Source organism: Hemitrygon akajei, chromosome 15, assembly GCF_048418815.1.
Source record: "Hemitrygon akajei chromosome 15, sHemAka1.3, whole genome shotgun sequence".
NCBI classification, from domain to species: Eukaryota; Metazoa; Chordata; class Chondrichthyes; order Myliobatiformes; family Dasyatidae; genus Hemitrygon; species Hemitrygon akajei.
The window spans coordinates 8,809,558-8,881,646 of record NC_133138.1 but is presented as its reverse complement, the minus strand read 5'-3'; the positions used below and the strand labels follow the sequence as shown (position 1 = coordinate 8,881,646).

Sequence of the window (72,089 nt, the reverse complement as noted above, 5' to 3'; positions counted from 1 at the left end):
TCCTTATCTCCTGCTGGACCAAGTGCCGTCTGCCCTTGGGGTTGGCCTACCTCCACCTGGTTGTTGACTCACATCCCAGGCCCTGTCTGCCATTACACACTCTTCCGACAACGTCCCTGTGGCGAAGCCGGGACTCTGCTTCTTCTACTGCCCCTGCCGTCTTCCATTTGCTCCCTGTCTGTATCTGGACTCCTCCTGCTTCACTGACCTTGTCGTCTTTGGAGTCTTTGAGGGTCATGATGAGGCGTGCTTTCCCTGCCTTAAATTTCTCTTCAACTGAGGAGGGGGGGCAACCGGAGCCTGGCTGACTTGTTGAAGAGCCCTGTTGAAGAGAAGCACTGTGGTACTCCTAACCACCTTCTCAGATAGTGGTTAACCTTCCTCTCCATGCCCTCGATCATTGACAGGGTGATGTCATACAGCATCATTGGCCACATTAGTCAGGGTAAGAGCCCATGTTGGAAGATCCATGGTATACTTTCCTGGTAAACCTGATTTGTCGATCTTTACCAGCCTTTCTGTTGTTTGTTGCTCCAGGCGTCTGCTGTTGTTGACATCCTTCAGGCTGTCATCATACCATTTCCCTAGGCACCTGATGGGGTTTCCTATGATAGATGTGATTTCTTCACCCTGGATCTTCAAGGTGAACTTCTGGGTAAGTTGGCCTTCCTTTATCACCAAACACCTTGATTTGGCAGGTTTAAATTTCATTCGCACCCATGTGGCTGTCTCGTCCATTGCCTGGAGTACCCACCTGGCCTGGATACGTGTTGTGGTTGTAATTGTAAGCTGTTCCAGAAATCCTCTGCTTGGCAGCTGCCTGATATTGGTGCTTGTCTTTGGCCCTCTGGTCTCTCTTTTCCCAGCCTCTGTGAGTAGATTCAGGGTCTTGACGAAGAGGTCTACGGATATAGTGCAGCCAGTCACAACGCCCTTCTCTACCTGCTGCCATGACGCTACGTAGTCCTGCACGCGGAACCTCAAAATAGCTTGCCAGGATCTTGGTGACCTTGTCTGAGATAGGGTAGTGCTTCAGTGCTGTCTCAATGAGCTTGTGCGGCACTGTACCATAGGCATCAGCTAAATCCAACCACACAAACGTCAAGTTCCCTTTGGTTACCTTGGCCTCCTTTAACAGCTGGGATATAACACTTTTGTGTTCCACACATCCTGGGAATCCAGGAATTCCTCCCTTTTGCACTGCCATATCTATGTATTGGTTTCCTACCATGTATGATGTCATCCTTCTTGCTAGAACAGCGAAGAAGATTTTTCCTTCGACGTTGAGGAGGGAAATGGTTCTGAACTGCCTGATCTCAGTTGTGTTTTCCTCTTTTGGCAAAAAACATCCTTCAGCCACTTGCCAGCAAGGTGGTATCTGGCCCTTCCTCCAGATGACCCTCATCAGCCTCCACATCCTCTTGAGAAGCTTTGGGCACTTCTTGTAGGCTTTTTATGTGATCCCATTGGGCCCGGGTGCTGAACCTGCCCTCGCCTTCTAATGGACCTTCAACCAAAATAAAGATAAATTTGGATTGAGCAACATCTGCAGTTTGGGAAAAGAAATCAATGGTTCATATCATCAAGACCCTACATCAGACCACTTCTGTCTCCAATGGTAAATTTGGTGTGGCAATTATCTATCTTTATTGATGATGGTATAAACTGTATACGTATATGGATAGATAGATAGATAGATAGATAGATAGATAGATAGATAGATAGATAGATAGATAGATAGATAGATAGATAGATAGATAGATAGATAGACAAGGTAACTAATTTGTGAATTTGAAGTGAATTTTCAACCATTTAATTCAGTGTGGTAAGGTAATAATATTTGGACAAACCGAAAGGTATCCACTGAGAAGAAGAAGGAACAGGTTTAGTTGATAGATCAATAGCAGAATTACCAGATGGAAGTAGAATTAAAAGAATTGTTCCTAGAAAGGTAAAAAGAGTGTGAGTGTGCGTGTGCGTGTATATATACAGGTGTGCGCCCAACCATGCAATGGTAAATTGAGAAAGGGGTGACTACTGTCCAACCTAGATGTATCATTTAATTTGAACAAATTGGCAACTCTAGACCAGATGACCTGACATTTGTTGCTGCCTAAATTGCTGAAATCCATTATTAAAGATTTCATGATACATCATGGAAAGAAGACAGAATCTAGTTATCACGAGGAAATCTGCAGATGATGGAAATTCAAACAACACACACAAAATGCTGGTGGAACACAGCAGGCCGGGCAGCATCTATAAGGAGAAGCACTGTCGACGTTTCAGGCCAAGACCCTTCATCCTGATGACCTTTTAGTCCTGATGAAGGGTCTCGGCCCGAAACGTCGACAGTGAATCTCGTTATAGATGCTGCCTGGCCTGCTGTGTTCCACCAGCGTTTTGAGAATCTAGTTATTTTTGTGAAAGGGGTTCATGTTTGAGAAATATATCTTCTGAGAACATAACTAAAACAATTAGATGTAGAACTGCTGCATATAAAATATCAGACAGAATTTGATAAGACAGCACATTAAATAGTGCTATGTGAACCAAGGAGTTTCAGGGCTTGGTCGTTAAATTAGTAGAAATAGATAACTGGATGGAGTGCAGATAACAATTGAAATAAACAAGATTTTTTTAACTTGCAGATTATTAATAGTGGAATGACAGTTTATATCATGACTAATAAGAACAAAAACGAAATGTAACAAATCTAAGTTTGTTGGTGATACAAAAGTAGGTGGGCAAGTGAGGTGTGAAAAAAATGAATCTTCAAGCGGATACTGACCTGTAAAGCAAGTGGGCAAGATGATGGCAGTAATATATAAATATGCAAAAAAAATGCTTGGGGAGGAGTAATAAAAATATCAGAGTATTTGAATACAGCAAGAAATTTAAAAACATTGGTGCACAGTGATGCTGCTAACACAAGGTGCAGAATGTAAACTCTGAAGTTTAACAACCTATAAGGAAGGCCACACTTATATTAACCTTTACTGGGGGGGGGGGGGGGAGGGTGAGGGCTAGAGTCTTGTTAGGATTTGTAGGTATTTGGGTATAGTCATTTGGAGAAGAGTATGCAGTGTCTGCACCTATAGTTCGATTATTTTACTTCAGAATCAGTACAGTGTTAATTAAATAGAGTCCTGGTGTATTCTAAGAAAAACTAAGGAAGGCTGGCCTATGATCTCAGGAACTTGGAAGAGGTGATGGATAGTGCATCTGCCAAGAAGGACTGGAAAAGATTATAATGATCCTTATCCAGATTCATCCCAAACAGCCACTTAAGTGGATTCTCTGATTTATAGGCTGTTCCCAGTGACACATAATGAGACAAACGTCAGCTGTTGCTGGAAGATCATCAAGTTGATGAAAGGCACACTTTGGTTTGTTTGAAACATGTTGGTCTTCCATAAGTAAATGCTTCCAGCTGGCACATTCCTGGCTGAAGAAGTATATGCATGAGCACACACTGAAACTTAGTGCAGCTACCAGAAAAGATAAGTGAGGAAAGGTAGCAAACTAAGGTCCTGTTGCCACTGGATAGTGAGGGGCAGAATAGTAACAACCTCCAGATTACTTCTTGGGTACATTATTTAAGGTGAAACATAAATAGCATTGATTAATTGTACCAGAATGTATTAATTTGATAAGATGTGTATCCTCTGTATATATTTCATTAATTAATTAATTAATTAATTTTATTAACTTAATTAATTAATTAAGATCACTTTTGTGCCAAAAAAAATCAGAGGCGATGTCACTGAGACATATAAAATTCTGCAGATCTCTGGGAGTAGTTACTAGGGTGTTATTTTCCCGATCTACAAAGTCTGTTATAAGACAATAGACAATAGACAACAGGTGCAGAAGTAGACCATTCGGCCCTTCGAGCCTGCACCGCCATTCTGAGATCATGGCTGATCATCTACTATCAATACCCAGTTCCTGCCTTGTCCCCATATCCCTTGATTCCCCTATCCATAAGATACCTATCTAGCTCCTTCTTGAAAGCATCCAGAGAATTGGCCTCCACTGCCTTCTGAGGCAGTGTATTCCACACTCCCACAACTCTCTGGGAGAAGAAGTTTTTCCTTAACTCTGTCCTAAATTACCTACCCCTTATTCTTAAACCATGCCCTCTGGTACTGGACTCTCCCAGCATCTGGAACATATTTCCTGCCTCTATCTTGTCCAATCCCTTAATAATCTTATATGTTGCAATCAGATCCCCTCTCAATCTCCTTAATTCCAGCGTGTACAAGCCCAGTCTCTCTAACCTCTCTGCATAAGACAGTCCGGACATCCCAGGAATTAACCTTGTGAATCTACACTGCACTTCCTCTACAGCCAAGATGTCCTTCCTTAGCCCTAGAGACCAAAACTGTACACAATACTCCAGGTGTGGTCTCACCAGGGCATTGTACAAATGCAAAAGGATTTCCTTGCTCTTGTACTCAATTCCCTTTGTAATAAAGGCCAACATTCCATTAGCCTTCTTCACTGCCTGCTGCACTTGCTCATTCACCTTTAGTGACTGATGAACAAGGACTCCTAGATCTCTTTGTATTTCTTCCTTACCTAACTCTACACCGTTCAGATACTAATCTGCCTTCCTGTTCTTACTCCCAAAGTGGATAACCTCACACTTATTCACATTAAACGTCTTCTGCCAAGTATCTGCCCACTCACCCAGCCTATCCAAGTCACCCTGAATTCTCCTAACATCCGCATCACATGTCACACTGCCACCCAGCTTAGTATCATCAGCAAACTTGCTGATGTTATTTTCAATGCCTTCATCTAAATCGTTGATGTAAATCGTAAACAGCTATGGTTCCAATACCGAGCCCTGTAGCACCCCACTAGTCACCACCTGCCATTCTGAGAAACACCCATTCACCGCTACCTTTTGTTTTCTATCTGCCAACCAGTTTTCTATCCATGTCAATATCTTCCCCCCAATGCCATGAGCTCTGATTTTACCCACCAATCTCCTATGTGGGACCTTATCAAATGCCTTCTGAAAATCGAGGTACACTACATCCACTGGATCTCCCTTGTCTAACTTCCTGGTTACATCCTCGAAAAACTCCAATAGATTAGTCAAGTATGATTTGCCCTTGGTAAATCCATGCTGGCTCGGCCCAATCCTATCACTGCTATCTAGATATGCCACTATTTCATCTTTAATAATGGACTCTAGCATCTTCCCCACTACTGATGTTAGGCTGACAGGATGATAGTTCTCTGTTTTCTCCCTCCTTCCTTTCTTAAAAAGTGGGATAACATTAGCCATTCTCCAATCCTCAGGAACTGATACTGAATCTAAGGAACTTTGGAAAATGATTACCAATGCATCTGCAATTTCCAGAGCCACCTCCTTTAGTACCCTGGGATGCAGACCATCTGGACCTGGGGATTTGTTAGCCTTCAGTCCCATCAGCCTACTCATCACTGTTTCCTTCCTAATGTCAGTCTGTTTCATTTCCTCTGTTACTCTATGTCCTTGGCCCATCCATACATCTGGGAGATTGCTTGTGTCTTCCCTAGTGAAGACAGATCTAAAATACTTATTAAATTCTTCTGCCATTTCTCTGTTTCCCATAACAATTTCACCCAATTCATTCTTCAAGGGCCCAACATTGTTCTTAACTATCTTCTTTCTCTTCACATACTTAAAAAAGCTTTTGCTATCCTCCTTTATATTCCTGGCTAGCTTGCGTTTGTACCTCATTTTTTCTCCCCGTATTGTCTTTTTAGTTAAGTGCTGTTATTCCTTAAAAATTTCCCAATCATCTGTCTTCCCACTCACCTTAGCTCTGTCATACTTCTTTTTAATGCTATGCAATCTCTGATTTCCTTTGTCAACCACTGTGGCCCCTTCCCCCCTTTGAATCCTTCCTTCTCCGGGGGATGAACTGATTTTGCACCTTATGCATTATTCCCAAGAATACCTGCCATTGCTGTTCCACTGTCTTTTCTGCTAGGATATCCGTCCATTTAACTTTGGCCAGCTCCTCCCTCATGGCTCCATAGTCTCCTTTGTTCAACTGCAACACTGACACCTCCGATCTGCCCTTCTCCTTCTCAAATTGCAGATAAAAACATCATATTATGGTCACTACCTCCTAATGGCTCCTTTACTTCTAGATCGCTTATCAAATCCTGTTCATTACACAACACTAAATCCAGAATAGCCTTGTCCCTGGTCGGCTCTCATACAAGCTGTTCCAAGAATGCATCCTGTAGGCACTCTACAAACTCCCTATCCTGGGGTCCAGCACCAACTTGATTCTCCCAGTTCACCTGCATGTTGAAATCCCCCATAACTACTGCGACATTACCTTTGCCACATGCCAATGTTAACTCCCTATTCAACTTGCACCCAATATCCATGCTACTGTTTGGGGGCCTGTAGACAACACCCATTAGGGTCTTTTTGCCCTTACTGTTCCTCAGTTCTATCCACATAGACTCTACTTCTCCTGATCCTATGTCCCCCCCTTGCAAAGGACTGAATCTCATTCCTCACCAACAGGGCCACCCCACCCCCTCTGCCCACATTTCTGTCCCTACGATAGCACGTATACCCTTGTACATTCATTTCCCAGGTCTGATCTCCCTGCAGCCATGTCTCCGTTATCCCAACAACATCATAGTTACCCATTCGCACCTGAGCTTCAAGCTCATCTGCCTTATTTCTGACACTTCGTGCATTCAGATATAGAATTTTTAGCCCATTTCTCCTCTCTCTGTTTAAATAGCTGCCTATTGTGCTTAACCCAACTCCCCGAACTCCCATCGGGCTATACGCCCCTTGAATTTTGTTGTCCTTCCTAAATTTACTTATTCTTTCTGCACATTTAACTGCATGTTCCGTCAGACCATCCCTCTGTACATGTGTCCTCCTTATCACTTGTTCCACCTCACCTTTCTCTACAACACACTTAATATTCCGGAACTGTGTAGTCCCCACCTGTCCTTTATTCTTCATCTTGCTATCCTCTCTCAAATTCTGGATCCCTGCCCCCTGCAAATTTAGTTTAAACCCCCCCCGCCCCGCCCCCAAGCAGCACTAGCAAACTTTCCTGCAAGAATGTTAGTACTGCTCCAGTTCAGGTGTAAACCGTCCCGTCGGAACAGATCCCACCTTCCCTGGAACAGCCCAATTATCTAAAAACCTGAAGCCCTCCCTCCTGCACCATCCTCTCAGCCACGTATTAATCTGTATAATCCTTCTGTTCCTTGCCTCACTCGCACGTGGCACAGGTAACAATCCTGAGACTGTTACCCTGGAGGTCCTGCCCTTCAGCTTCGCACCTAACTCCCTGAACTCACTACGCAGGACCCCCTCACTCATCCTACCCACTATCCTATATAAGCATGTATAGTGTCCGATAAAGGGATGGCAGTTTAGGACTCAGATGAAAAAATAGGTTTAAAATTGAAAATGCTGGGAATGATCTTCTGCAGACACATTGTTTTTGACACCAAAGGTATTTAAGGATATGGACATCCACAGAAAACTGAACTCGAGTCATAGATAAATAAGATCATAGAGGCTGGATGGCCTATTCCAGGTTTAATTTGATTTGCTGTTATTAATAGGTTGTGTTACTGATCTATCATTAAGTAAATCCTGCATTGGAAAGCTTCCATTATTACACTATTACACATGTCAAAGCAAGAGTCAACTCAAATCGAAATATCGCATACACTAGTGTGAAAACAGGTGCTCTCCATTAAGGGAATAACCCCGTAGGAGAACATCATACCCAACTCAAGTGATCGCACTATTGCTACGACTCTGTGTGGAAAAGAATATCTCTGTACAAAACTCCTGATATTTTAAGTTTCTGCAGTCAATAAAGATGTGATCACTTTTGGGAAAACAACTGATTTTAACCCACTGGTGGAGAACAAAAAGCAGTAAATCATAAACACAAGAAAGTTTGCAGCTGCTGGAAATCCAAATCAATGGACACAAAATGCAGGAGGAACTTGGCAAGTCAGGCAGCATCTATGGAAATGAATAAAAGGTTGACGCTTTGGATCGAGACCCTTCTTCAGGACTCAAAAGGAAAGGGGTAGACACCAGAATAAAAAGGAGGGGGAGGAGGGGAAAGAGGATAGTTAGAAGGTGATAGGTGAATCCAGGTAGGAAGAATAGGTAAAGGGTTGGATAGGAAGGAATCTGATGCAATAGGAGAGTGGACAATAGGAGAAAGGAAAGGAGGAGGGGATCCAGGGGGTGAGATGATAGGCAAGTGAGAAAAGGTACGAGACCAAAATGAGGAATAGAAGAGGGGGGTGGGAAGGGGAAAATTTTACCAAAAGGAGAAATTGATATTCATCCCATCAGGTTGGAGGCTACCCAGACAGAACATAAGGTGTTGCTCTTCCACCCTGAGGGTGAGCCATAGACTGACATGTCGGAATGGGAATGGGCATCGGAATTAAAATGTTTGGCCACTGGGAAGTTGTGCTTTTGATAGTTGGAACAGAGGTGCTTAACAAAGCATTCCCTCAATTTAGCCATATTGAAACCATTGGACACAATAGATGACCCCAGCAGATTCATTGAAGTGTCACCTCACCTAGCAGGTCTGTTTGGGGTGCAGTATGGAATTGAGGGAGGAGGTGTGGGGGCAGCTGCAGCACTTTGGTCACTTACAGGGTTCAGGGCAAGAGGGAGATGAGTGGGGAGGTACGAATGGATAAGGAAATCATGAAAAGAGTAATCCATGTGGAAAGTGGAGAGAGTTGGGGAAGGTAAAGATATGTTTAGTGATGGTAAAAGTTGTGGGGGATGATGTGTTGGATGTGGAGTTTCATGGGGTGATAGGTAAGGACAGGAAAAAAATTGATCATATTGACCTTTTTCATACAATTGACCAAAAGGTCTCAAAGTAATTCAAATCCCAGCATAACAGATGAGAAATCACTTGATCCCAACACCCCTCCCCACTGATCTCCCTCCTTGCTCTTATCCTTGCGAGCAGAACAAGTGCTACGCCTGCCCCTACTCCTCCTCCTTCACTACCATACAGGGCCCCAAACAGTCCTTCCAGGTGAGGTGGCACTTCATCTACGAGTCTGTTGGGGTCACCTACTGTATCCGGCGCTCCTGGTGTGGCCTCCTGTTTATGGGTGACACCCGTAGTTGTTTGGGAGACTGCTTTAGTGAACAGCTACGCTCCGTCCTACAGAAAAAGTGGAATCTCCCAGTGGCCACCCATTTCAATTCTACTTCCCATTTCCATTCCAACATGTCAGTTCATGGCCTCCTCTATTGCTGCAGTGAAGCCACCCTCAGGCTGGAAGAGCAACACCTTATATTCTGTCTGGGTAGCTCCACCCTGATAGCATGAACACTGATTTCTCAAACTTCCAGTAATGCACCCCCCCCCCACCCCACCTTCACCATTTTCCATTCTCATTTCCCTCTCTCATATTATCTCCTTAGCTGCCCAACACCTCCCTCTGGTGCTCCTCCCCTTCCCTTTTTTCTATGGCCTTCTGTCTTCTCCTATCAGTATCCCCTTCTTCAGCCCTTTATCACTTCAACAATCGACTTCCCAGGTCTTTACTTCACCCCTCCCCTTCTCCCGGTTTCACCCATCACTTACTACCGTGACCTCTTCCTTCCCCCCCCCCAACTTCTAACTCTGACCTCTCATCTTTTTTCTCCAGACCTGATGAAGAGTCTCAGCCTGAAATATTGAGTGTTAACCCTTTTCCATAGATGAGTTCCTCCAGCATTTATGTGTGTTGTTTGGATTTCCAGCATCTGCAGATTTTCTCTTGTTTGAGATATGAACTTGTATTCAGGTAATTGAATAAAATAGCTGGAATTTTTTTTCAACTTAATAAAGGCAAATAAGACTATCATATTGTCATAAAAACTGATCAGTTCTCTAATGTTCTTCAACCAGCATGAGCTGAAGGTGTAAAACCAGACCTGGAAGAATGGCATCGACTGTTCAAAATGTTGAAATTATCTAATAAGCCATTCAGGTATCAGAGTTACAATGAAAAGGTACAAAAATAACATTTAATCACCCACCTGCCATCAAACAGGGTGTAAGATTCAGACCTGGCACAGATGCAACAAGCACAAATCCCCCTGCATAATTCTTCTAACACCCAAGGATAGAGTTCAATGCTTTCCTTGAACTGTCAGCGTGATAACAGACTACCTTTAAAGGAGATCACAGATCACAACTGAGTGACAGTTAAGCAGTTAAGCACTACGATAATTCAGTGTAGTGGCTGCAAATAATTTGCTACTGACAAAAGAAGGAAGTGGTTGAAGATCCAAGCAGGAACTAAGGGTTTGGGAGTGAACCAATAAATACATTATGCGAAGAAGTGACAAGACCATAAGACACAGGAGCAGAATTAGCCCATTTAGCCCTTTGAGTCTGCTCTTCCATTCCATCATGGCTGATCCCGGATCCCACTCAACCCCATACACCAACCTTCCCTGTATAACCCACTCAGGTGACTATCAATTTTTGCTTTAAATATACCTTCAGTCTCAGACTCCACAGCTGTCTGCAGCAGAGTATTCCACAAATTCACTACTCTCTGGCTAAAAAAAATCCTCTTTACCTCTGTTCTAAAGGGTTGACCCTCAATTTTGAGTTTGTTCCCTCTATATATTAGTTCTGGACACCTGCACCATAGGAAACAACCACTCCACATCCACTTTATCTAGTCCTTTCAACATTCGGTAGGTTTCAATGAGATCCCCTGCATTCTTCTAAGTTCTAGTGAGTACAGACCCAAAGCTGCCAAACGCTCCTCATATGTTAACCCCTTCATTCCTGGAACCATCCTTGTAAACCTCCTTGAGACTCTCTCCAATGACAATACATCATTTCTGAGAATGGGGCCCAAAACTGTTGATAATACTCCAAGTGCAGCCTGACTATTGTCTTATAATGCCTCAGAATTATCTCCTTGTTTTTATATTCTGTTCCCTTGAAATAAATGCCAACATTAGCATTTGCCTTCTTTACCACAGAAGCAAACTGTAAATTAACCTTCTGGGAAATTTGTACGAGGACTACTAAATCACTTTGCACCTCTGATGTTTGAATTTTCTCCCCATTTAGATAATAGTCTGCACTTTTGTTCCTTTTACCAAAATGCATTATCATATGTTTCCCAACACTGTATTCCATCTGCCAGTTTTTTGCCCATTCTCAGAATCAGAATCAGACTTGTTATCACCAGCATGTGTCAAGAAATTTGTTAACTTAGCAGCAGCAGTTCAATGCAATACATAATATAGAAGGGAAAAAAACCAAAATAAAATAGATAGATAGATAGATAGATAGATAGATAAATAAATAACAGTATACATATATTGAATAGATTAAAAATTGTGCAAAAACTGAAATTATATTAAAAAAAAGTGAGGTACAGTAGTGTCCAAGGGTTCAATGTCCATTTAGGAATCAGGTGGCAGAGGGGAAGAAGCTGTTCCTGAATCCATGAGTGTGTGCCTTCAGGCTTCTGTACCCCCTACTTGATGGTAACAGTGAGAAAATGGCATGCCCTGGGTGCTGGAGGTCCTTAATAATGGACGCTGCATTTCTGAGACACCGCTCCTTGAAGATGTGTTGGGTACTTTGTAGGCTTGTACCCAAGATGGAGCTGACTAAATTGACAACCCTCTGCAGCTTCTTTCGGTCCTACGCAGTAGCTTCCCACCTCTTCCCATACCAGACAGTGATGCAACCTGTCAGAATGCTCTCCACAGTACATCGATAGAAGTTTTTGAGTGTGTTTGTTGACATACCAAATCTCTTTAAACTCTTAATGAAGTATAGTCCCTGCCTTGCCTTCTTTATAACTGCATTGATATGTTGGGACTAGGTTAGATCCTCAGAGATCTTGACACCCATGAACTTGAAACTGCTCACTCTCTCCATTTCTGATCCCTTTGTGAGGATTGATATGTGTTCCTTTGTCTTACCCTTCCTGAAGTCCACAATCAGCTCTTTCGTCTTACCGACATTGAGTGCCAGGTTGTTGCTGCGACACCATTCCACTAGTTGGCATATCTCACTCATGTACATCTTTCGTCACCACCTGAGATTCTACCAACAATGGTTGTATCGTCCGCAAATTTATAGATGGTATTTGAGCTATGCCTGGCCACATAGTCATGTGTATATAGAGAGAAGAGCAGTGGGCTAAGCACACACCCTTGAGGTGCACTAGTGTTGGTCGTCAGCGAAATGGAGATGTTATCATCAATCTGCACAGATTGTAGTCTTCTGGTTAGGAAGCTGAGGATGAAATTTCAGAGGGAGGTACAGAGGCCCAGGTTCTGCAATGTCACAATCAGGATTTTGGAAATGATGGTATTAAATGCTGAGCTATAGTCTATGTACAGCGTCCTGACATAGGTGCTTGTGTTGTCCAGGTGGTCTAAAGTCGTGTGGAGAGCCATTGAGATTGCATCTGCCATTGACCTGCTGTGGCGATAAGCAAATTGCAATGGGTCCTGGTCCTTGCTGAGGCAGGAGTTCAGTCTGGTCATGAACAACCTTTCAAAGCATTTCATTTCATCACTGTAGATGTGAGTGCTACCGGGAAATAGTCATTAAGGTAGCTCACATTATTCTTCTTAGGCACTGGTATAATTGTTGCCTTTTTGAAGTAAGTGGGAACATCTGCCCGTAGCAGTGAGAGGTTGAAAACATCCTTGAATACTCCTGCTAGTTGGTTGGCACAGGTTTTCAGAGCCTTACCAGGTACTCCATCGGGACCTTCCGCCTTGCTCACTCTCTTTAAAGACAGCCTAACATCAGCCTTGAGACAGAGATCACAGAGTCATCAGGTGCAGTGGGGATCTTCACAGCTGTATGTATGTTCTCCATTTCAAAGTGGGCATAGAACGCGTTGAGTTCATCTGGTAGTGAAGCATCGCTGCCATTCATGCTATTGGGTTTCGCTTTGTAGGAAGTAATGTCTTGCAGACCCTGCCAGAGTTGTTGAACATCTGATAACGCCTCCAAACTCATCTGTAGTTGTCCCTTCGCCCTTGAAATAGTCCTCCGTAAACCATACCTGGTTTTCTGGTACATGCCTGGGTTGCCAGACTTGAATGCCACAGATCTAGCCTTCAGCAGACGACGTACCTCCTGGTTCATCCACAGCTTTTGGTTTGGGAATGTACAGCAAGTCTTTGTAGGCACACACTCATCCACACAGGTTTTAATGAAGTCGCTAACAACTGCAGCATACTCATCCAGGTTCGAAGATGAATCGCTGAATACATTCCAGTCCACTGATTCAAAGCAGTCCTGTAGGCGCTCTTGTACTTCCTTTGTCTATATCTTCTTGGTCCTCACTGCTGGTGCTGCAGTCTTCAGTCTGTGCCTATACTCTGGGAGTAGAAGTACAAGCCAGCTGATCAGACTTCCTGCTTTAAATTATTGGCTAGTTTGCCCTCATATTTCACCTTTTCCTTTCTTATGGCTTTCTTAGCTGCCTTTTGTTGGATTTTTAAAACTTCCCAATCATCCAAATTCCCACTCATTTTTGCTACATTATATGCCCTTCTTTTGGCTTTTATGCAGTCCTTAACTTCCCTTGTCAGCCACAGTTGCCTACCCCTACCATTTGAGAAATTCTTCTTCTGTGGGATATATCTACCTTGTGCCTTGTGAACTATTCCCAGAAACTTCAGCCACCTCTGCTCTGCTGTCATCCCCACAAGTATCCTGCTCCAATCTACCTGGTCAATCCTCTCATGCCTCTGTAATTCCCTTTATTCCATTGTGATACTGATACATGTGACATGCTTTTCCCTCTCAAATTGCAGTATGAATTCAGTCATTTTATGATCAGTACCTCCTAAGGGTTCTTTTAAGCTCCCTAATAAAATCTGGATTATTACATAACACCCAATCTAAGATGTATTTTCCCCAAGTAGACTCAAGCACAAGCTGCTCTAAAAAGCCATCTCGTAGGCATTCAACAAATTCACTCTCCTGTGATACAACACCAACCTGATTTTCCCAATCCCCTTGCATATTGAAGTCCTCCATTACAACTGTGACATTATCCTTATTACATGCCCTTTCCAGCTCCCTTTGCAATCTCAACCCCATATCTTGACTACTATATGGAGCCATAAATATGATTCCTTAGATTTTTTTTTACCCTTGTAGTTTCTTAACTCCACCCACAAAGATACAACAGTCTCTGACTCTATGTCACCTCTTTCTAAAGATGTAATTCCATCTCCTACCACTCTTACCAACACAGCCACACCACTGCCTATGCCTTCCTGCCTGTCCTTTCAATAGAGTATATCCTTTGATATTAAGCTCCCAACTATGAATTTCTTTCAGCCGTGACTTAGTGATACCCGTATCATCATTCTCACCAATCTCTAATTGCACCACGAGTTCATCCACCTTATTCCGAATACTACATGCATTTAAATGTAGCACCTTCAGTCCTGCATTCTTCGCCCTTTTGAATTTTTCCTCTGTGGTACAATTTAACTCTTTGTATTGTCTGTATTTCTACCCAATCATTGGTTTGTCCTTCCTTACATTCATATTACACCCATCATCTACAGTACTTGTAAAGCTGGCTCATCCTCAAGCTGTATCATACTGGTAGCCATCCCTTGCCGTATTAGTTTAAGTCACTCCCAACAGCTTGCATGATTATTGGTACCCCTCAGATGAAATAGAAAAATAAAAATCACAATAAATGGAACTCAGTATTTTCTAATGTAGCAATTGGTCAAAATCTAACACAAGGAATATTTTAAAATATCATAAATGGGATGAAAAAAAGAGGAAAAATGCTATTCTAAGAGCAGACAAAAACAGCAATTTTTAAAGTATTTTGAGGGCATTAGATGCTTGATTGTTTTTAAATAGGTGCCAAAAAAAGAAAACCCACATGATGAAGGATCTCGGCCCGAAAAGTCGATTGTTTACTCTTTTCCATGAATGCTTTGTAGTCAAAAACGACACAAAACATGGTTTTCAAAAATATGTTGTAAACAAAAATAGTTGAACCAATTTTCACTTAGAAGAAATTACTGGAAAAATTGGCTTCCAATTCTACATCCATTCTCTTTTACCTTTCCTTTTTCCAAACATTATTTTCATTCATATACCTAAAAGATTGTATTGCGTACACCTTACATCAGACTCTTCTTCATACTATGGGTTTGCAAGGTGAACCATCACCTGCATAGAATGTCTCCCTTAAGCTTTAAGGGAAATAAAGTTTAAAATCTCAACTATTTATGAAGCCATGGAGCTGTGCAAGAAAAATGAAGTAGTGCAGAAGTAGCCTAGAAAGAGAGACAGAAGCTTTCTGAACAATAGAACTCAGCCTGTCATTTCAGGATTTTTAGTAAAATATTTCAAAGGTTCATGGCTTGAAGGTGCAGGAAAGTAAGAAGCTGCAGAGAGCAATGGACTCAATCCAATACATCATGGACACGAACTTCCCCAAAAAAAAAGATCTGCTCCATCCAGGCCAAACACCTTATCACAGCTACCATCAGGTAGGAGGTACAGAAGCCGGAAGTTCCACTGCACCAAGTTCAAGAACAGCTCCTTCACTTGGACTATTCAGTTCTTGAAATTACTGGCACAATCATAATCATTAGTTTTGTGATATTATGACTAGTTTAATCTTTACCTCTACTGCCATTTCACTGCAGGCACTTAGGGCAGCAATGAAAGTTCTCCATCTCTGGCAGTGTTCAGTGCTTCCTTCATCCTGTCAGTAGCTTAGACCACTTTAATCAAAAGACTAAGCTTGTTTTATTCTAATTGTGTTCCTTCCCGTAAAAATTGTGCATATATTTATGTTTGATTTTTCTCATGAATACTGCTTATATGCTATGTCTGTAATGCTGCTTAAAGTAGGCTTCTCATTGCATCTCTATGGATGGCAATAAACTCAACATTGATTAATTATGTCTGCTGGTTAATAAACTCAACAGTGACATGCAGTTTTTCCATTCAATAGAAAGCGCTGGAAATGCACAGTATGTCCAGTAGCATCCAGAAAAAGAGAGAAAAACTGTGAACATTTCAGATCAATGACAATTGGAAAGTGAGAAGAGTTTTGCATTGCCCAACAAAGCGGGGGTGGCATGAACAACAGGAAAGCCTGTAATAAGGTGGAGACAAATGTCCCAGTGGTATGATTCTTTCAGGGCTACCTACTGAATAGATGAATGAGGGTAGTTAGAGAAAGCATACAGGCTGGAATCAGAAGCAGAACATAGCAGATGCTGGAAATTTGAAACAAAAAGTCGATGAAGGCCAGGCAGTGGATTTTGTCTACAGACTTTAGCAAGGCATTTGACAAGGACCTTTATGGGAAGTTGGTCAAGAAGGTTTAGTTGCTAGACATTAAAGATGAGATAGTAAACTGGATTAGACATTGGCCTTGTGGGAGAAGCTAGAGAGTAGTAGTAGATTATTGTCTTTCTGTCTGGAGGCCTGTAACTCATGGAGTGCCGCTGGGATCGGAGCTGAGTCCAATGTGTTTGTCATCTCCATCAATGGTCTGGGTGATAATGTGATTAACTTGAACAGCAAATTTGCTGATGACACCAAGATTAGGATGTAGTAGATAGCGAAGAAGACCATCATAGTTTGCAGTGGGATCTGGACCAGCAGGAAAAATAGGCTGAAAAATGGCAGATGGAATTTAATGCAGGCAAGTGCAAGGTATTGCACTTCAGTAGGGCAAACCAGGATATGTCTTGCACAGTAAATAGTAGGGCACTGAGGAGCACTGTAGAACAAAGGGATCTGGGGATACAGGCCCATAGCTCATTGAAAGTGGCATCACAGGTAAATAGGGCATAAAGAAAACTTTTGGCACATTGGCCTTCATAAATCAAAGTACTGGGTACAGGAGATGGGATGTTATGTTGAAGTTGCATAAGACATTAGTGAGGCCTAACTTGGAGTATTGTGTATAGTTTTGGTCATCTGTCTACAGAAAAGATGTAAATAAGGTTGAAAGTACAGAGAAAATTTACAAGGATGTCACTGGGACTGGAGGACCTGAGTTATAAGGAAAGATGAAATAGGTTAGGACTTTATTCCTTGGAACGTAGAAGATTGAGGAGAGATTTGTTAGAGGTATACAAAAATTATGAGGGGTATTGATAGGGTAACTGCAAGCAGGTTGAGGTTGAGTGGGACTACAACTATTGGTCATGGGTTCAAGGTGAAGGCTGAAAAGCTTAAGTGGAACATGAGGGGAAACTTCTGCACTCAAAAGGTCATAAGAGTGTGCAACAAGCTACCAATGCAAGTGATGCATGCCAGCTTGATTTCAACACTTAAGAGAAGTTTGGATAGGTATATGGATGGTAACGGTAAGGAGGGCTATTGTCTGCAAACCTGGCCACAAAACCAAGAATTCCTTCATCCAAATCATTAACATATAACATAAAAAGAAGCAGTGTCAACACAGATCCCTACAGAATACCACTAGTCACCGGCACCCAACCAGAAAAGGCTCCCTTTATGCACACTCTGCATCCTAACAATCAGCCAGTGATCTATCTATGCTAATATCTTTCCTGTGATATGATAAGCTCCTAATTTGTTAAGCAACCTCATGTGTGGAACCTCGTCAAAAGCCTTCTTAAAATCCAAATACACAACATCCATTGATTCTCCTTTCTCTATGCTGCTCACTGTTCCATGCTTCTCAAAGAATTCCAAAAGGAAACCATGCTGACTATGGTCTATTTTATCATGTGGCTCGAAGTACCCAAAAACCACATCCTTAAATATCAACTCCAACATTTTCCCAACCACTGAGGTCAGACTAATTGGCCTGTAATTTCCTTTCTTCTGCCTCCCTCCCTTCTCAAAGAGTGGAGTGACATTTACAAATTATCAGTCCTCCAGAACCATGCCTGAACCAATTTATTCCCCAAAGATCATTACTAATGCCTCCACAATCTCTTCAGCCACCTCTTTCAGAAATCTGGTCCAGGTGACGTACTGCCCTCAGATCTTTCCGTTTCCCAAGAACCTTCTCCCTAGCAGTGGCAACTTCACACACTTCAGCCACCTGACACTCTCAACTTCTGGCATACTGCTCATCTTCCACAGCGAAGACTGATGCAAACGCTTACTCAATTCATTTGCCATTTACAAACATTTGTACTTGTCCATTACTACCTCTCTAGAATCATTTTCCAGTGGTCTTACATTTACTTTCGCCTCTCTTTAACACTATGTATCTAAAGGTATCCTCTTTAATATTATTGGTTAGTTTACTTTTGTATTCCATCTTTTCCATCTTAGTTGCTTTTTTAGTTGCCTTCTGTAGGTTTAGCTTCCCAATCCTCTAACTTCCACTAATTGGTGCTCTGCTCTTTGGTTTCGACTTCTCGTCAGCCACGGTTATATCATCCTACCTTTAGAGTATTTTTTCTTTGCTATGTATATATCCTGTGCCTTACAAATTGCTCCCTGAAATTGCAACCAAGGCTGCTCTGCCTTCATCCCTGCTAATGTTCCTTTCCAATCAATTTTGACCACCTCCTCTCTCATGCCTCTATAATTCCCTTTACTTCACTGTAATACTGATACATCTGACTTTAGCTTCTCCTTCTCAAATTGCAGGGTAAATTCTATCATATTAAGATCACTGGCTCCCAAGGATTGCCTTAGCTTAAGCTGTCCAATCAATTCTGGTTCATTGCACAACACATTGCACAAATGATTTCATTTTTTACCAACAGAGCCACGCTACCCCTTCTGCCTACCTGCCTGTCCTTTCTACCTAGCTCTTCAAATTCTCTCTTCAGGGCCTCCTCACCTTTCCTACCCGTGTCATTGGTGCCAATATGTATGAAGACTTCTGGCAGCTCACCCTTCTTCTTTAGAATGCCGTGGACCACTTTGGATGCCATTTTGGGGGGGGAGGGGAATCCAAGACATCCTTGACCCTGGCACCTGGAGGCAACGTACAATCTAGGTGTCTTTATCACACCCACAGAATCTCATCTCTGTTCCACTGACTATAGAATCTCTTCATCACCTTTGTTCTCTTCTGAGCCACAGCGTCAAGAGACCCAGTCAGAGCAGCTCCTCCAGTTGGTCATCTCCTCCCCCTCCCTCCCCCAAATGGCATCCAAAGTGGTATACCTATTATTGAGGGTAATGAACACAGGAATTCTCTGCACTGGCTGCCTGTTTCCCTTTCTTCTCCAGTCACCCAGTAGCCTGCCTCCTGCATCCAAGGGGTGGTTACCTTCCTCGGCCTCTCATATGAGCCGAAGGTCATCAAGCTGCAGGTGTGGTTAACCAAGAGGCTGGAGGTCTCCCAGGATTCTCACAACTCACACACAGAACATAACACTGCCATTGGATCTATTCTCGCTGTACTAACTGTGCCCTTTACAGTTGAGGAATGAAGAAAAAAGACGAAGGAGAAATTGGTATATTTAAAGCTGAGATTGATAGGTTCTTGATTGGTAAGGGAGTCAAAGGTTACAGGCTCTTATGGTCTAACCAAAGTTTTGTACAAGTTCATTCAAACCCATGTACTGTACTACAACTCATGGAGACAACCATGCCATGTGCCTTTTTCACAGCCCTTGAAAGCATCACTTTCAAGGATCTATGCATTTGTACCCTTTAGACTCTTTTCTTAGATAAGGGGCCCAGAACTGCTCGCAATATTTCAGTGCAGTCTAACTTCATTCACTATTTGCCTCCTGATCCAAGATCTGCTTTCTCAGAGGATATTAAATCATTTCTTTGAAGTAACTTAAACCAATGAATTAATTCAAAAAACTTTATTAAAACATATAGGTAGAAACAAAAAAAGTTACCATATTTTGATTTATGTTCCCTTTGCAATGCTTTTGACAAACGATCAAACGTGTATGTAAACAGCATTGACAGAAGACTAATATCTTAAGGAAGTTTCATCTCCCATGCAAACCCACCAACCAAATCATTCTAAGTCAACCAATTTCAGCCTAAATCACTTAAGAGTTTGCCTGTTTCTTAAATACAAGTTAGATAACTAAACAATTTTTTTTCAAAATCTTGCATTGTTACTCAGGCAATAATAATCTACTCCAGAAACTACCTTCAGTGAAATATTTTTGAATCAAACAGATTCAAAGATTTTGACAAGTTATTTATATCAGTTCTTACACTGAAGCTTATATCTATACAAATAAGTGATAACTGGTAAAGTACACAATTTAAGATAGTATATTGAAATTGCAAAATAGTGTGCTAATACACTAAAGAAAGCAAAATGGTACCATGGATATGTGCATTGGAATGATTAAGGTAAGTAAGGAAGGAAGGAAAAAAATATTGAAGCTGATGCATTTTGCTAAGGCTACAGGCAGTTTATATATTTTAATCTGGTTATGGCTAAATTATTAGCAATATTTTAATAGCATAAGGTATTAAGACAACTAGCATATGACATCCAAAAATAACTCATCACAACTTTTCATGATGATGTACCAATTTTGTTAAGTTTTAAAAAAGATAGGTCATTGATAGAAACAAGTAGCCCACTGGTAAAAATAAGTATGCATTTTCTGTCCATTGAATTTTTTTTTCTAGGAAACTCAATTCAATGTTAAAATGAGGCATTTATAAAATTTTATCAACTGATCTTTTAACTATCATTCAGTTCAAACAATGTCATTTGAGAAAAATTAGTAAATAGTCAACTGCTAATTTTGAGAAGTTATTGTTTAGAATAGATTAACTTGACAGCAAGGATAAGTAAACTGTTCTTCCGAACAACAGCCATTGCAATTGATAATCCAATAAGACAGATGCAGTGAATCAGATTACCATCACAAGGTATATGCTTGAATATTAGTAATATTATTTTGGGGTATTATTAAACAAAATTTACAATTAACACAGGTAGCAGTTTAAGAATTTTCATTGCTTCAACAACAAAAGTCAAACAAAAAATTGAAACAAATGCAACAAATGAAATAATACATTTAGAAAATATAATCCTTTGTGATTTTAAGTGATGGCATCGCATCATGTATGTTTTGGTCCAACCGCTGATATTCAACTGTCCTTGAGCACAGGCTATCCTTCCAACGTCTGCTTTGAACTAAGAGAATATAAATCTAAAAGGAAAAGGAATAAAGATAATAATTAAAGGTTCCAAACCAGATTCACTTTCATAAGTATTGATTTATAACTGATTTTCAACTGGTTAGTCTATTCAAAACATATTATCTATATTTTTAAACTAACAGGGAAAAAAATAATTAACTGCACCCGGCCAATCCACCAGAACAAAAAATAAACCAATTCTTAGTTTTATATGATATCCATATCTGTGCATAGCCAGCTGGTAGTGCAGTGGCATCCACACCAGACTTCGAGGCAAGACATCATGGGTTTGAATCCTGTCGGCTCTTTGCGCATTTTCCTTCTGTGCTGGATTGAGTGTCGAGCTAGCAGCTCAGCCTCAAACTCCAGACAAAATGCCAAAAAAATAGCCAGGTTGCCACCCAATACGCTACAAAACGTAGAAAGGAACAATATCTGTGCATATACAGCTTGCTAAATTACAAGATCATATTTTGCTATATAATAATGTCTAGCTATTTTATCACATAGACATAGGGTAAAGTGGCCCTTCTCATTGGCCACTTGAGCCAAGACAATAGTATAAAAGGCTAACCTATATCTGTAAGACCACTCTTGGACAAAATTGTCTGGTTTAAGAGTAAAGACCTGAGCAGACTGGGCAAGGGATAGAAAGAAATAGACTTTAGAAATCACATCTAAAAAATTCACAGAAATCAAGTAATCTTCTGAATATGATGGTTCTAAATCTTTGCAAACATGACATTCACCAACAGTTGTCTAAAGTTTAATTTAACAATAAATGAAGCCATAAGAACTCCAATACATAACCTCCCTAATGGTAAACTAACTTTTTACAAGTCATAAAATATTATCAAATTTGCATGAGCAGTTAAAGAATCAAATATAATTACAGTTAAACAATAATACATACTGCTATATTACTACTAACAGTAGAGCAAGATAGAGCAGATAATTATGACTGCCCAATACAAAAGATTCAACAGGATCTTTTTGAATTATAGAACAGTACAAACTGCAGAAGCTTTGTACCCGACCATCATAAAGTGCTCCATATGCAATTAATTTCTTCGCTTGAGCACACATCACCTCCCAGAAAAATACGAATAAATCAATTATACTTCTAGTAGTTTCAGCTAGACATTAGCCTGAAACTCACATTCACGACAATGTCATGACCTTGTTTACATTTATGGCGTAGTAACACATTGGAAAAACACACAGATCTCAATGAAATATGAATTATATCATGGTAAAATGGAGCAGCATAGGAACAAGGGATCAGGTACAACATTTTCTCTTTTATATTCGGAATCTGAGTTTTTCCTGCAATCCAGCATTTATTGCCCATGCCCAATAGCCTTCAAAGTGGTGACTGTGAGATGCTTTCTCATACTATTAGCATTCTTCTACAAAAGGTACTCCCAAAGAGCTATTTAATAGGAATATCTATGATTCAGACCTAGTGACAATAAAAGTCCAGTGATGCATTCCCAAGATGGAGAGCAACTTAAAGGGCAGCCTGCAGCTAGCAGTGTTTCAGTGTGCTTAATGCCCTGGTCTTCCTCAGTGGCAGAGATTGCAACTTGGTTGAGACTGGGTTGGGGGGGGGGGGGGGGGATGTTGAGTGTGCACCAGTTGCATTGGCAAAAAAATGCCAGTGCACTTTTCAGCTCTTGTCCAACCAGAGTCAAGATCCCAATGCAGCAAATTCATCCTGATTCAGCACTAGTTGTCTAGCATATTCAGAAGGCTCGTTTGCCTGGTATGATGAACCAGAAAAAAAGAAATTTGCAAACTAATTTGAGTATTGCTGCAACACCTCCTTCAAATGGGCAATAATTATACCAGTGCCCAAGAAGAGTAGTATGATCTGCCTTAACAACCATCATCTAGTAGCACTCATATCTACAGTGATGAAATGCTTTGAGAGGATGGTCATGGCTAGCTCAGCAAGGACCTGGACTCACTGCAATTTGCCTATCGCCACAATAGGTCTGGAGCAGGCACAAACTCAATGGCTCTTCAAGTGGCTTTAGATCATCTGGGCAATACAAACACCCATGTCAAGATGCTGTTCATTGACAATAGCTCAGTGTTTAACACCATCATTCCTACAGCCCTGATCGAAAAGCTACAGAATCTCAGCCTCTGTATCTCTCTCTGTAATTGGATCCTTGACTTCCTAACTGGAAGACCACAATCTGTGCAGGTTGGTAATAACATCTCCTCACTAACTACCAATACTGACACACCTCAGGGATATGTGCTTAGCCCACTGCTCTAATCCTCTATACCCGTGACTGTGTGGCTTGCATAGATCATTGGCAGAATCTCAGATGGAGATAAGAGGGCATATTGGAGCAAGATATATTAGCTAGTTGAGTGGTGTCACAACAACTTTGCACTCAACATCAGCTAAACCAAAGAGATGACTGTAAGCTTCAGAAAGGGCAAGATGAGGGAACACAAACCAATCTTCATAGAGGGATCAGAAGTGGAGAGTGTGAGCAATTTCAAGTTCCTGGATATTAATATCCTTGAGGATCTAACCTGGTCCCGATATACTGATACAGCTATAAAGGCGGCAAGACAGCAGCTATATTTCATTAGGAGTTTCAGGAAATTTGGTTTGTCAACTAAAATACTCAAAAACTTCTACAGATGTACTGTGGAGAATATTCTGACATGCTGCATCACTGTCTGGTATGTGGGGGGGGGGCGGGGGGGAAAAGAGGCTACTGCACAGGATTGAAAGAAGCTCCAGAAAGTTGTATAATTTGTCAGCTCCATCATGGGTACTAGCTAAATAGTATCCAAGACAGATTCGAGGAGTGGGGCCTCAGAAAAGCGGCATCCAATATTAAGGGCCCTCATCACCCAGGATATGCCCTCTTCTCGTTGTTACCATCAGGGAAGAGGCACAGAAGCCTGAAAGCACATACTCAGCAATTCAGGAACAGCTTTTTCCCCTCTGCCATCTGATTTCTAAATGGAAACTGAACCCATGAACATTATCTCACTTTATTATTTCTGTTTTTGCATTTTTTATTTAACTATTTAATATGCATATATTTATACTTCAACTGATTTTTTTTCTATATTAATCATGTATTGCATTGTACTTCTGCTGCTAAGTTAACAGATTTCACGACATAGGCCTGTGACATTAAACCTGATTCTGAACATTTGGACTGAAGTACAATGATGGTGCAACGCACTTACTGCAAAACTGTTAGAAAATAAAACCAATAAATCAACAGCCTTGGTGGGAAAGCTTACTTTTAAATGAACCTTTACAATTAAATTAAGACCATAAGATATAGAAGCAGAAGTAGGCCATCCTGCCCATCAAGTCATCTCCGCCATTCAATCATGGGATGATCCAATTCTTCCAGTCATTCCCACTCCCCTGCCTTCACCCCATACCCTTTGATGCTCTTGCTAATCAAGAATCTATCTCTGCCTTAAATACACCCAATGACTTGGTCTCCACATCTGCTGTTGGCAACAAATTCCACAGATTTACCACCCTCTGACAAAAGTAATTTGTCCACATCTTTGTTCTAAATGGGCATACTTCAATCCTGAAGTCGTGCCCTTTTGTCCTAGACTCCCCTACCGTGGGAAATAACCTTGCCATATCTAATCTGTTCAGGCCTTTTAACATTTGGAATGTTTCTATGAGATCCCCCCTCATTCTCCGTAACTCCAAGGAATACAGCCCAAGAGATGCTAGACATTCCTCAAACAGTAACCCTTTCATTCCTGGAATCATTCTAGTGAATCTTCTCTGAACCGTTTCCAATGTCCAATGACTTGCCCCCACAGTCACTCATGGTAACAAATTCCACAGATTTACCACCTTCTGACTGAATTAATTTCTCCGCATCTCAGTTCTAAATGGACGTCCTTCAATCCTGAAGTCGTGCCCTCTTGTCCTAGAATCCCCTACCATGGGAAATAACTTTGCCATGTCTAATCTGTTCAGGCCTTTTAACATTTGGAATGTTTCTATGAGATCCTTCCTCATTCTCCTGAACTCCAGGGAATACAGCCCAAGAGCTGCCAGACGTTCCTCATAGGGTAATCCTTTCATTCCTGGAATCATTCTTGTGAATCTTCTCTGAATCCTCTCCAATGTCAGTATATTCTTTCTAAAATAAGGAGCCCAAAACTGCACACAACACTCCAAGTACGGTCTCACGAGTGTCTTATAGAGCCTCAACATCACATCCCTGCTCTTATATTCTATACCTCTAGAAATGAATGCCAACATTGCATTCTCAACCTGGAGGTTGACCTTTTAGGGTATCTTGCACAAAGACTGGAAAGTCCCTTTGCATTTATGCATTTTGAATTCTCTCCTCATCTAAATAACAGTCTGCCCATTTATTTCTTCTACCAAAGTGCATGATCATACACTTTCCAACATTGTATTTCATTTGCCACTTCTTTGCCCATTCCCATAAACCATCCAAAGTCTTTCTGCAGGCTCTCTGTTTCCTCAACACTAAATGCTCCTCCAGCTATGTGTCATTGGCAAATTTAGTCACAAATCCATTAATACCGTAGTCCAATTCATTGACATACATCATAAAAAGCAGCAGTCCCAACACCGAACCCTGTGAAACTCCACTGGTAACCGGCAGCCAGCCAGAATAGGATCCCTTTATTTCCATTCTGTTTTCTGCCAACCAGCCAATGTTCCACCCACGCTAGTAACTTCCCTGTAATTCCATGGGCTCTTATCTTGCTAAGCAGCCTCATGTGTGGCACCTTGTCAATTAAGTTGCCAGTTTCATCAACTCACCTTTCTTTTGTTGTGATATGTAATGTAAATAACAGCAATCAGAAAAGCAGCAGCAACTAAGTAAAAAAAGAAGTGACCATCATCTTCTTCAGGTGTGGTGATATATATTGGTTTATCAGGAAGTTCAGGACGTTCCTCCAAGTCATCACTTTCCAGGTCATTCTCATCCATTTGGTTTTCATCAAGATAGTCTTCTGCCCCTCTATCTTCACCTTGATCATAATAGGGTGGTGAATCATTCTGCTCCACAAACAACAGTTCATTATCTGTCATCTCATCCATCTTTTCTGGAACTATATTTGAAGTAATTGTTTCATCTTCATCAATATCTGTGCCAATGACCATTATCTCTGTTTCTGGTTCAGTGATATTAACTTTCACTGTTGATGTGATCAATTTTGGGGTCATCTGCTCAGAATTTTGGCCGGTTTCTCTCTGTATTGTTCCCATAGGATGCATGGTTACACTTCTAACTGTTGTTGTAGTTGGATTTGATGTTGTTGAAGATGTGGTGGTAGTAGTGGTGCTGTTGCTGCTGCTGGAGGTGGTGTTCTTCGCTGTTGTAAGATTGTTTGGTATTATTTCATCTATTAATTTCTTACTTTCTGAGTAAGTTGCCTGGGATGTTACATTGACTGGAGTATTTGCTGAATGATTTCCAGTAGTTGCCTTTAGCTTTTCTGTAATGCCAACAGCATCTGCAAACAGAAATGGGTAAGTTGATTAGATTAAATTTCCATAGTAATGAACCCGTTTATGAACCCTCCAACATTTCAGTTACCAACCTCTAAACTAACCAAAAATGTGAAAAGAGACAGGCAATAGTAGCAATACCAAATAGTGCACATAACATTTAAGTATATAGTGAAATAATTTAGTTAAATTTCAGTTTGCAATTAATGGAAGAATATAGTGACCATTTCTCTAAGTTTCAAGTTTGTATCTGTGGAGAGAGGACAGTATGTTTGAAGTTTGTAGTCTTCCGTTTGATTTGGGAATATATACTGTGATGAACAGAAAGATGGAAAGGTTGTAAAGCAGTATGGGATGTGGAAGTCAGGGAGATTAAATGTAAAAAAAAGTCAAACGTCCCCTCTGAGCTCCAACCTCAGTTCCCAATGTACATCATTAATACAACCTTTTGAACATGTATATCACATCCTTCCAGACATAGATCATTTCCAGCATTACCTTCATATTTCTTTGATAACTCCAAATAACCATTCTCTTGGCTCAACTTGGCACCATAACCTGTTACTGCCATTTTGCCTGCCCCACCACAGACTTCCCTTCTTCCTCCCCATCTTGAAAGCCTGTACAGAACATCCTGAGGTTATGCCAAGATTCCATTCCCAAGAACTGTTTGAAGGTTGAAAATGCTGCTGTGAACCAAGATGCCACACTGCAGAAGATGCCTGCAGGGGTGAGTTATCTCACTGGGACAGAGTCTTGAGAAGTATTTTGAACCTCTTTGTGGCATCCTTATCATAAAGACGACATTAACAAATTTTAAAAGGTTTTACTGTTAATGACATTTTAAATGTTATTGATGACTTTAAAAATGAGCTGCTGGCCCTGGCCATGCATCTTTGGATTGGATTCACAAAATAGACATCAACACGTTAACTAGAACGTATTCTTCTTGGGTTTGATGCAGCAAATTCCTAGCTAGCATTAAGGCCAGTCGCTCTTAACCCCATAGTAGCACATAAATCCACCCCAATCATCTCTCTGATCATCTTTTCTATATTTGGGCTATATGCAAATTGGGGAGGACCTGCACCTCTAATTAAACACAATTATGATGAAAGGCCATTGACATTAAAATGACGACTGATTATTTGTCACAAGTGCTGCCTAATTTGCTGAAAATTTAAATCTCTTGCCATCATCCTTCGTATTTTGCTTTGCAATTATGAAGTATTTATTCTACTAAAAATCATTAAAATAATATAATTCTTTAGCATGCTATCTGCAGAATCAATATTTCCCATTTTTGAATTCTTACTCCAACATAGAAATGTCAACAGGAGCACGTAATGAAATATGTAGCTATAACTACAGGCTAACAGCTTTGATTAAACATTCCCAAAGCTTCATCAAACATCTTTTTTCCCCTGTTTTTAGAATTAATAACATATTCAAAAAATATCTAAAGAAACTGCTTTAATGGTTCAATGATAATTTTTATGGTTACCTACAACAAATATCCAAGGGTTTAATTTCTGAAGGTTTCAGGACAATTCCGGAAGATTGGGACTATATATTAGCCAAATTAGTGGGATAATTTTTATATGGTTATAATCTACTCATTATTTGCTTAAGTTTAAAAACAGTCACCTTTAAGGTATAAAATGCAAGTTTTCAAAAGGATCAAAGGAATTAGTTACTCTAAAACTAACTCAGACTATTCTTTCACCCCTGCAGTTCAAGCTTAGAAAATATATTCACAGTTTTCAAACAGACCAAATTATCAACTGAAATGTATATATTCTTGGCACCATTATCAATTACTTCTTTTTAAATAGCTTTCAACTTAGAAATACTGTAGATTAACAGGATTCTACCTGGATCATATCAAATGCAGATTCACTTTTCACTCCAGAAAAAAAAGCCACATTAACAATCATCACCAGCTGAATCCATTTTGTTGATGTAGACATTCGCCTTATTTTGAAAGTAATGCAACTTTATTTTAATAAAGTAATGTGCACTACTAGAATAACACAGCATCAATAATGCTCTATTGAGAGTTGTGTATGAAGGTAAAGAATTTTTTCCTTACATTACCAACGTAAATTACCACAGCAGATCCAGTGTTCAGACATAAGAAAGGAAGGCTTCCTGGTGCCTTCAGTATCATACAGGATTATTCTCTGATGCAGTAAAAAAAAGTCTGGAACTAAACAGCTATTCAGCTATTCATACATATTATACCAAGAACTGAATACATTCATTCATGCATTGCCCCCAGGTCTGAGAGACCTTGGAAACAGCCCACAACAACTTCCTTCATGGCTTTTACAAACACGTCTCCGGTTATGTGAAATTGTGGCTTGTGCCAGACACAGTATGATATTCAAACCTGAGGCCTTCAAGGGGAACATTAACGCTGGCTGGAGCATAACCACACCTCCAGATCAGGGAGGGTTCCAAATTGGCTAAAGGCTAAATTTCATTTGTAAAACCCTATCTTGATAAACATATTCCTTGCCAATGCTGAAATGTGTAATATTAATCTATAATCTGTTTAACTATTGATGACCAATCACTTCAAACAGCTAAGTACTAACTGTGTGAACAAATAAAAAGTTAACTTGTACTAACTATATCAATGCAGGACCCATACATGACCAAATGTCGCATGTCTCTACATAACCCACTTAAAACTTGTTCCCATATCCCAATTTGCTTACCTTTAATTTCTTAAGTATTAGCTTCTTCTTGCTCCACACCTCAACATCAAATTCCTCAACCTTGTTTTTATTCCTTCCTACAAAAATCATTTTCCCATTGACAACTGTGTCTTCAGCTGCTGAACTCTGGGACTCTCTCCCTAAATCTCCACGTATTTTCTTCTAAAACACTAGATTACCAAGCAATTGGTCAATGAACCCATCATAAAGTCAAGTGGCTCAGTGCCAGTTTTTGTTGCTAACTCTTTCAATACTTAAAATGTTTTCATGGTAAAACATTTTATACGTAGATGTGTTATAAATGTGAACTACTACTGGCACCATCCACTCTCAAAAACACACCAGTGACACCCATCTTGTAAACTAACATTGCTTCAAACCAGCTTTCAAAACCTCTGTCAAATGTACCCAAACCTGTAACCACCTTTCCACCAATTCCATACTTCAATTAGTTTTCTGCATTTCAAAAGACCACTGAGAAAACATGCCCCATTTAAAAATTAGAACATTTAAAAACTAGCCATACCACAAATTTTGCCCCACTACATCAGAATCAAGCCAATGCAGATTACATTTAAAAAAAGCTTATAACAATAGCAAATTTAAAGAAAGCTCTATGTTTTAATATACCTGTATCATCGTGAGAATTCTAAAACGTACATATACAGTATCATGCAAAAGTCTTAGGCACATATACATAGCTAGGATGCCTAAGACATTTGTCAATGCAGAGAGAACAGTGAATTTGTAAATCTGCCGGGAGCAAAGGTTGTTGGGAATGGTGAGGGTGGAGCACCGCACAAGGAATATAGCACAGGTGGCAGAGTAGGAGTGCCAGGGTTGTGGGTGACACACTCAGCCCTGAGACATCATGCAAGGTCATTTGATTCCAAACAATTGGCTTATCGTTTGGCAAAGTGTCTCTCTGGTGCTTCCCGCTCTCTCCCCTCTCTCTGTCCTCCTCCCACTCTCAGACCACAAGAAATCCATATCAATATCAGGTTTATCATCACTCACATAACGGCCACACAAGAGTGCACTTCTGACTCTAGTTAGAACCTGATCATCAACAGTCTCCAGCCCAATTTAGCAGCATTGAGGTCCAAATAAACAAAAGAATCCTAGCTAATGTCTTGATTAGTTTTCCTTCTTTAAGAGTTGCCCCAAATAAGCAGCTGCCCTAATTAACCGATGGCCCAATTAACTGGAACCCACCATATATGTAAAATAATTAAATTGTGCAAAACTTCTTAAAACAACTTGAACACGATGACATCTGCAGGTGCTGGAAATTCAAGCAACACACACAAAATGCTGGTGGAACGCAGCAGGCCAGGCAGCATCTATAGGAAGAAGCACTGTCGATGTTTCAGGCTGAGACCCTTCGTCAGGACACTTGACAACTTGAGCTGTCTTTGGTATCTGAACTTCCTCCCACCCCAACTAACAATCAACATCATCTTTTCTTCCCCATCGTCAATTTACCTATCTTCACTTTCAGTGCATTAATATTGTGTGCCCAAGGATTTCTTGTAAATGTAATTTCTACATTACGCTTTTGAATTGAGAAGTTTCTATTAAATTTCCGATTTCTCCAGCTATTTAAACTAAAAGTAATTGTATTTATAAGAAATATCAATGCAGATATGGTAACTTAAAATATTTATAAAAGCCACAATCAAAGCTAGCTGAAGGATCACGGCCCGAAATGTCAACTGTACCCTTTTCCATAGATGGTGCCTGGCCTGCTGAGTTCCTCCAGCATTTTGTGTGTGTTGCTTGGATGTCCAACACCTGCAGATTTTCTCTTTTAACAACAGAGAGTATCAGTTGCAAGGAAAATACTGGAATCTATTCTTGGGCTGTTCCCTGGGATCAGGGATGAATTTCAACAACTCTTTGGCTTTGGGGTTTCTAAGGGGATTAATGAGATTATTGTGGGAACACAATATTCTTCCACAGATAATGGGTCTCAGCACAAAACATCAACAATGTATTCCACTTTATAGACGCAGCCTAACTTGCTGAGTTCCACCAGCATTTTGTGTGTGATGCTCTGGATTTGCAGTGTCTGCAGAATCTCATGTAGTTATGATGTTCCACAGACAGGCTAGGAAGTACTGTCAGGGCAAGCAGGTGGGTTGGTTGTCAGGTCACGTGCTCATTCTGCTGAATACATGGGACACAATATGCACCAATCCTGCAGAATGGAGTTCCTGACATGGCAAATCAATTTGGGGTTGATGGCAAGATTCACTCAATGAAGACAACATTCCTTTCCTGATTATCCCTTCCAGGAGGTTTACCCAATGCCTTGTTTGTTAAACTGTCTATCTGTCCTACCTGTTCTGTCTCACTCTTGATGCCAAAGTGTCTGAGTTTCCAAGCAGAGAGACATTCATAACCACAAGAGATTCTGCAGATGCTAGAAATCCAGAACACCACACCCAAAAACATGGAGGAACTCAGCAGGTCAGGCGGCATTTATGGAGAGGAATAAACAGTCAATGTCAAGTCATGACCCATCATTAGGACTGGAAAGGAAGGGAGAAGAAACCCGAGTAAGAGTGTGGATGGAGGAGTACAAGCTGGAAGGTGATAGGTGAAGCCAGGTGAGTGGGTGGGGGAGGAGGGATTAAGTGAGAAGCTGAGATGTGATAGGTGGAAAAGGTAAGAGGCTGAAGAAGGAATTTGATAGAATGGACATTGGGAGAAAGGGAAGGAGGAGGGGGCAGTAGTGGAAGGTAATGTGCAGGTGAGAAGTGGTAAAATGGGAGGCAAAATAGGAAATGGGAAAGGAGAGAAGGGGGAGGGAGGAGTAATAACTAGAAATCAGGAATAAGAGGTGTTGCTCCTTCAACCCAAGTGTGGCCTCATCATGTCAATTGAGAATGGTGTGGACTGACAAGTCAGCGAGAGAATGGGAAGTTCATCAATGGCACTGTTGGAATTCACCATGAAGAGTCTGAACATCCTGGTCCTAAACCTAATATAGAGTGGGCAAGGCCTACAAGTGTTTCCTTTGAACGTGGGGATAATTACTGCACAGCAGCTACAACATGGGCATTACAGAGCCAGGTCTTGATCCAGTGGCAACAGTTCAGGCTCTTCTGCATGAACATAGGGGCCATTTGGCACATGCAAAGTCAATCATAGATGCAACATGTGGGCTTAAGTACAGGAACCTTTACCCACTTACCCTGGCATAAAACATTTTCCAGGTGCTTTCTAAAGCATTCACCCAATCTAGATGGCACTGGGCACACAATCTAGTGAGGATACAGTAGCTTCAGAGGGTTACAGAAGGCTATGTGTGTGGACAAGGCAGATATAGAATAGGATAGATTGTAAAGTCATCTACTTTCCTAGGAAAAAAATAGAAAAGTGGAGAATGCTTTAAAGCATGAGTGATTAAAGGTTCAAAATGACCTGGTGCCAATGTAGCTAAATCGATAAAAGTGAACATGCAGGTTCAGTGAACAATTACGAAAATAAATGGAACACTGACTGACCAGTAATGCAAGAGCATTCACAAAGAAGCGTTGAGAAATTGTGCCTCAATTACTCAAAATATTTGCAACAACACATATTAATTTCAATGGTTGAAAGAAAATTAATTGAGTAGGATGATAATAACTAATCATCCCAGTTTATATTCCCAGGCAACTATAATTGATTTTAGTTTGCCTGCAGCTTCTAGTTAGGTAGAAATAAGACAATTCAACAGCACACCAGAAATAGCATGTACTGGGATCTATCTGTAAATTAGGAGGGGGACATGGATGATGGTGAGATCAGAGAGGAGCTGACATTCGCAGACACGTGGATATTAAGAAGCAGATGGTATTAGGTATGCTTCAGAATGTTAAGGTGGCGAATTATCCAGGACATGATGAAATCTCCCAGAATATTGAAGAATGCATGTAAGGTGATTACTGGGAACTTTTACAGAAATCTTCTCAACCTTGTTAGCCATAGTGAAGATCCAGAAGTCCAGAAAAAGCCAGTACTGTCCCTTTAAGACACAATCCAGGAAACTATACAGCAGTGAGCATTACATCAGTGATAAGGAAATTAGTGGAGCGGATTCTTAGGGATAGGATTTACTCACTTTTGGAAAAGCATGGATTTATTAGAGACAGTCAGCATTGTGCAAGTCACTTGGACCAGATGGTAAAAAGCTGGCTGAAGAGATCATGGAGGCGTTAGTAATGATCTCGCAAGAATCACTAAATTCTATGGTTCCGGAAAAATGGAAAATTGCAAATGTCACTCCATTCTTCAAGAAGGGAGAGAAGCAGAAGAAAACTATAGGCCACTTCGTCTGACCTCAGTGATTGAGAAGAAGTTGGGAGTTAATTATTGAGAGTGAGGTCTCAGGGTATTTGGAAGCACATGGTAAAATAAGCTATAGACAGCATAGTTTCCTCAAATCTGTTGGAATTCTTTGAAGAAATAACAAGCAGGATAGACAAAGGAGAATCAGTTAATTTTGTGTACTTGGATTTTCCTAAGATCTTTGACAAATTGCCACATAGGGCTCCCTAACAAGCTATGTGCCTGTGATATTAGAGGAAAGATTCTAGCAAGGATAAAGCAGTGGCTGATTGGCAGGAGGCAAAGAGTGAGAATAAAGGGAGCCTTTTCTGGATGGCTGCCAGTTACTCGTGGTCTTCAACAGGAGTCTGTGATGGGACTGAAACTTATTATGTTATAGGTCATTGATTTGGATGATGGAATTGTTGGCTTTGTTGCAAAGTTTGCAGATGATATGAAGAAAGGTGAAGGAGCAGGTAGTTTTGAGGAAGTAGAGACTACAGAAGGACAGACAAATGAGAAGAATGAGCAAAGAAATGGCAGATGTAATACAATGTTGGGAAGTGTCCGGTCAAGCACTTTGGTAGAAGAAATGAAAGGTTTGACTGTTTTCTAAATGGAGAAAAAAATACAAAAAACTGATGTGCAAAGGGACTTGAGAGTCCTTGTACAGGATTCCCTGAAGATTAATTTGCAGATTGAGCCTGTGGTGAGGAAGACAAATGCAACATTAGCATTCATTTCAAGAGGACTAGAATACAAAAGCAAGGATATATTATTCAGACTTTATAAAGCACTGGTGACACCTCACGGAGTACTGTGAGCAGTTCTGTGCCCCATATCTTAGAAAGGATGAGCTTAAAATGGATGGTGTTCAAAGAAGGTTCACGAAAATGATTCCAGGATTCAAAGGCTCGTCACATGAAGAGCATCTGATGGCTCTGGGCCTGTATTCACTAGAATTCAGAAGAATGAGGGGTGACCTAATTTAAACCTATCAAATGGTGAAAGGCCTTGATAAACTGGATATGGAAAGGATGTTTCCTATGGTGCAAAAGTCCAAGACCAGAGGACACAGCCTCAGAACAGAGGGGTGTCCTTTTAGAATGGAGATGAGGTGGAATTTCTTTAGCCAGAGAGTGGTGAATCTATGGAATTCATTGCCACAGGCAGCTGTGGAGGCCAAGTCTTTATGTATATTTAAGGAAGAAGTTGATAAGATTCTTGATTGGTCAGGGCATGAAGAGATATGGTGAGAAAGCAGGACATTGGGGCTGAGAAGAAAATTGGATCAGCCATAATGAAATGGCAGAGCAGACTCGATGAGCCAAATGGCCAAATTTTGCTCCTGTATCTTATGGTCTTATGGATGTCACATCTTATAAATTCAACTGAGTTTCTTGAGGAAGTGTTGAAGATGATTAATGAAGGTATAGCAATGAATGTTGTCCATATGTACCTTAATAAAACATTTAACAAGATCCCACATGGTAGGGTGGTCCAGAAGTCAAAACAGGGACACCACAATTTTTGGTGAAGTTGTGAACAGCAAACTGTTCACAAAGGTTGGTTGAGTAGTGGACAGTGTAAAGGGCTGTCAAAGACCACACATCATAGGAGAAGAATTAGGGCATTCGGCTCATCGAGGTTGTACACAGAAATGACAGATGGAGTTTAATCTTGAGCAAGTGTGAGGTGTTACACTTTGGGAGGTAGAATGTCAGGGTAAAGTATACAGGACCCTTAGCAGTACTGATGTATAGCGGGACTTTGGGATCCAAGTCCATTGGACTCAAAGTTGTCACACAAGTAAATAAGGTGGTGAGGAGGGCATATTGTATACTTTGCTTCATAGGTCATAGCACTGAGCTATGAAGTCATGTTGTAATTATAAATAAATCTCTGGTCACTCCTCAGCTGTGCACTACTGTGCAGTTCTAATTGCCACACAGTAGGAAAGATGGAGGCTTTGCAGCAGGTGCAGAAGAGGTTCACCTGAATATTGTTATTAGGAAAGTTTGGACAAGCTTTGATAATCTTCCTCAGGAGTGTTGAAGACTGTGAGGCAATCTGATAGAAGTATATAAAATTATGAGAGACAGAGATAAGGTAGTCAGATCCACCCTGTGAAAAATAACAAATATTAGAGACTATGGCTTTGAGAAGAGGGAGAAAGCTTAAAAGATTTACAAGGCATTTTTTTTAAACAATGGTAGGTGCCTGAAGAGCTCTACCAGTGAAAGTGGTAGAAGAGGATACAACAGCAATATTTAAAATGAACAGGTGAGAAAAAGAGGAATATGGACCTCATGCAGGTAAATGGTACTAGTTATGTTGGAATCATGATCAGAACAGACATGGCTGGCTGAAGAGTTTCTGTACTATACTTTTTAAAATGTCTTTAAAAAGTTCAACAAATGCTCTTAATCACAAATCATTTGTATTCTATCACATATTAGTCCATATCCTACAAAACTTGACTTCTTCAATATGACATGGTTCACCAGTTTTCTGTCCACTTTTTCCTTCCATAATGATTGTGTATGACCTACCTGGACAGACCATTCTTGTCAATTTAACTTGTTTAGGTAGAAAAAAAGCAATCTGATGTCAGGGCTGGTAACCAAAGGAATGGATTGATCTTCATTTTGTTGGGAAATAATTTGGTGGACACACTAAACTGTTAACAATTTTTGGTCTATTAGCCAGCACTGTAACCTTAAAAATCCAACCTAATTTATCCTCACATCTCTGAAGTGCTGCATTACGTATGTAAGTTAGGCACATACCCCTTATCCACTGGCTGAAATCCCAACACATTATTATCCATCAAGGAACGAGTTATTTTCAACAGAGCGGGAACCCGGATTAAACAATACGGTATCTGGAGTAAAGGCGATGTTGTAATTTATAAACAATTTACGAATACTATTCCAGCCAGGATCATGACAACTTTAAGTAACCACGCATACGTTTTGAAAGTTTAAAACTTTTTTGTTACATCACCCCATCTAATAATAACTAAGCTTAGGAAGAAAAAAAACCTTGCCATTTTACATGTTTTAGCTAAATTAAATGTGCCAATCCAAGGGCACTCAAAGTGTCTATCGTCACCAGTGCCAAACTGACGACATAGACAAAACCTGACCCACCTAGACCTTTCCTCGCTCCCCCCCCCACTCCTGCCCTTCATCCCCGCGCTCTGCCCGGCCTCCCCGTGACCACTCTTACCACCCTCATCACAACACCGCTCCCACCCCACCCGACCCGACCCGGTTAAATTCGGCCGCCGCCATCTCGCTCACCCCGGTCCTCCTGACAACCGACGGCGGCGAGGAGCGCGAGCGCGAGGGTGAGGGAACGCGCGAGCGCCGGGGTCCCGAACCCTGTCCGTGCTTCCATCTTCCACAAAGCGTTCGCCCCGCCCCGCGCCGCTGACGTCACGGCTCCTCCCGGCGGGCGGGGCGCCCGGCCCCGGCCTGGCCCCGCTGCTTATAGGCGGATGCGTCAACCTTCACATCACATCACCGGGGATGCGGTAACGCACGGAAGGAGAGTATGTGATGAATGATATGCTGTATCGCTGCCGTTTGTCGTGAATTTTGCTCCTAATCAAGGGACCTCATTTCACAACAGCAACCCCGATATTCCTTTTCCACTTTGTGTAGCCATGGGACAGTGCTTCGGTGTATTTGTTTTTATAGCAGGATTTCAAACATAATTGAGTTGCTTCGTCTTGCCCTGGTGGAAAGTGTGTTTAAATATATACTTTTTTTCAAAACGTACAAAAGTGAAAATAGGCTTGGATTATAAAGACTGCTCCGCCATTCACTACGACCATGGCTGATCATGTCTCAGTACCATATACCCTACCCTCCCGTGGTACATTTTACATCTAGAAATCAATCTCATTAATTATATTCCGTGACTTGACCCCCCACAATTTTCTACAGTAGAGATAACTCACAATTTTCCTACTCCTTGAATGAAGCAATTTCTCATCTCATTTCTATTGACTGTGCCTTCTCTTTCCAGAGGTTGCGCATTCTCCCTGCAGATAAGCTTCAGGGGCCTGTCAGAATTACACCCATTTCTCTCATTCTTCCGAATTCTAGCCTATACAAACCAAATGGATCCAATTTCTCCTCATATCAGTTTGGTAAACACTTGTCCAACTAAGGAGGCCAACACAGTTGTGGTGATGTGGTAAACTATGTATACCTGTATGGAAACGCCCCTCTGCTGACTGCTCCTGTGACTCCTCCCACAGACCCCTGTATAAAGGCGATTGGGGCACTGCTTCTCTCGCAATCTTCGACATGCTCGTGCTCCCTTTTCGCCTATCGTTCACGTCCAGTCTCCTAGAGTTATTGATGCTGCATCAGGTGAGACCAAGGCACTATATAGTTGCAGGAAGATATCCAACCTCTGTACTCAAAACAGCCGGCAATGAAAGCCAATTTGCAATTTGGAATCTTGCTTTCAGTGACAGGCATACCAGGAGACACCTAGATCCCTTTGTACACCACTTCCCAGTCTATCACCATGTAAATACTGTATCTGACTTGTATTTATTTTTGCCTATAATTTGCCTAAATCACCTTGAAGCTGGGGGTGAAGGATTTCCTTAAACTGAAGTTGTTGCCCTTAAAGCTAAGAATTGATAGAGAAAAGATTTGATAAGGGTTACATGATCAGATTGGGTAAATCAAAAGGTATTTCCATTTAGCAACAAGTTAATGAACCACAACTCTGAACTATAGAGACATAGCCTTTAATCTGATAGTGCCTCAAACCTGCATTCCCCACTTATAGACAATAGACAGTAGGTGCAGGAGTAGGCCATTCGGCCCTTCTAGCCAGCACCACCATTCACTGTGATCATGGCTGATCATACACAATCAGTACCCCGTTCCTGCCCTCTCCCCAAATCCCTTGACCCCACTATCTATAAGAGCTCTATCTAACTCTCTCTTGAATGCATCCAGAGACTTGGCCTCCACTGCCTTCTGGGGCAGAGCATTCCACATATCCACCACTCTCTGGGTGAAAAAGTTTTTCCACATCTCTGTTCTAAATGGCCTACCCCTTATTCTTAAACTGTGGCCTCTAGTTCTGGACTCACCCATCAGCGGGAACATGCTTCCTGCCTCCAGTGTGTCCAATCCCTTAATAATCTTATATGTTTCAATCAGATCCCCTCTCATCCTTCTAAATTCCAGTGTATACAAGTCCAGTCGCTCCAATCTTTCAACATATGACAGTCCCGCCATTCTGGAATTAACCTTGTGAACCTACGCTGCACTCCCTCAATAGCAAGAATGTCCTTCCTCAAATTTGGAGACCAAAACTGCACACAATACTTCAGGTGGGGTCTCACCAGGGCCCTTTACAGCTGCAGAAGGACCTATACTCAATTCCTCTTGTTATAAAAGCCAGCATGCCATTAGCTTTCTTCACTGCCTGCTGTACCTGCATGCTTGCTTTCATTGACTGATGTACAAGAACACCTAGATCTCTTTGTACTTCCCCCTTTTCCTAACTTGACTCCATTTAGATAGTAATCTGCCTTCCTGTTCTTACCACCAAAGTGGATAACCTCACATTTATCCACATTAAACTGCATCTGCCATACATTTGCCCACTCACCCAACCTGTCCAAGTCACCCTGCATTCTCATAACATCCTCCTGACATTTCACACTGCCACCCAACTTTGTGTCATCAGCAAATTTGCTAATGTTACTTTTAATCCCTTCATCTAAATAATTAATGTATATTGTAAACAGCTGCGGTCCCAGCACCAAACCTTGCGGTACCCCACTGGTCACAGCCTGCCGTTCCGAAAGGGACCCATTAATCACTACTCTTTGTTTCCTGTCAGCCAGCCAATTTTCAATCCATGTCAATACTCTGCCCCCAATACCATGTGCCCTAATTTTGCCCACTAATCTCCTATGTGGGACTTTATCAAAAGCTTTCTGGAAGTCCAGGTACACTACATCCACTGGCTCTCCCTTATCCATTTTCATAGTTACATCCTCAAAAAACTCCAGAAGATTAGTCAAGCATGATTTTCCCTTCATAAATCCATGCTGACTCGGACTGATCCTTCTACTGCTATCCAAATGTGTCGTAATTTCCTCTTTTATAATTGACTCCAGCATCTTTCCCACCACTGACGTCAGGCTAACCGGTCTATAATTCCCTCTTTTCTCTCTCCCTCCTTTCTTGAAAAGTGGGACAACATTAGCCACCCTCCAATCAGCAGGAACTGTTCCTAAATCTATAGAACATTGGAAAAGGATTACCAATGCATCCACGATTTCTAGAACCACCTCTTTAAGTACCCTGGGATGCAGACCATCAGGTCCCGGGGACTTATCAGCCTTCAGACTCAACAGTCTATCCAACACCGTTTCCTGCCTAATATAAATTTCCTTCAGTTCATCCTTTACCTTAGTTCCTTTGGCCACTATTACATCTGGGAGTTTGTTTGTGTCTTCCCTAGTGAAGACAGATCCAAAGTACCTGTTCAACTCATCTGCCATTTCCTTGTTCCCCATAGTAAATTCACCCGTTTCTGTCTTCAATGGTCCAATTTTGGTCTTAACTATCTTTTTGCTATTCACATACCTAAAAAAGCTTTTACTATCCTCCTTTATATTCTTGGCTAGTTTACCTTCGTACCTCATTTTTTCTTGGCTTATTGCCTTTTTTGTTATCTTCTGTTGCTCTTTAAAAGCTTCCCAGTCCTCCAGTTTCCCGCTCATCTTTACTATGTTATACCTTTTCTCTTTTATTTTTATACTGCCCTTTACTTCCCTCGTCAGCCACGGCCGCCCCTTACTCCCCTTAGGATCTTTCTTCCTCTTTGGAATGAACCGATCCTGCACCTTCTGCATTATTCCCAGAAATACCTGCAATTTTTGTTCCACTGTCTTCCCTGCTAGGGTATTGTTCCATTGAACTTTGGCCAGCTCCTCCCTCGTAGCTCCATAGTTCCCTTTGTTCAACTGTAATACTGACACATCCGATTTTCCCTTCTCCTTCTCAAATTGTAGGTTAAAACACATCATATTATGGTCACTACCTCCTAATGGTTTCTTTACCTCGAGGTCCCTGATCAAATCCGGTTCATTGCACAACACTAAATCTAGAATTGCCTTCTCCCTGGTAGGCTCCAGTACAAGCTGTTCTAAGAATCCATCTCAGAGGCACTCCACAAACTCCCTTTCTTGGGGTCCAGTACCATTCTGATTCTCCCAGTCTACCTGCATGTTGAAATCCCCCATGACAACTGTATCATTACCTTCTACAAGAACATAGAGAACATAGAATAAAGAGATGAAGAGGTCAATACTCCCCAATGCCATTAGGCTTTACAATTCTACCGCTAGGACTTAAGAACTTTTTAAAAGCTATTATTAATGCTTTTTGAGATAGTGATTTAGATGCATATCATATTTTTTACTGAGTTAAGTATTGTATGTAATTAGTTTTGCTACAACATGTGTTGAAAAAAAGTTGAATTTCCCCATGGGGATGAATAAAGTATCTATCTATCTATCTATAAGAAGTAGGAGCAGGAGTAGGCCATCTGGTCTGTCAAGCCTGTTCTGCCATTCAATAAAATCATGGCTGATCTGGCCATGGACTCATCTCCACCCACTGCCTTTATCCCCATAACCCTTAATTTACTTACTATGCCAGAATCTATCCAGCCTTGTCTTAAATATATTTACTGAGGTAGCTTCCATTGGGCAGAGAATTCTACAGATTCGAAACTATCTCTTAACCTGCCCAACCAAACTGACAATTTTAATTATCTTCTCTCACCGATGCTGCTTGACCCACTGAATATTTCCAGCTGATCGCTTGTTACAACAGATTAAATTGACCAAAGATGCAGATGAGATCTGGAAAAAGTGTTTTTAAATGCAGGATTTGAGGTGATCCTGAACTTCCTGTTTGGTTGAACCAGAGGCAATTGAAGTCTTTGAAATGAAATTGAGTAGACATGAGAGGGGGAAAAAAAAGATCAGTAGAGTTGCAAGAAAGCAGCATGAGAAAGGGTCTACCTGGAATGCTTTGCAAGGAGTTAGCTTGAATTAACTGGACTAATACAACTCTCCCCCCCCCCCCCCCCCCCACACACACACACACACTCCAATTGCAAAGTTGCTCCAGAATATTATGCAACGATAAGCAGAAAATAATTGAATGATTACACCTACATGTACGAGGCTACTTGTTTAAACATTTTGACCCAGATTATCAAGTCACTTTTATTGTCATTTCGACCATAACATAGATCCATTTTAATTTTCATTATATACAGAAATAAGATAAGATTTTCCATGTTCAGCAACTCAGTTTCACTAATGGAAATTTATTCCTCAAATTTATTATTTTTGTTAATTTTTAGTGTTCTAGACAGATAGGTGGTAATGATTTAATACCATAACTTCCAACCAGAAGTTTTGCACTGATGTAAGACTTCCACTTATTTCCATCACTGGCATAGTCCGTTCTAAGCCAATGATGGCATCATATAGCCCATTGCTTGTGCAGCATCAGAGCTATTAAGGGCATCAAAATTCCACTGAGCATATGCTGTTAAAACGAGTGCAAGCACATTGGCATAATTTAAAGGAATGGGAGAAATGAGCAACCAGAAGATTGCTAAGGAAAGTTAAGCTGTTTTTTTACGTTTAGTTAGTTTAAATGTATGTGTTTTTTGTGTGTTCATTTAAAAATGCTAGTCTTTTCGAGAATGTTAATTATTTTTGGCAGCTCACAAGCTTTGTTTTAAATATTTGTGAAATAGCTGATAAGCAGGGGTAAGGGTGGCTGGCCCCAAGATCTCAGAGCCACTAGGATCACAACAGATTGCCTGCTGAATTCTGCCTTGCCAATTTCTGGGAACCAGGCTCACAGTTTAAGGCTGCCTAGCACCATGTTGTGAAAAAAAGGCATATGAGCAGGTAACTTACATTTAAGTATCAAGACATGCAACATACAATAACAGCAACAAATTCTTGGAGGAGGAAATCCCTGTAGGTTCTGTATTTAGATTCAATATGCAATGAATTTTTTGCTAAATTTGTTTTTTAAAAATGCAGTGAGTTGGCAAATGGGACCACAGAAGAGGCAGATTAAAGGTGGGGGCAAAATTGTGACAGATTGATTTTAGTATGAGAAGGTATGAGTACATTCACTTTGGATCCACAAAACAGTATTTTCCTAATAGTAAAAAAAATGGTTATGCTGGGTGAACAGATTGACTAGTTATTCATTTGTACAAATAAATAAAATACCAATGGATGAAAAGAATGAGATTTTGGAAATACCAGCTTGAAAAGTGCATTTACAGAATTGTAGTGAAGACAGAATCTGCGAGAATAGGAAATGGGGTAGAAGAAAGTGCAGTCATGTTAGCTTTCTTCATTTGCTGAATCTATTCACTATTCTGTTTCAAGTTATTCAGACAGATCCTTCTGCAATCTCATTTTATAATGTTCTTTTGTTACTCTTCCTACCAAAATAGACAATGCCAACTTTTTTCCACCTAACATCCAGTTGCCCAACTTTGCCCACTCAGCCAACCTATCTGTATCCCTTGTAGCCTCCTTATGTCATCACAATTTAATGTACTATTTTTGTGAACTCAATCAAAACTTTTGATGACATCATCCAAGTAATTTATAACATATATGTTGAATTCTCCACAAGATCCTGTGGCACACCACTCATTACATCTTGCCAAACAGAAAATACTGTTCTCTGCTAGGTATCCAGTCTTAGAAATAATCTACAACTGCACAATTCACCAAGTGGGGAAAAAAATTAAGGATTGCACCAAAAGACTGCAGATACCTAGATGGTTACAGATTCATGAAGAACAAGGTTGCAGAAGGATTTGTAAAGCAGTTAAATAAATCTTCCATGAAATAACAAAAGGAATCATTTAAAATGGTTTACCAGCTTGAGTGGTCTGTGTACAAATACCATTAAGCGAATGAATGTATATTGGCTGCAGCAGCAGGACTATTTGGGATCAGTGTTACTGAAGCAGTATGGATTAAGTCTTGTTGCTGAATCATATCAAAGATCTCGTAGTGTCATTGCAACACAAAGTTGTACAGGTCAGAAACTGATTCTTCAGCTCACCACATGTTTATTAATCCAAATTGCTTGTATTAATTCCATCTATGCCTTGCTAATCAAATACCTCTATTCAGAATAGATTAGCCTTCTGGTAAGATGGCAGCGCACTTGGATGCAGGAGCTTCTTCATCTAAGTGAATAAGCTACTCAATGACTTCATGGAAGAAGGGCTGTAACAGTTTTGGGGATGAAAATAAAAAATAATAATTTGGGGAAGGAAACAGTTTGCACACAAAAGAAAATTTATTGGGTTTCAATGTGTTAGTGTTGTGCATCAAAAACTGTAACAAAGATGTACTCCCTTAGCAACTTTTAGTTCTTTTTTTGCATTAGACCTGAGCCAGGATGACATTGAGAATGAAACACATGGTGTATTAAAAGCTGATAACTCAGCTACATTTTGCAGAATATAACTAATGTTGCTTTAAAATCAGTTGATAACTAAAATAGCAGGAACGAGTGGAAACAACTAATACTGACTGTGGAGCCACTATTCCAGATATTGTAAAGTAGAACCACAGATCTCGTACAGAAAGCACAAGCATGAATAGCATGGTACTGTAATACTTCACTACTTAATCCTTTCAAAAATTTGAAGTGAAATAAAGCAAGTCAGTACTGGGAAATTTTATATCAAAAGCTGCATCTATTTTTTGATCGAATCAGGCTTGAAAATGTGACACAGATGCAATTCATTGAATAATGGTTAACCACGTTTGTGTAGAGAAACACAGAAAAACTGTGGCAAAGCACAAGTTGCATGGGGCCTATGAAAGCAAGATCAAATGCCATTGAATGGAGGCTAAGGTTACATTGTTTATAATATTAAGCATTTTTAAAAATCAGAAGGTGGTGAAATAAGATAAAGCATTTTCTGAAGAAAAGAAAATCAAAAAGAGCAGAAATTCATCCTTTTCTACTAAGTATGCAATCAGCTGCAAATAGTATTCTAAATTCAAAATTTGGTTCTGTTGACCTCAATGGAATCACATTTTTGAAATATAATCCCCAACCAATAATAGTATATTAAGTGAAGGATAAATTTCTGACCCAACAGGTTTGGCAAGAAAGTTCCTGATGTCATGGATAGTTACAATTGCAAAAAAACTTATACTCAAAACTATGATCAATGAAGCGAATGTATTTTTTTCCATGGGGAAGGACCATATACATCATGCCACGAATCACAGTGCTTGTGTATAGCAAAAGAGACAGGATTATTTTAATACAAGTTAAAGAATTTATACTTCCAAATTTCAGGATCAAGAAAAGTTCTATAATTAACTTTCCAGAGAAGTTCCTGAGTTCTGAAAGGCCTAAATGGTGAAAGGAATAAATTCGTTGTTTAAAATCTCTTAAAATCTGGTCACAAGTTTTCAAAAATGACATCAATTCCCTTTTTGAAATAAATTCCACATTTATACCCACATTATTTTTAACAACTTTAGGATAACATTACAAAGTTCAGAATAAAAACAGAACATTGAAAAACTTAACAGATCAGACAGCATATTAATGGGTTATGTAGTGTTAAAGCTGAGTATAAATGTGAGTGTTAAATGTGAGTTAAAATCTCCTTGTTACTGATGGTACCTGCAGGGTATTTTGTAGAATTTTTGACCATATATTAGATCTCCTACAACTGCATAATGTTAAATTTATATACAGTATTATTTAAAATTCTTAGCAAATTCACAATTGACAGGATATGTGACCTTGTATAGTAGAACCTGAAACTGAGATATTCCATTAATTCAGACAATGCAGGAGCTACAATTAACCAAATTATTAACAATTATTAGATATTCAACTGGAACTGTCACCATTTACTGGAAAAACATTAAATGGCACATCATTTATACTTTAGCACTTTGAACTAAGATGAATTTTACTTTACCTATTGGTTAAACACCACTGAGATTCAGAGCCAGAAAATTACAATTTTACCAATGGTAAATGATAAGATTTTACAAAAAACCAATGCTTCTCAAGATCTCCAAATTTTTACATTACAATGGAAACAATGTAGTAATTTGTATTGTTTACAAATAAAGCTGTACACAATTCTAGATTTTACAAGAATTTTCATGTGTCATTTTTACAAACAATACTTTGAAAAAGCTAACTTGTAAACAAGCAATCCTGGAATGCTGGTTGTCCATTCCAAAGAAAACTGTTTAAACTTGTGCAGAAAGTTTTTGTTTTTATTTTTAAATAGTTTAAGCAACCATAGTATGTAAGCTACTTGGGTACATGCAACTCTTTCCACCATTCAAGTGTAATAAAATGAAAGTTATTGCATAGTTAAGCATAGAGCTGCTACAGAAGGAACCTAGAGGCAAATTAAAAGCTGTTCATTTTGGCGAGAACTGGGCAGCAGAGAGTGGTGACAAAATTATATCAGAATGATGAGCATAATTATATCTTGTGATGGACAAAAATATTAATTTGGTTGGAAGTACCTAGTTTAAACAACCTGGTTCAATTAAATTGTTTGTGAATTAATTCAGTCATCAACCTGAAAAGTTATGTGATTCTCTACACAGATGCTGTCTGACTTGAAAATTTCCACCATTTTGTTTTTATTTTTGAATTCATTATTCCTTACCACATTCTCATATTTGCTGAATTACTTTCACACATTACAAACACTGCAAATATTTCAACTCAAATAAAAGGAACAGCCAACTTCAGATAAAGAGAACAACTGTGTATGCTAACTTCTGTTTAAAAAAAATACCCTAAAGAGATAGCAGGTGTCAAAATTTCAATTCTTCAACACTTTGGTTATTCAAATTCAATACAGCTGATTCTTCACACAGAATTTGTCATGACAAATGTACAAAAGCACCGAATACCCACCCAAACGTAGCACCTTACTTCAAAAGCAACAAGCCCAAGATGCCCCACTTTAGAAATTTGCTTAGTCTCAGCTAGTCTAAAACTCCAACACAGATACCTTTAAATTAGATGTAAGTGCTTCCCACTATGGAAGACTAAAGATAACAGTACTGACCCTGGAAAATAAATAGACTGGCACAGAAATACAGGCATCTATCAATCATACAAACCTAGTAATGAGTTCCTTCCCAATGTTATTTTCCTATCCCACATTCCTCCAAGCGAATGCCCAAAATACACTCAAACAGGGGTTCCTTACTTAATTCCGGCCATGAGTATTTATGATAGGCTGAGAAGAAACCATTCTGCAGCACTTCTGCGGGCCTCAATAATTTTGGGCCATAATTATAAATGATTCCAGATTCTCAAGGCATGTATATGGTAATTTAGTATAGCTTACATCTGTATATGGGCCCTTCACCATTTTCTAAGGTACTAAATGACAACTTCTTTAGTGTTGTTATAGCTTTCAATACCGCCACACACAATATTAAATATGTTTCAATTTGGGTTTCTAATACTAAATATAGTCCAATTTGGGATTCAGATACTAATTTCCCTAGCTATCTCCAGAACATGGAAGACAACACTTTAAACAAACAGCACAACAGGTAAGTTTTCAAAAAGACGGGACACTAAATTTCTTTTGTGTGTATTTTTAACTTTGTTAAGCCCAAACATCACAAATATCTGTTGAAAACATACAAATCTCTCCATATGGCTGTGTTGCATCAACTTTTTCAGAAGGTGCAAGGATAAGGACCACAATTTCAACCAACAATAATACAGTGTTTTGTTTTACACTACATACAACCAGTCTTTACCAAGAAGGGAAAATAGACATGTAATAGTGAACTGCATATATCTAAGGGATACAATAAATAGTCATAATGACATTTTGAAAAAGCATTCTATTCTTCAGAGGACAATCTCCAAAGAAGATAATTTGATTTTACAACAACGTTTGGGCAAATGGCTCAACAAAAATATAAACAGGATCTTCGGATTGCTACTGTGGAAAATATTTGGAAATTTACTGATTGTAGGTTCTTTCTATTTCTCGGTTTATGCTTCAAATTCAAATCCAAGGCCAAGCTTATGACCACCACCATTAATATTCTTGCCATCCAGCAGCGCTGACAAGCTTAGTTTAATACCTAAGAGAGAAAAAAAAATGATCAGTTACATAATGCTGTCCATATACCTCACATTAAAAGCTGTGATTATTATTGGGTCATCTATACAAATACATTCATAAAAGTATACGTTCAATTTAGAATGGAGTTGATGCTAGTCTGCACCCTTTTAGCACTTAAGTAATCTCAGGTCTTCAGTTCATGTACAGTATAGAGAGTATAAATTGTTAATCCTACCATTTTAAAGTAGACTGCATAAAGGGGATATGATGTATGGAATAAAATTATTCGCAGCATTCATTTGATCAATCAAAAATTTAAAAATTTTGGGGAGATTAGGTGAACAATGAAAAAGGTTTTAAATGGCCACAGGTAATGCCCCAGGGAAGTATCAGATTCATTCTGATTGTTTCATTATATCAGCTGGTTAACAGAGTAACAAAACTGCATCGGTATCACCGACCATCAATATACACTGATGAATGGTAACTTAACATAAGTTTGGGTAAACCTGACAAGGACAAATACTGAAGGACATATTAAGCATGTCAATAGCGGTATATTAAAACTTGTTGAATACCCATTCTGTGGTATCCCCTTCAGAAGAGGGAAGCAAAATAAATCCACAATGGAAATCTCAGACAAAAGTAAACTATGCTTCTATTTCATCAATATTTTGTTACAATACTCAGATACCTTTTTATTTGCACAAGACACCATTAATGTAAGACTAAATGTAGCTCACCTGGTTTTAGTATTTGAGAATATCCAAGTCCAATGAGACTTGAATTGTTCACTTTAACCTGATGAAAAAAATGAAAATAAATTCCTTATAAAGCAATTCTCTCAGAAATTACAACTGTTCATGCAGTTTTTATTTTTAATCAGTGTGATACACACTATGGAACATGTATATTCATGCTTCCTCTTACCTGCATTATATAATTAGACAATTTAAAAAAAACTAAGTAATTATATACTAACCGAGCACGTTGCATCAGCATCAATCTTGTATTTTGCTGCAATTCCAAATCGGGTATTGCTATTCCCAGCTGTCCAAGCGAGATTGACACTAGTTTCAAGATTTTCACTGATTTTCTGATAAATGGAGCCACCAAATTCAGTACCATCATTCCTGTTGTACAGAACAAACAATTTTGGTGAAGTATAGTTCACATGATATTGCAGCATTATAACCTAAAAAGACATTTTTTTACCAAATTAGACAACACAAAATTGTATATTATAAAATTAAAATGATCTAACCACCATTAATGTCATTTTACTACCAATCATGTTGTCAGCAGCAACTTAATTTGACAATACTTATGTGAAGTCAGTGTGGGCTTGACAAAGTATCATGCAGATACCCAATTTCATTGCAAACCGCTATGTTTGGTTGCCAGAAACACAGGGTACTTAATTTTCTTGTGTCAATTTCTTTGAAGCGTTAGAGGCTAAGCGGAGACCAATATGGGTTTATAAAATAATAAACTGGCGCAAGTCTACACTGGTAGTGTACCAGTTAGCCCGACGCTATTACAGCTCAGGGTATTCAGAAGTTCAGAGTTCAATTTTACCACCGTTCTGTAATGAGTCTCTGTACATCTTCCCAGTAGAATGCATGGGTTTCCCCCCACAGTCGAAAGATGAACCAGATAGGTTAATTCATCATTGTAAATTGTCCCGTGTTTAGGGTTAATCAGGGTTTCTGGGGTTCTTGGGGAGGCACGGCTCAAAGGGCCTACTCTGCACTGTAATGACAGATAAATAAATTATGAGAGGCAGAGATGAGAGGGATTCCTTTTCCCCAGAGCAGAAGTGTCAAATACTAGAGGACACAGCTATAAGGTGAGATAGGAAATTGATGTGGTAGGTGCCAGGAATGCACTGCCAGGAGATGATGGTGTAAGCAGCCTGATACTTAAAATGATATTTTAAAATGCACGAGCATACAGGTAAGTACGGCTACAGATCATGTGACTTAATTCAGTTTGCCATCATGTTCCTATATTGTACTGTTTTATATCTTACTTTGATAAGTTTGTTCAAAATACACTTTCTTGATTTGGAACCTCCCCTGAGCAATGTAACACATCTCCCATTCAATTATGGCTCAAGCCATACTTCAGTACCTCTCTCATCCATTATAAATTACATCAGATTATTCAACATTTATTAAACATTTTGGACCTTTAATTAAAGAGGTTGACTCATCAAAAGACATCAGCTGAAAACACAGCTACACAGAAAAAGGAACATAAAGTCAATCCTAATCATGTAACAATGTAATCACTATCTCAAAGTACTGACTGTGTACATTTTTGGTTGCCACACTACGAAAAGACTTGGTAGCAATAGAATTGGTGAAGGAGACGTAGGTCTTCTAGGACGTAGCTTGAAATTAGAGCATTTACTTAATAAAAGTAAATAGACTTATTCTTACTAGAATATAGAAACCTGAGGAGTGACCTTCAGGTTTGTAAAATTAAGAGGGACATAGATAGGAGAGACAGTCTTTTTCCTGAGGGTTGAGGTGTGAGTCCAAAATTAAAGGGCACAGGTTTAAGGTGAGAGATAGCTGATTTATAGGGGAAATAATGTGGAATTTGTTCCACACAGGGTGATTGAAATGTGCATTGGGGGGGGGGGAAGGAGAGGAATATTAAGTGTCCAGACATGAAATTGCCAAGGCATTGAAGAATATGCATCTAATATGGGTAAATGAGATTAGCTTAGATAGGTGCAATTGATGGTTTCTCATCATGGCTGAAGGGCGTGTTTCTATGATGTATGACTAAGGGTAACAACTATTCACATCAATTATCCAACAATACCTACGAATTCAAACATCAGAAACTACATGCATCAGTAGAATTGTATTATGCCTGGCAAGTCATTATCCAAAATGTATTTCCTTCAAAGACAATATACATACCAAAATTTAGACAAAACATCTCTACAACAAAATAGAAGATGTGCACCTACACATTAGTATGGAGCTGGAAGTCATCTGTCCTGTAACCCACAGCAAAGTTACTCTGGGAGACTCTGGATTTTGCAGTTTCAAAGGTCATCTGATATCCTGCTAACCATCCATCAAAACCAAAGACAAAGGCTCCACGTATAGCTGGGCCAGCAACATCGAAGTCAACATCAATTCCCAAATTGATGTGTTCCCTCTTGTAACCGGTTTTAATTTTCGCACTTTTCTTCCTATTTTAAGAATACAGCAAAAAAAAAACTGGAACTAACATCATTGTATTTTAAAACATAGCTTCTTTAATCATTATGACAATCAAAATAAAGGTGTTTTCTGTTCAGATTGAGTTACCAATGAGACATAAAATACATAAAATACTCATATCAGCACCTTCAAACTCACGATTCTGCATTACAAAATGACACAATGTGTGACTCATTTACAAGATTTCAGCCATTCTGTTTTGTAAAGGTAGAAAAATTATCACAGGTTACTCATCTATCTTTGATTTGTGAGTTAGACTGTATCAATCATACAAACTGAGAAGTTGGAAACTACCTATAGGATTGGACAAAATTCTAAGGTACCTTAAATATGCCCAAGATTTTTGTACAGTACTGTATATACTCAAGGTACTGCAGGTTTGGAAATGAAAACTTAAAATTTCAAATGTTTCCAGATTCATAGAAATTAGATTGAAAATAATATGTTCGATCTTTATATCAACTTATATTTTCAAACTCACCCTGTATTGGGTGCAAATGAAGAGTCAACTCCAATCTTGAGTCCTTTCAGAAGCTAAACAGAAAAAAAAGTGCAGTTTGTATTTTTACATGTAAAAGATATAATAAACATAATACTTGTTCTGTGAACTAATTTACCTGATCTTCAACAGTAATTTCAGTTCCCAAAACATTATCTGTGTTCCATTTTTCTGTGAATGTCAGTCCATAATCCACCCATTTGTATTTTGTTTCCAGACTGCCAGCAACTTTGGAAGTATCCATGTTGGCAGAGCCCGCACTTGTGAATTCCTACAATCAGAAACAAGTTATTTAGCCTGCAAGAAAACTGCATTCATTAAATTCTTAATGTATCAAAACTACTAGCATTTTTGATTAAATCTTAATGATGTGTGAGCTTAGGCAATGACTGACTGTAGTCTTGTCATTACAGTGAAGTATTGTCTGAAGTTCATCCCATAAAAGCAGCCAGTCTTTTTAGACAGCAACACAAAGAAGTTCATTTTACCTTACCCAACTTTGATAGCCAAAGGCAACTGCAGTGCCCAATCTGCAGCTCAAGGCATTATTTACAGAACTTACAAAGCAAACTTTACATCTTTATCTTGAAACCTCAGCATAGCATGAAAAATTAACACCAAACTGTGGTTCATGTGACACTGAGTACACCCAAAAGGAGGCTCAAACATCTTGTTAGCACTTCTCAAGTACACACACAACATATGGGTAGCTAGCACCTATCAAGTCTCAGCATGGCAAACCACTTGTGAAGAAAAATTTGCCAAAAGCAATCATGGTCACGGAAAGAGAAAAGAGTAAGAACAACAGTGAGAAGGGGACCTTCCCTAAAGGCAACAGAGACAGATGGAAGATCATCATCACCCACGTTATACAACACAGCACATAACGGTAATAATGATGATAAACTCGTAATTTTATTCATCTGATTGCGACCATTCTAAAATAAAATCAGAAAATGATTCAGCAGAGTTAGCATGAATTCACAAAGGGAAAGCCTTTGATTATTCCATTATAATTATTTGATGATAAGAGTATGTGTGAAGAGACAAGAACCTGCAATATTTTCACAAGAATTTCAATAAAGTCCACTCAGGAAGCTTCAGACAAAATTAGAATATATGGAGGTTTATACAGTAGAATGATTGAGAGTTGATTAACTGATAGAAGGTAAAGGAAATAGATATGTCTTCTCACGTTGGCATTTGTCTTTAGCGCAGCACCGCAGAGTCAGTGCTTAGAGCCCAACTATTCAATGATTTTGCAAAGGAGGTCTAGTGCAACATTTGCAAAGTTGATGATATGCAAGTATGATTGTGCATTTGCTGGAAATACAGTACATAGAAGTCACAAGAAGATAAAGAAATGAATAGAAAACACATGGCAAATGGAAAGCAACATTCTAAAGTATAAGATTGTTCACTTCAGTAGAAATTTAATTTTAAATGGCAAGAGACTGGACAGCCAATGGTTAAAGGGACATTTATCCAAACATTAATTGAAACCAAACATAATTGAGCAGCTGAATGGCCTATTTCTCCTATCTATTGTGTTCCATGCAATTTTGTTCAAATTTCATAAAGAACAAGAAGGAAGTTTCGCAAGGACAAAGTTCAAAGTAAATTTATTATCAAAGTACATGCATGTCACCATATACAACCCTAACATACTTTTGGAACATACTTAATAAATCTATTTAAAAAAAACTAACAGAATCAATGAAAGACTGCACCAACTTGGACGTTCAACCAATGTAGATGATAACAAACAACGCAAATACAAAAAATAGAAAAAAAAATAAGCAGCATTTAACAGAAATACACACACTTACAATTGCAAAATATCTGATCCTTAAAATAGAAAATTGTCACAAGTACTCCATAAATATGAAATTAGGAAAAGTAAGCCACAATTGTAGGCTTCTAATTAGTCAGATGATAGCTGATTTGTACATCAAATCCTACCTATTTTGGGTCACATCTCTCACTAACACTATCCAAACTAAAATATCAGTGGTGTAATTTTGATACTGAGCAGCTTGAAGTTCCTGGACATCGACATCTGTGTGGGTCTACTTCCACAGGAATTTGAGGAGATTTGATATGTCAAAGAGATTTGCAAACTTCTTTAGTGTATGGTGGAGAGTATACTGACTGGTTGCATAGGAGCCTAGTGTGAAGGCTTCGAAGAACTGGAGGCAAAAGGCTACAGAGAGTTGTGGACTCAGCCAGTTCCATCACAGGCACAGAACACATCACGATCGAGGACATCTTCAAGAGATGATGCATCAACAAAGCAGCACCCATCACCAAAGACCCTCAGTATCCAGGACATGCCCACTTCTGATTATTACCATTTGGAAAAGAGGAGCAGGAGCCTGAAGGCGCACACTCAACAATTTAAGAACAGTTTCTTCCCTCCAGTGCAGCAGATTTCAGAATGGTCCATTAACACTACCTCATTATTCCTTTTGTTTTAGTATTATTTTGTAATTTACAGCAATTTTTCTCTTTGCACTACACTGCTGTGGCAAAATAACATCTCACATCATATATGTCCATGACAAACCTGAATCTGATTTTGTTTTCTTTCTATTTATTCTTTTTTCTGGATGTGTATATTTCTGGCTAGGCCAGCATAATTGGTAATGAGAAGATGATGTTGAAAATACCTTTTTAACCACTGCTCTTATGTTCTTGGTGATAAAGGTTATGAGTTTGGCAGAAGCTATTAAGAGTTGGCTAGCAACATACAATTTTATTAATTGTACAATGCAGCAATGGACTGAGTATAGAGCTAATGTCATTAACGGAATGCCAATTAAGCATAATGCTTTGTCATGAATGATTGAACTTATAGTGGTACTTCTCCAGGCAAGTGGAAAGCACTCCACCATGCTCCCATAGATGGTGGAAAGTCTTTGGGGCACCAAGACAAAAATTAATCAAGGCAGGACTCCAGTCTCTGAAGCCATAGTATTTTTTTGCTGGACTAGTTGAGTTTCTGGTCAATGGTAATCTCTCAATATATAACCATATAACATATAACAATCACAGCACGGAAACAGGCCATTCCGGCCCTCCTAGTCCGTGCCGTAAATGTTGATAATGAGGAAACATAGCAAAAGTAATGTCACTGAATATCATAAATTAGTGGCGGACTTCTTTCATACTGAAGCTGGTCATTGCTTGGGACATTTGTGACATGAATATTATTTGCATAAGCATAAATGTTGTCCAGGAGTTGCTGAATGCAGGCATGAAATGTTTTATTCAGAGTTGTGGCATATGAAATTGAACATTGTGTAAATACCAGTAAAAAAAATCCTTGTAGGCAGCTCACTATGAACAAGCTGAAAACATTACTCTAAGCCATATTTGTCAAACTCAAGGCCCGCGGGCCAAATCCGGCCCGCAGTGGAATTATCTTTGGCCCGCGAGATAATATCTAATTACTATTAAAGCTGGCCCCAGTAATCGAAGCGCCTATGGCGTATGATATGGCTAATGCTGAGTTTATTCAGGTACCAGGTTTTCAGGGTTTTTAGTGTTTATTCAGCAGTCTTCTTCATAAGAAACGGAATTTGTAAAGTGAAACACTTTGTAGTTATAGCAGAGACTAAGACACATGAGAGCAGGCTGAAAAAACGGAGGCAACAAAAGCTGCGTTCGCACGCGTCCGACTGATCCGGCCCGCATGAAGCTGCATTTTGCTCAATCCGGCCTATGACCTAAAATGAGTTTGACACCCCTGCTCTAAGCAATCTTAGTAATTCTGGGGTCTGGATGATTGACCTTCCACGACCACAAATATCTTGCTTTCTGCAATATACAACCCTAATATACAGGATATTTACCCCTTGTTGTCCCATTTAACACTACTTTACCAGAATTAACTATGGTCATACTCAGTCAAATCCTGCCTTGGTGTCAAGGACAGTTTCTCCCATGGTCCAAGGCTATAGATATAGTCTTGAGTTCAGTGGTCATGGAAGAGTACAGTACAACACCAGACAGACAATTCAGCTCACAATCTTGTGCCCAGCTTGATGTCAATTTTTACTAAATGTTGTCCTCTTGTTTGTCATCCAGATCCCTTCATATTCATATGTCTAACTAAAATCCTCTTAAATTCCAAGCAGCCTGATTCCACAAGTATCCCAGATAACTAATTCCAGGCACCTACCACTCTGTATTTTTTTTAAAAACTTTCCTCTCACATCACCATCAAATTTCTCCCCCTCTAACTGGAAAAGTAGATCATCTGGCATTTGATATTTCTGCTCTGGAGAACAGATTCTGACTGTCCATCCTATCTATACCCCTCAATTTTAGAAATCTCTCAGGTCTCCATTCAGCCTGTGATACTCTCAGCAGATTGATTTATATTTGCCCAATCTTTCCTTATAGTTCATACCCTTTAACCAGGCAGCATCCCAGTAAACTACGTCTGCACCAGTCCCACAATCTCAACATCCTTCCTATAATGGGATGACCTGAACTGTACACATTACTCTAAGTGTGGTCTAACAAAAGTTTTATACAGCTGCAGCATAGCTTCCCCCTCTTCTACTCAACACTCCACCAATTAAAGCAAACATTCCTGAAGCCTTCTTTAGTACCTTACCTACTTGCACTACCACTTTCAGTGAATTATGAACCTGGACCCCTAGATCCCACTGTACCTCAATGTTATTAGGGGACCTACCAATAACTATATACTTTTTCCTTGTATTTAACCTCTCAAAGTGCAATACCTCACACTTGCCTGATTAAACTCCATCTGCCACTTCTCTGTCCACATCTACAACTAATCTATATCCTGCTGTATCCTTTCTATAATCCTGCAACTGTCTATAACCTCTCCAATCCAAGTGACATTTGTAAAGTTGATAAACCACATATCTACATTTTCATTATTGATATTGATTACTTATATCACAAATGAGAGGTCCTAGCACCAATCCTTGCAGAATACCACTGATCACAGATATACAGCCACAATACAGCCTTCCACCCCTGTTTTATCTTCTAATCAAACCATACATCCTATCCCTCAGTTTCCTCTCCAATACCATCTCTAACACTGATGTGAGGCTAACTAGCCTATAATTACCTAGATTTTCCTATTTCCCTTTTTGAACAAAGGCACAAGATTAGTACTCTCTGGTCCTCCAGGGCCTATCTGTTACACTAGTAAGGCCACAAAAGATCTTTGACAAAGCTGCAGCAATCTCATTTGCTTCTTTCAGTATTCTGGGATATTTACCTTCAGGCCCTGGGGACATTAACCTTAATGTTTTTCAGGAGCCCCAGTGCTAACTCCTCAACATCAAAATGTCCTAGCACATCAGCATATTCCACTCTGCCTTCACTATCCTCCAAATCCTTCTTAGTAAATACCAATGCAAAGTACTCACATAGCACTTCAGCCACTCGCTTTGACTCCAATCACAAATTCTCTCCTTTAACCTTCAGTGGACCTACTCTTTCCTTAGTTAGCCTCTTTTTCCTTAAGCATAAAATGCCCTGGGATTATCCTTGGTCCTGTTCACCAAAGACATTCCATGACTTCTTCTGGCCTTCCTAATTGCCTGCTTGACAACTTTCCTGCTATCATTCCACAAGGGCTCAGGCTGACTTTACCTTCATAAAGCTTATATACAGTACTTAGTAAAAGTCTTAAGCACATAAAAAAAGTTCTGCAAGGGATGGATGCTTCAAAAATAATGAAAAGTTTCTATAAAGAGCAGCAAAACAGTAAAAAAAAAAGCAACGCATATTTGGTGTTATGACCCTTTGCCTTAAAAACTGTATCAATTCTCTTAGGTACACTATCATGCAGTTTTATAAGAAAATCGGCTGATAGGTTATTCCAAGCATCTTGGAGAACTTGTCACAGTTCTTCTGCAGACCTTCACTGTCGCAGCTCCTGTCTCTCCAGTTTCAATGATGACCCCAGACAGTTTTGATGATGTCGAGATCATGGCTCGGTAAGGCCATTCCATCTGTTGCAGAACTTTATTGTTCTTCTTTTCACTGAAGAAAGTTCTTTATGACCTTGGCCATGTGTTTAGGGTCATTGCCCTGCTGCAGAATAAAGATGCCTCCCTGACAGTATTACATGATTGGCAAGAACCTGTTTGTACTTCACAACATTAAGGACTCTATTAACTCTGACCAGATTACCAACCCCATTTGCAGAAATGCAGCCCCAAACCTGCAGGGAACCTCACTGTTGGCTGCAGACACTCATCTAAGTAGTACACTCTTCTACGGACAAGATGCATCTTCTTTGAGCCAAAAATTAAAAAATTTGACTCGGCTGTCTAGAGCACTTGCTGCCATTGTTCAGCACCCCAGTCCTTGTGTTTATTGTGCATTGGTTAATCTCCTGGCTTTGTTTCCACTTTGGAGGAATAGCTTTTTGACAGCAACTCTTCCATGAAGACCACTTCTGACAAGACTTCTTCTCCAGATTACAGAGGGGTATATTTGGGTTCTGGTAGCTTTTGAGAGTTCAGAGCTGACAACAGTGTGGACTTCTTCCAATTTAGAAGGTGCAGAAGAAACTGCTGCACTCAGTTTCTGTGGCCAACCACTGCATTTCTGGTCCTCAACTTTGTCCATTTCTTTGTGCTTCTTCAGAAGAGCTTGGACAGCGCATAGTGAAACTCCTGCTGCAAAATTTCTGCCTGGGAGAAACCTTGCTGATGCAGGATGACCACCTTGTGTCTTGTTGCTATGCTCACTCTTTCCCTAGTGTAAGATTTGATTATATGAAGGTTAAACTGTCATCTGCCACATCCTTGCCTTTTAGTTTGGTTGTCCTTTACCCAGTTTGATTCCTTCTACACCCATTTCTGTTTCAGTTAATCAGTTTAGTTCATTCAACTCATTATGTTATTGCTCATTAGCACCTGTTTGGTATCTTTGTATAAAGATGCACTGGGCTATATACCTACAAAGTAATAAGGTTTTTATTTAAGGACTATTACTTTGTTTCTTTAACAAAGCAAAGAATTCTCTGTAGCATTTAATTGTTTGGAAATCTAAAATTTGCTCTTTTCTACTGACATGCTAAGGCAGAAGACAAAAAATAAACACCTAACTCATTAAAAATTTAAAGTGCTTAAAACTTTTACACAGTACTGCATGCTTCTTTTTCCTTCCTGACTAAATTTAGAACCTCATCCAAGTTTTCCTTACCTTACCATTCTAGAACTTAGTCCTTACCAAAATATGCTGATCCTGAACTCTGATCAGTTGCTATTTAAACTCCCACGTCCAACTTGGAGTTGTCTGACAACAGCTGCTTCTGTGGTAATTGCCCCCTCCCCCATTTAGTACGTTCTAATTCTCTTTCCTATAACCACCTTAAAACAATGAGCTGAGGTCACTACTCCCAAAATGTTCACTCTCCATCAGGTCTGTAACTTGACTCATTTCCCAGAAGTAGGTCCAATATGTTCTCTACTCTAGTTAAACACTTCATCTGTTTCAAGAATCCTTCATGAATTCACTGAAGAAAACCTGCCCTATCTAAGCATCTTCCATTAAGGAAGTTTCAATCAATAAGGGAAAAGTTAAAGTCCACCATTATGACAATGTTGTTTCCATACCTTTGCATAAATGCCTGCATATGTGCATCCCCACTACTCAGTGGCCATTCCAAGGCCTATAGTATAATCCCGTAATTGTCATTACCCTATTTATGATCTCCACCCAAACAGTCTCTGTAGATGAGCCCTCAAGTATGCCGTCTGAGCACTGTTGTGACATTCTCCCTTATCAGTAGCACAACCCCTCCTCATCTTACCTCCCTCACTATCACATCTAAAACACAAATCTAGGAACGTTAAGCAGTTAAGTTTTGTTTCTCCCATATCCATTTCTCTGGTTCAGCAACAATATCCCAAATCTACGTACTGATCCAGGTTCCAAGCTCATCTGCCTTACCCATTCCTAGCGTTGTAATAAATACATTTTGGCCCATCAGACCCACCACGTTTATTTGCTTGTCCTTTGCTGTTCTTCCTTTCAATCGTATCTGACATATCTTTTTTTATGTACAACCCTACTACCTGTTGCCCGCTGCAAAAGCTCCCATCCTCAGCCACACTAGTTTAAACTCATTTTGTCATTTTTGCCACTACTATCACAGAGAGATGTATCTATAATAGGTGTGGTGGCAAGGACAAGGTAGATTTAGACTGTTCAATCATTACCTAGAGCAGACCCAGGATTTGGCCAATCCATTCGGTGGTGGTGAACAAATGAGGATGAACAGTAGAGGTCCCTTACTTGAATACATTGTGTGTTACATTCAGAGTACTGATCTATCATCTGAGAGAGGACAGAAGAGTTTTCCGTGTCTACTTCTATCCAGATGCCAAGATATTTCAGTGAGACTATCTAGGATGCTTTCCTGCCTCAATTAAAATGTCACCTCCCACAACTATGTCCTACCACTGGGTTAAAGATGTACACAGATATTGTAATAGGGTCTGGCAATGTTGTCCATAAAGTACCATGTGAATACAATGAATACAGGCTGTTCTTTATTAGTTCATGTGGGAAATCTCCCAATTTAGAAACTAATCCACAGATGCTTACAAGCAGTACTTTATCAGGTCAAATGCGCAGACAGCAACTTTGCCATATCCGAAACCAGTGGTCCATTCACTTTTAAACTTTTCCTGCTAACTGAAGCAAGCATCGCTGTGAGTCTGCACATTAAGTCTAGTGTAACGAAGAATGGTAGATTGAATTAGATACAAGTTTAATAGCAGTCATGGTCAACATTAATAAAACCAGTATTTTTTTTTTTAAAGTTCCAGATTATAAACTAAATTTAGCACGAATGTAGATGTATATTTCAATATCCGGCATTGCAGTAAAGGGAAATTGCTGTCATATGGAAAGAGAGGCAACATCTGTCTCTATCTCCAATAATCCTTCTATTTCCTAAACAAAATAATTAAAGGTGGATGACTCAGAAACAGTGGAAAATATTTTTTACTCTCTTCTGTGGCCAACATCATGCCTAAGTACCTACATTATGCAAGTGAAAAAATGCACTGTTTCAAACAGATCTCGAACTACAATCTACATATACAACTGAAATGTTAAAGGATATCGACATAGCATTAGGAAGCAACTCCAGTGACCCTTCTTATAACAGCACTTACCAGTCCATTTTCCGATTTTGTTTTTAAGTCCAGCTTTACTAAACCGAATCCTACCAAAAGATCAAAGTTAGGTTTAAAATGCAGTCTGATGTAAAATTTTACTTAATCACCAACATAAATACATTTATTGACTGTCAAGGCATATGTAATTAATTTAATCACACAAACATTAACTAAAGTCTGAATCTTGCAACGTCGTCACAAAATATATACAGGATTCTCCCTTCCCCCCTTCCCAAGCACAATGTTTAAAGAAATTTAACTTCACGGCAAAAATCTATTTATCACATTAAGTGACCTTCTGACCAATCCTTGTCAAAAAGTCTGAAAAATGCTACCAAGCTAATAAAAATGGTGTCTGGCTATGCTGCTGAAAATTCAGCAATGATAAATAGTAAACACCTATTTTCCACTATAATAAGACAACAAGACACAGGAGCAGAATTAGGCTATTCAGCCATCAAGTCTGCTTCACCATTCCATCATGGCTAATTTATTATCCCTCTCAACCCCATTCTCCTGCCCTCTCCCCATAATTTTTGACACCCCAACTAATCAAGAACCTATCAATATCCATCTTAAATATACCCAATGACTTGGTCTGAACAGCCCATCTGTGGCAATGAATTCCATAGATTCACCACTCTCTGGCTAAAGAAATTTTTCCTCATGTCTATTCTAAATGATGTCCCTCAATTCTGAGGCAATGCCCTCTGATCCTACACTCCCTCATTATAAGAAACATCCTTCCACATCCACTTTATTCGATAGGTTGCAATGAGATCCCACCCACCCCCCCCCCCACAATTTTTCTAAATTCCAGCAAGTACACTAAGCTATCAAATGCTCCTGTGTTAACTCTTCCAATTCTGGGATCATTCTTGTGAACTCTTCTGAACCCTCGCCAATGCCCGCAGATATTTTCTTAGATAAGGGGCCCTAAACTGCTCTCAGTACTCCATGTGGTCTGACCAATGCCTTATAAAGCCTCAGTATTACATCCTTACTTTTGTAACCTACGGTAGTCCTCTCAAAATGAATGCTAACAATGGATTTGTGTTCCATACCACCGACTCAAACTGCAAATTGACCTTTAGGGAACCCTGCACGAGGACTGCCAAGTTCCTCTGCACCTCTGTTTTTTCAGTTTTCTGCCCATTTATAAAGTCTGTCTTTATTCCTTGTGCCAAAATGTATGAGCATACACCTCCCTATCATATTCCATCTACCACTTATTTACCCATTCCCCCAATCCAAGTTCTTCTGCATTCACCCCATATCCTCAACACTACCTGCCCCTCCACTTACCCTCATATCACACACACACAAACTTGGCCACAAAGCCATCAAGTTCTTTGTGCAAATCATTGACACTCAATGTGAAAAGAAGTGTCTCAACACCAGCTCCTGTGCCACACCACTAGTCACAGGCAGCCAACCAGAAAAGTGCCCTTTATTCCCATTTTTGGCTCCTGCAAGCCAGCCAATCTACGATCCATCCTAGTATCTTCCCTGTGATAACCACAGGCTCTATTTGATAAGCAGCCTCATGTGCTGTACCTTGTCAAAGATCTTCTAAAAATCCAAATAAACTACTATGTCCATCCTGCCTATTATTTCCTCAAAAAATTCCAACAGATTTATTTATTGAGATACAGTCCAGAACAGGCACTTCTGGCCCTTTGAGCCACACCTCCCAGCAACCCCTGATTTAATCCTAGCCCAATCATGGGACAATTTACAATGACCAATTAACCTACCAACCCGTACATCTTTGGACTGTGGGAGGAGACCAAAGCACCTGGAGGAAACCCATGCAGTCACAGGGAGAACGTACAAACTCCTTACAAGCAGCAATGGGAATTGAACCTGGATGTCCCTGTACTGTAAAGTGTTGTGCTAACCACTACCATGCCACCCAATTTGTCAGGCAAGATTTCCCCTTCAGAAAACTATGCTGACTTTGGCCCATTTTATCATTTGCCTCCAAGTATCCCAAAACCTCATCCTTAATAATAGACTCCGTCTTTCCATGTATCCACAATAGTCCACAGGCAAACTATGCCCACAGTGGCAGTTTCTATTCTCTGACAAAAAACTGCAATTTTGAATTTCTTACCATATCCTTTGGTGAAAACATCTCTGGCTGCTTTTCCAAGATCTGCATAAGCTGGTGGAACTGCCATTTTATCTGGAGGAACACTCTGGAAAAGAAGCAATGCTCAACTTAGTTACAACTGTCTTATGTCCATTTCTCTGACCAGAATTTCAAATTGCTGTTAACTTACAAACAACCATCATTTACAATTAGTCATCAACCTCAGTTGAGCAATTTCCTTCATCATTAAATCAATGCCTCAACTACCTATTTCCAGAATAAATAAAACTCTTAACTTTAACCGTTAAAAAATGGTAACCCTAAGACTTCAGTCTATGTTTTAAACAGCAAGTATTTTTATTTGTAAGATGACCAAGTATCCTGTGAGTGTTCCCATGGTTGACCAGCAGATGTGTTATAAATTTTAATAGCATTTGTAAATAGTAACAATCATTCCATATTACCATGATTACTGTTTATGGTTAATGTAAATAATAAATCACATTAATGATTTATTTTATCCATTTTCACCAAAGACTTTGCAATCTGTCCACTGAAAAACCATAAAAATATTGCCAGGTGCCATTAAGCTCAGAACTCTTGCCAATAATTCCAAGTGAATATTTGATGAAACAGTTTTAACTGGACAAGTTGGGCTATATTGCAAGGACTTAAGAAATAAAATGGAAACTAAAGGATCAATAACTAAGGAAAGGGCTGTCATGGGGTTATTCTTTTGTATTATAAAACATAGGCAGTTCAAGGGCATATGCTGCAATTCTGAAAAGCTAAAATGTAGTCCAATCATTCTATAGAAAAGAATAAAAAAGTGAATTGTCTTAAATTGAGTTAGGGTGGGAGATTAAGTTGCCGTTCTTTACTCTGCTTTGGAACACCTCGACAACAGCAAACTTAAGTCAGTCCTTCATTAGTTCTCGACTCTTTATTCCTTTCTATAGACGCTGTCTGATCTGAGTTTCTCAAGCATTTTGTGTTTCTCTCTGGATTTCCGGCATTTGTAGAATCTCATGTTTATGTTGTTGGTAGAATCTCAGGTGGCGACAAGATGACTTAGTTATACAGATTGGTTGATAGTACTTTCACAATAACCTCAACTTCATCTTGAAGGAATTGACTGCAGACTTTAGGAAGAAGTCAGGAGAACTCACGATACTCCTCATTGAGGGTCAGCAGTGGAAAAGGTGAGAAGGTACAAATTCCTGGGTATCAACATCTCAGAGGATCTATCCTGGGCCCAGTACATTGATGTAATCATGGAGAGCTCACAGCGATTCTATTTTCAGATTTGGTAAGTCACCAAAGACACTTGTAAATTAATCTGATACGAAGTCTCAAAGGCACGAGATCACACGAGGCTGCAAATGATCATAGACTCAGCCAGCTCCATCACAGGCACAACCATTCCCACCATTGAAGATATCAGCAAAAGCTGCAAGGCTGCAGCACTAATTGAAACGTGCCTTCTTCTCATTACTACCATTGTGGAAGTACAGAAGCCCAAAGACTCACTCTCAATGATTCAGAGATAGCTTGTTCACCTCCACCATCTGATTTATGAACAGTCCTCGAATCCAAGAACACTACTTTGCTAGCCTTTGTTTTTGCACAATTTATATTGTATTTTAATGTATTTGCACTGTACTGTAGCTGCAAAACAAATTTTACAAGGGAAGTCATAATTCTTTTGAAGTTATAGGCAAAGTTATGTGTTGGCGCGTGGCCTAGTGGGCAAGGCATCAGACTAGTAACCTGAAGGTCACTGGTTCGAGCCTCAGCTGAGGCAGCACGTTTGTGTCCTTGAGCAAGGCACTTAACAACACATTGCTCTGCAACGTCACCGGTGCCAGTGCCGGTCCTAGTGCCCTTCCCTTGGACAACATCGGTGGTGTGGAGAGGGGAAGGCCTGCAGCTTGGGCAACTGCCGGTCTCCCAAACAACCCTGCCCAGGCCTGCGCCCTGGAAACTCCAGGCGCAGATCCATGGTCTCTCGAGACCGACGGATGCCACCACCATAGGCAAAGGTCTCTCCAAAGGTATTTGCAGGAGCACATCCATTATTAAATGGAAGCATGCAGAAGTAATAATTTTGCATGCTGCTGCAAAGTAATTAGTCACAATTCCATTATAGCTTTAAACTGATTACAACAGAGAAAAGAATTTCCAAACTGAATCAACATGTAATAAATTCTTTCAAATCATAAAATAAAGCAAATCTCATTAAGTTAAACCCCACAAAAAGATCATTATTTCCATAACATTCTATTTTTGTCTCAGCAGAAAGGAGATTTTAAAAAAAACAAATTGGTGTAACTGACTTGGCCAGCACTTGTTGCTCATTCTTGCCATCTCATAGCTAACTACCATAATGCCTGTTTCTGCAAATCAGTTACAGCCCCACCCTGTGGGCTAATTTTTTTTTAAAGTGGAGGCCAAATTAAATGTGTCAGTTTCAGTTAAGCCTTTAATTCTCATCTCTATGAACATGAAATTTGCTGCAATATTTGAAACACCATTTTATACAAGAAAATTGAAATTTAACCCATGAAAGTACGTACACTTTTAAAAGCCCTTTATTTTATAAAAACATGATCCCAAATAAAAAAGTATGTGTACTCACATATATTTTTAAGTCATTCATGGGACAAATGCTGGCTATGTACTGTTCTTTCCCAGTTACCCTAGAATTGATAGTATCTCAGCTTTTTGAAACATTACAGTTAATAGGTTAAAGGCATTCCAAGGTGTGTGGAGGACATTCCAGGATTCAGACCCGGAGACAAAGCAATGGAGATCATGTCCAAATTGAAGATGAAATTATGGTTTCCATACTACTTTTAAGTAGCTGGTCAGATAACTTCCTGATCAATAATGACCACCCTACCCCTATGATATTAATCAGGGAAGGGGATGAAGCAGAGTTGGAATGCTGGCTTAGATTTAGATTTAAAGAAATATTCAATTTAAAGAACTTAAGGCAAAACAGAAAAACTGAACTTCAGCAAATGACCATACAGAAAAGTCAAACTTGTAACTGTAACTTTTCTTTTAATTTGAATTCCAGAAGCAGTTTGCTCCATTAAAACTATTAATTAATGCCAGATTTACAAAATGTTAACTACATTTTAAGAACCAAAGTTAGTTTAATAACCAAATTTTAACTAGTTTTCAGTCCAGGCCTGGGATGTGGCCAATACTACCAGGCTGATACAGGAATTCAATCTTCATAGCATTAAAGGAATCTATAGGTCAGTGAATTAGTTTAATTGAAAAGTTTTAATCATCTTCAGTCCACACATACATTCAAAAGCATTTTCTTTACTCTCCACATAACTTGCATAGTCCCTAGTCCTAATTATCATTCATACTTTTCAGCTGAAATTCTCCAAATCATCTTCCCTATGTCCAAAACCACTAGTCAGCCCAAAACCTCATTCACATTCTCATCCTCAGTGAATTCCCTTCCCACACCACCTCCCCCAAAAGCACTATAAGCTCTTTCGAACGCATCTCAAAATAAGATTTCATCCTTGCATAGGATTCTAACTGTTGGTTTGCCTTCATCCAATCACAGTCACATCTTACATGGACACTCCATTAACAACCTATTTGCTCCCTATGATCCATCATCTATCGCTGCATACAACTTTAGTAATTATGCCTATGACATCTGACACTCTCACAATCCAGAACTGACAGTTGTCTGAATATTCATTTTAGGAATTCTCCAAGAGGCTTCTAAAATTCAAACTGGTTGTAAAAGCATGCCACATTAGCATAAACAGAACAAGATAGAAATATTAACAAGTACAAAGCTTTCCACAATGGACTTATGAACTAGTGGTCTTCTAAGCAAGCAATCTCACTCATGATGTTTCTCTTACCAAATAAAAAAAGTCAAAATATTTGACAGAAATATTACAACTACATTGTAACCTGACACACCCTAAGCACAAGCATGTAATAATTCCAGTTCTAGGCAATTCTCTCAACAGTAAACTAACCAAATCAATTAATTTATTCATCCATGACAATTATAAATGTCACTGTCCAGCATAAAAGAGTGATCCTCCCCAGAGATATTGGAATTACCGTAATGTTTCCCAAATTTATTCTCAGTTTGATTAATAACTTTGAAAAATGAATGACGACAAAATGCAAATTTGGGTATCTGGATTTACAAACTGGTTTGTCTGTCAGGGGATTTACATTGATCAGCTGTGTAAAAAGCCATTTATTATTTGTTTCTATTCCCCAGTTTCTAATTTTACTCCTTATGATTTGTTTTACTTTTATTCTTGCTTAATTTACAAATAGCCATGACATGTATTAAAGAAGATGGCATACTCAGTTTTCCCTTCATTCAAACCTTTATACCCTCATGGAAACTCATTTTGCATTCCTCTTGCATTAATCCAAAAGACTAGAAGATGTCTTAGCCAAGTTGCAGGTATTTTGTTGCTAATTACTCTCAGTTCCTTTCTATCAGCAACTAGACACGTTTTGCTAAAGTGGTACAACTTTAGTGTTAAACTTACACCAATAAAACAATGGAGTAGAATTTATGATTTTTTAAAATTTTCCATCAGTTTTATCATTTCATTTGATACTGTGCTCTAAAGCATTGAATATATTATAGCAGTCACGTTTTTGTGATATTTGCCAAATGTTCATCTCAATGGAGTTCTCATTTATGCAATAACAGGTTTCGCTCATTTTGTCCATGCTCTTAAGTTTCCTTAATTGAAAGAATTGTACATCATAGCAACACAACATGTAATCAATTACATTAATTCAAAAAATTAATCTACCACTAATTGATAGCCTTGCTTTCTACCACATAAACCCCTTAATTATCCTTCAGATTAGTAACTTCATTCTTTCATTCCAGATACTTGCGTATCAGCAAACATCCTGATGCAATCATAGTGATCCCATCTCGCCGATGAGACATTAAACCACGGTTTGATTCTTCCTCAACAGTAGATATATTTGTCGACACTTCTACACACCAGCTTGTAGGTTGATTCGATACAGGCCAGAAAGCAAACTACCGACTTTTTATTGACGTGAAAGCAGAAAGAAAAGCAGTTTCAGAGAGGAAAGTCAACAATGTTTCTCCAAAAAACTTTAATTGCTTATGTACTGTTAAATTTCCATTCTCTTTTTAACCCGAAATTGTTATCACAATAAACCTGTATAGCAGATTGAGAATATAATTTTAGATTTTCAGTCAAGTACTGAAGAAAAATTGCTGTTCTCACTAGTTGTTTTATATATGAATTCTAGATCCATACAAACATGATTGGCTTCATCTTAAACTGGCCAATTTACTCACTGCAATATGGTTAGGCACAGCTTGAAATATTCTTGATCACAACTACCCCAGCAGAAATCCATAAAGAGGTCATATCAGCACTCCTGCAATACCTACGTGCCTTGCTCCTGAAGGTCTGGGAAAAGAAACAACTGCCCTCAGAGCTCAAGGATGCTCTAATAGTGACCATAGTTAAGAAGGGAGACAAGATTGTGGCAATTACAGAAGCACCTCCCTCTTGGCAACAACAGGCAAAGTACTTGTATTCACCCTTGTCAATCGAGTCCTTCTACTATATGAAGTACTTCCTGAATACGTGTGGTTTCCACCCAGCTACTGGTATCACAGAGATGATTTCACAGCACGCCAATTACAGGAAAATTGACGTGAACAAAGGCAACCTTTGTAGTTGGATTTCACAGGCATTTGATACATTAGACCATCCAGCTTTCTGGAATATGCTATCAAGATATGGCTGCCCTGACAAGTACCTACAAATACTGCGGCCACTGCAGGATAGCATGTCAGCTACAACACTCAGCAATAGAGGCACTGAATTTGAACCCCTCACTGTCAAGACAGGATTCAATCCACCCACCCGATTTGCCATCTTTATTGCTGTCATCCTTCACTGTATTGGCCAAGATATGCCACAACGAATCCCAACTGTGCATAGAATGGGCAACAGGCTTTACAGCCTTAAATGGTCAAGAACAAGGTCAGCACCACCACTAACATGGAGCTTCAGTACATGGATGACTACACCATTGCAGCACACTCTGAAAACCTCCAGTGCATCATGAATGACTTTGCTAAAGCATATAAAATATAAAAAGGACACTAGTCCTATATCAGTCATTACCCAGTCTTTATCCAGCCCTCCATAAAAGTTGACAATGTAGACCACTTTTCCTACCTTGGTAGCATTCTCTCTTCAAAAGCAGACATTGACTCAGAAATCAACCACCATCTATGTATGCAAGATTAAGAACAGAGTCGAAGACTGCAACCTATAGGTCCAAACAAAGCTTTTGGTTTATAGAACAGTCATACTTCCTACAATACTGTATAGAGCTGAGTCATGGACCACTTACAGTAGACACCTGAAAGACCTGGAATACCAAAGAACCTTATGGCAGATTTTGAGGATCAGCTGGAAGAACAGACTCACTAATACCAGCATACTGGAGGAGGCCAATATGAACAACATCTCCACCATAATAAAGCAACAACAATGGATAAGTCATGTTATTCGGGTGCCTAAATCAGGTCTCCATAAACAGATCCTTTGCTCCCAGTTGAAGGAAGGTCAGCGAGCCCCTGGTGGGCAAAGGAAATGCTTCAAAGATAACAGCAAAATCAGCCTGAAGAAATTCAACATTACATCGAAAAACTGAAAAGACATTACATGCAAAAGATGCACCTGGAGGAATCTGTGCCACATGAGAGCAACCTCTGCAATGCCACAGAGACCATGCAGCAGCTGCGAAAGGACAGAATGAATAACCAAAAGACCCAACCACTAACCACAGCCACCACTTACTCTTGTCCACAGTGCACAAGAATATATGGATCACAGATCAGACTCTACAGGGTCCAGCAACCCCAACAGACAACCCCTTGGAAAAGCATCTTATTCGATTCAAGTGATCGCACTACTATCTCTATCAATATAGATATAATACAATAATGGTAATTCAGGGTGATAGTATTCTAATGGATATAAAAACTAGTTGTGAAATGGCATAAGTACGCCACATATAAATAAAACTATAAATAATTCAAACAGCTCTGCAATGGCTTACTAATCCAGTTTTACAGCAGAACATAAAGATACAAATACACAAAACTAATACATTAATATATCCATAAATAATGATTTGATACTGGCAACAAGCCAGCAAACCATTATCTTTCTTACTTAATCAATGCAGGATTTTAGAATAAAGAATATTCTAACATTGCAAATAAAACAGAATGGAGGCTTCACTTTCTAATGTTCTCTATTGTTAAATAACCCAGAAACATCGTGAGAACATGTGGAACTCTTTTTACTTCTGCTCAGATTCACAACTTCAGAATTTCACATTGAAGTAATCTGGAAGATTCTTTTCTCCACCACACGCAGTTAAGGTCCTATTCAGTAACACTACCCAGAAAGCCATCTTATTATACCAAGAATAAGTTCCAATTGAAATATTATCAGTGAGAAATCATTGTCATTAATCACATACTATGGGGCAGCCCAGTATTACCTCACAGCACTGGAGACCAGGTTCAATCCTGACATTCAGTTACCCGGAGTCTGCACATTCTCTCTGACTGCATGGGATTTCTCAGGCACCCCAGTTTCCTCCCACATTCTAAAGACATGTATATTAGTAGATTGACTGAGGGAATTGATTTAGTAAATTGTCAGTGTGTATGTATGTGCAATAGCCTGTGATTGGTGAGAATATGAGCATAAAAATGGAATTCATTCAAAATTAAAGGGGTGGATCTGGTGAACGAAACGGCCTGTTCCGTATTATCTCTATGACCCAAGCAAGTTCTCCAATTATAATAAAATAGCACAGTATTTTTCACTGAAGTGCAAAAAAATGAAGTGTTAAATTTACATAGTAAGCGTTTTGTTTTTTAAAAAAAGAACAAATTTCGACCTCTGGTATTGTAAGTGACATACTAATCCTAGAAATCTGGGAGCTACATATTCATTCCATGCTAGAATAGCTTAACTTTCACACGTGATCTTCAAAGCTTTACAGGGGTTGAAAAAGAACAAAGAATAAAGTAAAACATTTAAAATCGTCAAGCTTGAACGTAAGGATTCATTCCCACAAATTCAATAAGATTTATAAATACACAATGTTACAAACCCCCTTGATTACGAAAACTGCTATAGCTGCCAAGGTCCCAACTTCTCTTCAGAAAGGTCATTCACTAGCCGCCATACTATCAACCTCACTGGGCCGGTCTCTACTCTAAAATTTATAGTCAGTGCTTTTAGCTCCCCTTCTCTTCAATGGACTGGGTACCGATCAAGAGAACATGGGAATTAGTAACCAGGTAAAGTGTTTCACACACGTTGTCTCCGTCTTATCATGGTCCTGGCCTTTCAAAAAAAACCAAATCACAAGCTTCAGAGTCGGAGCGCCTTCCCCGCGCACCAGGAAAGCAGATAGCCATTTCTGCTTGTTTCAAGCGCCGGTCACTCCAGAGGTAAGGCAGCGCTGCATCAGAGGACGTACCTACCACTCAAGTGAACAGACCGACTGCAGAGCCCGGCAGACGGCAACCTCCCCACCGAAAGACAAGGCAGCGCACACCGGCAGGGACGACAGGGGCGCATGCGCCGAGGGGGGAGACGCCGCGTTCTGCGCAGGCGCAGAATGGCGAGGGGCGACCTGAGTCAGCGGCGAGAATGACGTGGCTGCTGCGAGTACCCAGGCAGAGCACGTAGTCTTCCACAGAAGTCTAACGATTAACACATGAGAACAAGGTCGGTTACAGGAAACACTAAAGAGGAATGAAGAAGAAAATTATAGGGGCAAATAGAGAACACGAGGAAAGAATGGCACAAAGCATTAAAGAGTCTCCAAAATATTCTGTGGACATGCAAACAGAATAAAATTCTGTGGCAGCAGTGAGAGAATTGCCAATAAAGGCCAACAAATAAATGTATTCCTATAGGCAAAGGACATAAGTGAGGTACTTTACATGAGCTTTTACCAAGGAAAGACATAATTGAAATTCTGAGTGGGCTAAAAAGTAGCTACTGTACTACAAAGGCAAGTTACATTTAAACTGGGTGAGTC

General features: G+C 39.6%; 2 protein-coding genes across 3 annotated transcripts; both read right to left on the bottom strand.

Moving 5' to 3' along the window:
• Positions 1–19,828: 19,828 nt before the first annotated feature.
• c15h5orf15 (chromosome 15 C5orf15 homolog) lies at positions 19,829–37,160 on the bottom strand. The gene is made up of 3 exons (XM_073067155.1): positions 37,007–37,160; positions 25,969–26,666; positions 19,829–21,166 (listed from the first exon to the last, which is right to left on the bottom strand). Exons 1-3 carry the CDS (start codon positions 37,101–37,103, stop codon positions 21,032–21,034), a joined length of 930 nt encoding a protein of 309 aa, XP_072923256.1. The 5' UTR covers positions 37,104–37,160; the 3' UTR covers positions 19,829–21,031.
• Positions 37,161–44,094: 6,934 nt separating this feature from the next.
• Positions 44,095–71,640, bottom strand: vdac1 (voltage-dependent anion channel 1). Of its 2 annotated transcripts, none has more exons than XM_073067154.1 (9): positions 71,523–71,640; positions 62,961–63,045; positions 60,842–60,891; positions 51,772–51,924; positions 51,636–51,688; positions 50,896–51,123; positions 48,892–49,042; positions 48,653–48,710; positions 44,095–47,928 (listed from the first exon to the last, which is right to left on the bottom strand). In XM_073067154.1, the coding sequence occupies exons 2-9, from the start codon at positions 63,025–63,027 to the stop codon at positions 47,837–47,839; spliced, it is 852 nt and encodes a 283-aa protein (XP_072923255.1). In that variant the 5' UTR covers positions 63,028–63,045; positions 71,523–71,640; the 3' UTR covers positions 44,095–47,836. The 2 variants fall into 2 exon arrangements, with proteins under 2 accessions (XP_072923255.1, XP_072923254.1); XM_073067153.1 differs by having other exon boundaries at positions 71,527–71,640.
• Positions 71,641–72,089: the final 449 nt, after the last annotated feature.

Bases quoted from the DNA above. Each gene is read 5' to 3' on its own strand.
- c15h5orf15 (XM_073067155.1), bottom strand. From the start codon at position 37,103: ATGGAAGCACGGACAGGGTTCGGGACCCCGGCGCTCGCGCGTTCCCTC. The intron at 26,667-37,006 runs GTGAGCGAGATG...TTCTGTTTGCAG, and splicing joins CGGTTGTCAGGAGGACCGGG to ATGCTGTTGGCATTACAGAA. The intron at 21,167-25,968 runs GTGAGTTGATGA...TTTTCCTTTTAG, and splicing joins CATATCACAACAAAAGAAAG to ATTTATATTCTCTTAGTTCA.
- vdac1 (XM_073067154.1), bottom strand. From the start codon at position 63,027: ATGGCAGTTCCACCAGCTTATGCAGATCTTGGAAAAGCAGCCAGAGAT. The intron at 51,925-60,841 runs GTAAGTGCTGTT...TTCTGATTGTAG, and splicing joins CAAAATCGGAAAATGGACTG to GAATTCACAAGTGCGGGCTC. The intron at 47,929-48,652 runs GTGAGCTACATT...TTTCTCTCTTAG, and splicing joins TTCTCAAATACTAAAACCAG to GTATTAAACTAAGCTTGTCA.